Here is a 72089-nt window from a genome sequence, read left to right as displayed (position 1 = left end):
AATGAGGTGCCCCCCCATCCTTCATGCCTTCTTTCAACTAGGACACAAAAAGCAGCTTGCCCACTCCCACCCGCGTGCTCACGCCAACCATATTATAGAGTAGGCAGTGTAAGATCCCAGTCAGGAAGCTTGCTAACAAACATAATTGATCCTTAATTGTTTACAAATGGTGTTTGGGCTGCTGATTTTGGCACACACATATCTCGCATGTACTGGGAATTAACTTAGGGGTTGGCGAAAAGGTGGGAGCCTAGCCACCTGACATATTTTATATCCCCACGCCCTGGCCAAAAACATGCCTGGAAGGAAGCACAGAAAATCTAGCCTCAAAGATTCATTTAATGCAAGAATTAACAATTTCAGAGGACTTGTGTTGGTTTGGTTGGTATGTACATGCCTATTGCTGAACCAAAGAATACTATTGGGCTGGATCGTGATGGCTTCTTCGGTAATAAAAACACTGCTGACTCATTGGCCAGGATGTTTTTTGTAATGGAATTGCTGGCATCCTGACATATGTTAGGAATCCTGACAAGGGTGGCACGATGGCACAGTGGTTAGCAATGCTGCCTCATAGCGTCAGGTACCCGGATTCATTTCCATCCTTGAGTGACTGACTGTGTGGAGTTTGCTCATTAAGCCTGTATCTGCATAGGTTTCCTCCGGGTGCTCCAGGTTCCTCCCACACTCCAAAGACATGCAGGTTAGGTAGATTGGCCATTCTAAATTGCCCCTTAGTGTCCAAAGATGTGTAGGTTAGGGGAATTAGTGGGGTAAATACGTGGCATTCCAGGGATAGGGTCTGGGAAAGTGGCTCTACTGGAGAATCGGTGAAGACGTGATGGGCCGAATGGTCTTCTTCTGTACTGCAGGGATTTTATGATACCCCAGTTTAGGCGGAAGTTTTGTCTCTAACATCAGACAGTTTTCCATGTTCAGCTATTTCACAAACAGGCTATCACAGGCTGACAAAGAAGTGACTTTTTTTTAACAAAAGCTTTAGTCTATACAATCTGTTGTCCCAGGAATTCCCAAAAATAGTAGAGAATGCATTGAATGATAGATGTACTGCCTAATTTGTGTGCAACTAGAATGCACCTGGCGCTAATTGGGTGGGTCTGCAGTACATCTCACATGACTTCCGGCAGAACAGCTCCCAGAGAACGTTTCACAGTATTCCACTGGAGTTAGGGGAGCCATCACAACTCCAGCAGAAAATCTCACGCTCACTTTCTAAACTCGGACAGAAGGAAAAATCATTAGAGGGAGGAAAATCAGGCAGCCTGAGAATTGTGGCACAGCAGGAGTGAAGGGCAAAATAATTTTTTTTAAATGTGATATTTCCTTATGGAGATTTAAATAGAATGTTTATATCTTGTAATGTGTTTGTTATTTGACTGCATTTTCAGAATTAGTTGCTGCAATGGTTGAGCCAATAAAGAGATGCAAAACAGATTGCCAATACGGTTAACGTGCGTGTGCTTGAGGATCTTTTTCAAACCGATTGCATTGTTTTCCTGGTAAGTAAACCTCTTCAAATTATAGATTGCTATCTGCAAAAGTGAATACGCAGGATATTGGAGCTTTATTATAATTGAGGCTCGTTTTAATACTGTCAACTGGAATTCTGGTTGAAGCACATAATAACTTGGCAAAGCTAAATGGTCAATTTATAGCAGTTCATAACTAGGTTATGAACTGCAAAACGGTATGGAGTGGCATTGCCTTCACTTCTTGACACAATAAATAAAAGTCCTGAAGTCATTTATTGCAGACTAGCCATTTAATAAGCAGTCAGAGAGATTGGCGGTGATTTCTGGCCACGTTGTTCCAGGCGCAGATTGTGCAAATCCGCGAAAATTGCGTGCGGGCCCTTTTTAAAAAATTCATTCATGGGATCCAGGTGTCGCAGGCAAGACCAGTATTTATTTTCCACCCGTAATTGCCCTCAAACTGAGTGGTTCGCTAGGCCATTTCAGAGGATATTTTAAGAGTCAACCACATTGCTGTGGATCTGGAGTCACATTTAGGCCAGACCAGGTCAGGACAGCAGATTTCCTTTCCTAAAGGACATTTGTGAACCAGATGGGTTTTTACAACAATTGACAATGGTCATCTTTAGACTTTTAATTCCAGATTTTTATTCAATTTACATTTCACCATCCATCATGGTGGGATTCGAATCCGGGTCCTCAGAGCATTTCCCTGGGTCTCTGGATCACTAGTCCAGTGACAACACCATTATGCCACTGATGCGCGACAATTAAGCACGTGGAACCAAGGCTTCGATATTGAAGGCTTTTATTGTGTAACAATGGAACTACTAACACGAATACACCAGTTCAGACTGAAGGGGTCCTGCCGGAGCAGAGGGTCTTATACCTCGCCACCGGAGGCGGGACCCCACTGGAATGTGCCATGATAACACTTATAACAGGTAAACACCCTAACCCAACAACATTGTACAACCCCCACAGTAACAACACCCTAGCCCAACAGTAACATAATAACAACCCCCAGTGGTGAACCAACGATGGTTCACCACATTCACCCCTCCTTTAAAAACAAAAGGTGGCGGGGTGCAAGAAAAAACAGGTCATATAAACAGAATTCACAAGTCCAGACGGTCTGGAGGACCGCACCGACGCTGTGATCTCCTCAACACCGGTTGCGAAACTGGAGCAGGTGCTTGCGGTGGCGTTCTCTCCAAAACAACGTCCGGCTGTCCCCTCAAGGACTCCCGGGCCGGTTGGCCCTGGTGAGGCGATGGTGCAGGGGATCCTGGAACCTTTGGTGGTGGTGGTGGTGGTGGTGATGGTGGCGCCGATCTCCGAGTCTCAGGCAAGCTGTACATGGGAGTAAAAGTGTTATGCACTGGTCCCGGTGCTGACTGCGCCACGTCTGGGGAAGCAATGAGGAGTAGTGGATTCGTGACTGGGGGAATAGGAGCGACAGGAGTTGCTACGTCCCCTGCGGGCGCCAGGTCTCTAATGGAGACAGTGTCCTCTCGCCCGTCAGGATATGCCACATAGGCATACTGAGGGTTGGCGTGGAGGAGTTGGACCGGTTCGACCAAGGGGTCGGACCTGCGAGCCCTCACATGTCGCCGCAGAAGGACGGGTCCTGGGTACGTCAACCAGGCTGGCAATGAGATCCCCGAGGACGACTTCCGAGGGAATGAGAACATCCTCTCGTGGGGAGTAGCATTGGTTGCCGTACACAGGAGGGAGCGGATAGAATGGAGCGCATTTGGAAGGACCTCCTGCCAACGGGAGACTGGAAGGCCCCTGGATTTCAGTGCCAGTAGGACAGCCTTCCAGACTGTAGCATTCTCCCTTTCCACCTGTCCGTTACCCCTAGGGTTGTAGCTCGTGGTTCTACTAGAGGCAATCCCGAATGAGAGCAGGAATTGCCTCAAGTCGTTGCTCATGAACGACGAGCCCCTGTCGCTATGAATGTAGCAGGGGTACCCGAACAGGGTAAAAAGCTCACTGAATGCCTTGATGACGGTGGCAGTCGACGTGTCCGCACAGGGGACAACAAACGGGAACCGGGAGTACTCGTCTATTATGTTGAGGAAATAGACATTCCGGTCCGTTGAGGGAAGGGGGCCCTTAAAATCCACACTCAGCCTCTCAAAAGGGCGAGTGGCCTTGACCAATTGTGCCCGGTCTGGTCGATAAAAGTGTGGTTTGCATTCTGCGCAAATCCGACAGCTTCTCGTCACTGACCTGACATCCTCCACCGAGTAGGGCAGGTTGCGGGCTTTGACGAAATGGTAGAGTCTGGTGACTCCAGGATGACACAGATCATTGTGGAGAGCCTTCAAGCGGTCCTCCTGCATGATGGCGCATGTTCCGCGCGAGAGGGCATCCGAGGGCTCATTGAGCTTCCCTGGACGATACATAATATCGTAATTATAGGTGGAGAGCTCAATTCTCCACCGCAAGATCTTATCGTTCTTGATCTTGCCCCTCTGCGTGTTGCTGAACATAAACGCCACGGATCGTTGATCCGTGATCAGGGTGAACCGCTTCCCTGCCAGGTAATGGCGCCAGTGTCTGACTGCCTCCACAATGGCCTGAGCCTCCTTCTCCACCGCTGAGTGCCGAATTTCGGGGCCTTGAAGGGTGCGGGAAAAGAACGCGACGGGCCTGCCTGCCTGGTTTACTGTGGCGGCTAGGGCGAAATCAGATGCATCACTCTCCACCTGGAAAGGGATGGATTCATCCACCGCGTGCATCGTGGCTTTCGAGATGTCGCTTTTCAAAGCCTTGAAGGCCAATTGGGCCTCCGGCGTAAGTGGGAAGGTCGTGGACTTAATGAGCGGACGAGCTTTGTCCGCGTAGTTGGGGACCCACTGTGCATTAGTACGAAAAAAACCCGAGGCATCTCCTCAGTGCTTTCGTGCTAGCGGGCAAGGGAAGTTCAGTAAGTGGGCGCATACGGTCTGGATCAGGGCCAATTACCCCGTTTTCCGAGGATGGCTAACCTGCGCGTACGGAATACGCACTTCTCCCTGTTATAGGTCAGATTCAGGCGAGATGCAGTGCGCAGAAAGTGTTGGAGATTCATGTCGTGGTCCTGCTGGTCATGGCCGCAGATGGTGACGTTATCCAGGTACGGGAAGGTAGCCCGCAACCCGTTCTGGTCCACCATTCGGTCCATAGCACGCTGGAAGACCGAGACCCCATTGGTGACACCAAATGGAACCCTGAGGAATTGGTATAGACGACCATCCGCCTCAAAAGCCGTATATTGTCGGTCCTCTGGGCGGATGGGGAGTTGATGGTAGGCGGACTTAAGGTCTATGGTAGAGAACACTCGGTACTGCGCAATCTGATTGACCATATCAGAAATGCGCGGGAGAGGATACGCATCCAGCTGCGTATAACGATTAATGGTCTGACTATAGTCGATGACCATCCGAGGTTTGTTCCCGCTTTTGACTACCACGACCTGCGCTCTCCACGGACTAGCACTGGCCTGTATGATCCCTTCCTTGAGGAGCCGCTGAACCTCAGATCTAATAAAGATCCGGTCCTCAGCGCTGTAACGCCTACTTTTAGTAGCGATGGGCTTGCAGCCAGGTACCAGATTCTTAAAGAGGGACGGTGTAGTGATTTTCAGGGTGGATAGATTGCATGCGGGGCGCTTTGGGCAATTTGGAGGCTGCGGCTGATTCCCTACTGCCAGTGAAGGGAGTGGCCCACCGTACTGTAGGATCACACTCTTCATGTGGACCATAAAATTTAGTCCGAGGAGAATTGGCGCACAAAGGTGAGGTAACACAAGGAGCCTGTATTGCTCGTAAATTGTGCCCTGTACCTCAAGAGTTACCATACATCGTCCTTGGATCGGTACAGACCGGGACCGTGATGCCATGGAAATTGTCTGCTTGGCAGGGAGAACCCGGAGTCCACACCTTTTAGCAGTTTCAGGGTGTATGAAACTTTCGGTGCTCCCACTGTCAAACAGACAATTCACAGTTCGACCATTTACCTTTATATCCATCATGGAATTCTCAAGCCTGTAGTGCTTGGTCTGGTCCAGGGAGATCGACGCCACCGTTGGCCCCTGGGCGTCACTGCATGCCGCCGATGTTGATGCTGAGGACCCCTGCTGGTCGCTCCTAGTCGTCGTGGACCATGATGGCCGCCCCCATGAATCGCACGTGGGCGAGGGCGCCAAACGCAGCGACTCCTGGTGGTCTTCCTCCGTCAGCCACGATGGCACCGTCCTGGGTTCGCACGTGGTCGGACCTCGTGGGTACTGCAACGCCGAAGGAGATTGCCTCCGTTCTGGAGGGTTACAAGCTGCACTGCCGTTTTTAGACTTTGACCTGCAGACTTTGCCGTAGTGGCCTTTTTTACCGCACTGGCTGCAGATTGCCGTTCTTGCCGGACACTGTTGCCGTGGATGCTTGGCCCCACCACAAAAATAGCATCGCTGGCCACCTGGAGCTGCCGCCGTCGTCGGATCGATCTGGGAGCGCGGGTTAGCGGGGCGAGGAGGGAGCTGAGCTTGCTCCTGCCACGTTGACTGCACGTGGTCCTCGGGGTACAGCGCCAAGCTCTTCGACGCCGCTTCCAGCATCCCAGCCATCTCCATTGCTTGGGTCAAGTCGAGGTTCCCCTTTTCCAGCAATTTAAGCCTGATGTACGAGGACCCTACCCCTGCTACGAACGCGTCTCGGGCAAGGTCGTACATATATTGTTCGGCTGATACGTCTTTACAATCGCAACCCCTGGCAAGCTGCAGGAGCTCATTGGCGTAGTCCTCCATGGTTTCGCCCGACTGCCGACGTCGTGTAGCGAGGAGGTAACGAGCGTGTATCTCGTTGGGTGGCTTCGTGTATCGTTTTTTTAGGAGCTCGACGGCCCTCGGGTAAGTGGGAGCTGCACGAATGGCGAGATAAATCGTGTCGCTTACCCTTGCGTGGAGGACCTGGAGTTTATCACTGTCTGTAGTGATAGCTACAGAGGCTGCCAGGTAGTCCTCGAAACACTTCCACCAGTGGTCGAATGTGTTAGCGGCACCGACCGCACGTGGGTCCAGTGCCAGACGATCCGGTTTTAAGATCTGTTCCATACTCTTTTTTTGTACAGCTGTGAGTTTTCTGTTACACAATAAAATTGATGCGCGACAATTAAGCACGTGGAACCAAGGCTTCGATATTGAAGGCTTTTATTGTGTAACAATGGAACTACTAACACGAATACACCAGTTCAGACTGAAGGGGTCCTGCCGGAGCAGAGGGTCTTATACCTCGCCACCGGAGGCGGGACCCCACTGGAATGTGCCATGATAACACTTATTACAGGTAAACACCCTAACCCAACAACATTGTACAACCCCCACAGTAACAACACCCTAGCCCAACAGTAACATAATAACAACCCCCAGTGGTGAACCAACGATGGTTCACCACAGCCACCGCCTCCCCTGCTCTGCCCAAGACCGCAAAAAGACTACAAAGGGTTGTTAATGAAGCCCAGTCCATCATGCAAACCAGTCTCCCATCCATTGACTCTGTCAATACTTCCCGCTGCCTCAGAAAAGCAGCCAGCATAATTAAGGACCCCATGCACTCCGGACATTCTCTCTTTCACTTTCTTCCAGCGGGAAAAAGATATAAAAGTCTGAGGTCACGTATCAACCAACTCAAGAGCAGTTTCTTCCCTGCTGCTTTCAGACTTTTGAATGGACCTACCTTGCATTAAGTTGATCTTTCTCTACACCCTAGCTATGACTGTAACACTACATTCTGCACTCTCTTGTTTCCTTCTCTATGTACGGTGTGCTTTGTCTGTATAGCATGCAAGAAACAATACTTTTCACTGCATACTGATACATGTGACAATGATAAATCAAATAAAATAAAAATAAAGACAGGTGTTGCACCTGGCGCCATATGGTTTGTGATCTCCCCAGTCCCTTTCTGCTGGCGCAATCTGGGTCTCGCCCAGATAAGATGCAGGGCTGATTAGCATGATTTCAATCTCATTTGTGAGTTTGGCACACGATCATCTCCACCCCCCCTCCCCCCCCACCCCCAGAATGTTCCCACCCACCCAGCAGGGAGTCAAATGGACCCAAATCACTACTGGTCCCTTGAAGTGTGGTCCAGTTGCAATGGATTGCAATGGCGAGTGAGGAGGTGAGTACCACTTATCGCTAACATCCAGGGTGCAAAGGGGCAAGCCAGCTCCTGCCGCCATGCAGAGCGGGTGCCTTCAAGGCTGCAGGGGCCTGGGGCTGTTGGTGGGTTTGGAGGTTTTGCAGGTTGGGGCCAACTGCTGGGTTGGGGCTCATGTAGTGAGTATTTTACTGGCTGTTGAGAGGCCCTTGAGGGACTGCCTTTGATGCCAATTGCAAAGTCCACTAATGGCGCATTTGTTACTCTGCTCTCTGTCTGCTGGAAACGCTCTGTGATTTATTTTTGACATTCCATCCCAAGCCCCACTAACAGTTACAAACACCAGGTCTGGCAGCTGTTGTCTCAATCAAGGGAACTTGTCAGATATTAACACAGCTCTTCACACTGCATAAACTCTGAAGTGCCTCCTGCAATGAGCACCGTAATGTCTAATCGCATGGAAGTTAGGAGGATTTTTTGTTCTGTTTGAATTGCATGTCATTCCTGGAGGGTGGTTTGTCGCAGACACCAATAGCTTGTGCTGCCAAATAAAACTGTTGAACTTTAACCTGGTGTTGTGAGACTTCTTACTGTGCTTACCCCAGTCCAAAGCTGGCATCGCCACATCATTGTAGCAGACATCCAGTGGCTACACCCAGAAATCATACTGCAAGCATTCCCCAATGAGGGCCTTCTCACAGACACACTGATTGTCTCCATGAGCACCATAGACCTCAGCACAATCTGCCACATGCTGCTGCCAAAGGCCAGGGGTGCCAGGGTTCCGTATCTGTTGTGGTTGGGATCTCCTGGGTGGAAGGCCCTGGGATAGCCTCCAGCATTTCCCCCCCTTCAAGGTGCTTGTGGATCCCTGGGAAACTCAATCGGATAAAGGGGCAGCTGGACTGAACTCCAGAAACCTCCGTGTCACCTGGCGCTGCTAGTCCTGGAGATAGAACATTGTCTGCACCACGGTGTGCAAGCTCTCAACAATGGACCTCTACATCTGGATCAAGCTCTAGAGCTCCTCTCCAATTGCCCTCTGTATCTGGACATGCCCCCGAAGCCCACAGCCATGGCCCTCTGTATCTGGGCCATGCTCCTGAGGCTCACAGCCATGGCCCTCTGTATCTGGAACATGCTCCTGGGACCCGCAGTCATGGCCCTCTGTATCTGGACATGCCCCCGAAGCCTACAGCCATGGCCCTCTGTATCTGGGCCATGCTCCTGAGGCTCACAGCCATGGCCCTCTGTATCTGGAACATGCTCCTGGGACCCGCAGTCATGGCCCTCTGTATCTGGACATGCCCCCGAAGCCTACAGCCATGGCCCTCTGTATCTGGGCCATGCTCCTGAGGCCCACAGCCATGGCCCTCTGTATCTGGAACATGCTCCTGGGACCCGCAGTCATGGCCCTCTGTATCTGGACATGCCCCCGAAGCCCACAGCCATGGCCCTCTGTATCTGGGCCATGCTCCTGAGGCCCACAGCCATGGCCCTCCATATCTGGAGCATGCTCCTGCAGCCCGCGGCCATAGCCCTCTGTATCTGGAGCATGCTCCTGGGAGCCGCAGCCATGGCCCTCTGTATCTGGTCCATGCTCCTGGGACCCACAGCCATGATCCTCTGTATCTGGGCCATGCTCCTGGGACCCGCAGCCATGGTCCTCTGTATCTGGGCCATGCTCCTGGGACCCGCAGCCATGGCCCTCTGTATCTGGTCCATGCTCCTGGGACCCACAGCCATGATCCTCTGTATCTGGGCCATGCTCCTGGGACCCGCAGCCATGGTCCTCTGTATCTGGGCCATGCTCCTGGGACCTGCAGCTATGCCTTGGACCCTGACACCCATGTCTACAAATTCCTGCCCCAGGCTTTCCCCTGCGCTCGCCACCCTTGAAGTGTCAGTCTGGGTGCTACACAATGCCAGCACCATCTCCTGCACCTGAAAGCTGTTCGATTCCTCCAAGTGTCGTTGCAGTTGCCGGAATGTCGCTGACAACCCCTCCTGCAGTTCCTGGCTCTGCTTCTGCATCTCCAGCAGCTTTGGGAGAACCTTTTCCAGTGGCCCAGCATCTGGCTGGGGGCCAGCTGTTTCCTGGGATCCAGCAGATCTCCACCTGCCTGATCCCTGGGGCATTCCCGCATGGATATGTGCATCAGCAGCTGTGTGGTGGTTACCAGATAGTGATCCTGAAGCCTGTCTGCTAATTCCACCGGCCGAGGTGTGTATCTCTGAGCTGTTGCTTGGTGATGCCTGTGACGCTCGGATGGTGCTTTCCTCGGAGCTTTACTCTGAGGTGCTGGCAGGGGTTGCAGGGGGACGGTGACTCCTGATGGCCCAGCCTCACCAGGAGTTGATCCTGCAAGAATTCAGTGAAAGGGAGGAACAAGTGTCCAGGCAGCTTGGAACTCACATATGGATAAAGGTTAGATCATAGAATCCCTACAGTGCAGAAGGAGGCCATTCGGCCCATCGAGTCATCACCGACCATAATCCCACCCAGGCCCTATCTCTACAATCCCATACATTTACTCTCGCTAGTCCCCCTGACACTAAGGGGCGATTTAGCATGGCCAATCCACCTAACCTGCACATCTTTTGGACTGTGGGAAGAAACCGGAGCACCCGGAGGAAACCCACGCAGACACGGGGAGAATGTGAAAACTCCACACAGACAGTGACCCAAGCCAGGAATTGAACCCGGGTCCCTGGCGCTGTGAGGCAGCAGTGCTAACCACTGTGCCACTGTGCCGCCGTGGATCCTCACTTCCGTGGCACAGACTAACCTCGTTGTCACTCACAGCTCTCTCATGTGGCTCCCCTGAGATCTCCATCACTCTCTCTCCTCATAGGGGGTGAGGGGACGCAACTCAGGAATTCCCCTGCCGGTCTTCTCCCACTCCCTTTTATTATGGGCTATCTTCTCCTGCAGAGACAAAAGCCTGATGGCAGGCGGGCTCAGGGGTGGGGGTGGGATCGGGGTAGGGGGAAGGGGTGGCACATGTTGGCACTGTGCCTGGACAGGAAGGTGTTGTGATGGGGAGGGATTTGAGGAAGATGCTGGGGAGGGTCGGGTGCTAGAGGGCCACAGGCTGTCAGGGAGTGGATTTAGTGTGACAGCCGGGACTGATGCCAGGAGGATGGACACTCACCCTCGCAGCTCGAATGAGGTCATTCATTTTCTTGTGGCATTGGATGAAGGTCCTCAGTGTCAGGCCACGGGCACTGACTGCCATAGCCACCACATCCCAGGCTGCATTTACTTCCCTGCTTCTGGTTTGTCTACCCACTCAGGGTGGCCTGTCTCTCCTTCACTGAGTCCAGAAGCCTTCTGAGATCTGCCTCCAGGAAGCATGGAGCTGCTGTCCACGCTGCCATCCTCCTGGTGTGACTGGCTGTGAGTGCAGAGGGAGTGTTTAAATGCAGCTCCCCCTTGTTAACAATATATAACTGAGAACCAGTTCAGGCGAGTCACACACCTGGGGACTCCATGCCGGCGTATTTCACGTGGAGTTCTTTCAGTGTGCTAAGTGTGGGCACAGTAAGAAGTCTAACAGCACCAGGTTAAACTCCAACAGGTTTATTTGGAATCACAAGCTTTCGGAGCACTGCTCCTTCATCAGGTGAGTGGAGTAGTCCAACGCCGGCACCCCAGTCCAACGCCAACATCTCCACATCATAAGTTTGGAACGATTGTGATCTGATTCACACAGACGTACCAGCGCAGATCACACCAGTTTTCACGCCTGAAATGTCACTTCATTTTTTGGGAAAATTCCCCCCCGTTATAATCAGAGGGTCAAATGTTTTAAGCTGCAGAGCAATGGCACTAATTCATGATGCTCGTTTGGAGAGCCAATGCAGACATGATGGGCCGAATGACCTGTTTCTGCTCCGCAACAATTCTGTGATGCTACGGTTGGAATCCTGGATCCATTCAGTTGCCAACTGTTCATTTTTTCCCTTTCAAATCATGAATTTCCTTCTGATCCCAGCGCACTAAAATTAAAAGCAAGGAACTGAAATATTTATTCAGAAATGTACACCTCCTTTCTTTCTGTAAGGTATAGTGATAGTGGAGTCAGACACTTTAGGAACATTTAAGCGGTTATTGGATAGGCACATGGAGCACACCAGGATGATAGGGAGTGGGATAGCTTGATCTTGGTTTCAGATAAAGCTCGGCACAACATCGTGGGCCGAAGGGCCTGTTCTGTGCTGTACTGTTCTATGTTTCTATGTATAGCCTTTGCTGCTTATAATCTGGAAGCGTAAAATGCGAAGACCGAAGAAAATGTGGGAACATGTCCCATGAACCATTAGTGACATCACTGACATCAATTGACGCAAACTTTAATCTTTCGCTCTTCCCAAGAATGAAAAGGAGGTAACTAAAGTAGATTGATTTTCTTTATTTACGAGCATCCTAATTAGTAATTTACTGCACCAAAAAAGAAAATTTCAGAACTGGACTGTGTACATCAGAGGATACCACTCGCCCTAAGGAATTCTGCTGGAAGAATGCACTGATAAATCGGGCTGTTTAACATCAGAGGATGCTTCATTGCTTAAGGAGGTTTCAAAGTTTTGTGGAGCAGAAAGAGTCACGTAACATTTATATATATATGACTTTGAATCCTACTTTAAATCCTCACAAAGCAAGGATCTAAAATAGTGCAAAATAACCTTTGAAACAGAGATTGACAAGAGAAGCATATACATGTACAATTTATTCAGAGTGCTCTTGTTTCCCCTGTTTCCCACTCCCCGTCTGGAAGCACTGATTCATGTTCAGATACAGTTCCATCAATGCCAGCAACCCCTAGTGAATATTCTCTGTATGTGAGCCTGGATGATGAGTGTCATCAAGGAAGCGCCAATATTTATTTATTTTCAATGACATTTGTTTAAAGTTGAAGTAAACATACGGGTTTTTAAAAACAAATGCAGTTATTATTCCGATTTCTGCTTAACCAAAGATGTGCAATCTCCACACCACATTCAATACATGTTTTTGATTTGTAGCAGGAATTCATTGATCACATTGTGTACATGTTACACAGTCAATGAGGCTGCTTGGGTCGAACAGCAGGAAAATTCATATATCCTCCATATAAGCCTCTACTCTCTTTGTGCTCCTTTTAAGATAATCCTTTAAGCTTTAGTCTTCATGTTTTAACACCTCCACTAGTTGCGTTCCTTTTCCTGGAAATCACTGCAGTTTTAATTGGAAATATCTTTCTGCTTGCCAACCCTGCTTAAAGGAAAGAGTTATGTTTATGATGAGATTATTTTTACTGGAGAGAGGGGGAGGGGGTTGCTCTTTCCTGATATACACAAATGTGCCAGAGAAAATAACACTTTTCAGTTCTTTCTCACACAGTGGACAACTGAATCATAACACAAATGATAATCACTATTTGTGTCAGCCCTGAATCCCAGAGGGGAATCGCCGACAACATTTCTGTAAAGTTTTATATTTTTAAGCCAGCACTTTTTATTCCTTATCTCAGTAAGATGATTAACCTCACAATGCTGTGCTTAAAATGCTGATGTTTGAGGGCGCAGTCCCCACGACTCTTTGATCCAGCTTTAAATGAGCTATGTCCATTAATTTGGCATGTCCACTACAAGTCTCACAGATGCACCATAGAAAGCATTCTTTCTGGTTGTATCTCAGCTTGGTATAACTCCTGCTCTGACCAAGACTGCAAGAAACTATAAAGGCTTCTGAACGTAGCCCAGTCCATCATGCAAACCAGCCTCCCATCCATTGATTCCGTCTACATTTCCCGCTGCCTCAGAAAAGCAGCCAGCATAATTAAGGATCCCATGCACCCCGGACATTATCTCTTCCACCTTCTTCTGCCGGGAAGAAGATACAAAAGTCTGAGGTCACATACCAACCGACACAAGAATAGTTTCTTCCCTGCTGCCATCAGACTTTTAAATGGACCTACTAAGTTGATCTTTCTCTACACCCTAGCTATGACTGTAATACTATATTCTGCACCCTCCCCTTTCCTTTTCCTTTATGTACGGTATGTTTTGCCTGTATAGCGTGCAAGAAACAATACTTTTCACTGTATCCCAATACATGTGACAATAATAAATCAAATAAAATAAAATTAGGTGTACCTGTGACCTAATCATGTGTTGGGAGCTAATACCGAACACTCTCCACTCTTTGCTGTGGCAGTACAATGTCATGTTTATCTCATTTGCAGATGGGCAGTCGGAGAAGGCACAGTACGGAGGATTTCCTCAGGGGGAGAGGTGGAGAATCAGAGGGGCAGTCACAGTAGGTCTCCCTTGCAAATCTCCGAGTAGCCAGTTGCATGGCAGTAAGCCAATTTGGCAGTGCCAGCACCTGACCTCACTTTATTGTGAGGGATAAAAAAAAGTGCCTAAAAACATGTTCAAACTAAAACATACACACTTATAAACAAGTATAAAATACTAATTTCAATAAGTTGTGTCAGAAAAATATGTTTGCATGGAATTAGGTTCAATATGTATTTTTTGCCTGAGGTCATAAACAGCCTTAAGGTAGACATTTACTTTTATTTTGAATATGTAAAACTCAAGGAATTTAATAAATTGTTTCAGGTTATCTGGAGACAAGAAAAGCAAAGATGTTTTTCAATATTTCTTTGGAGAGAGTGGCAGGTGCATGTCAAGGGGCATGCCCCTCAGGAGGGCCCAAGGGTAGGCCAAAATAGTGCCAGTTAATCATCCAACAAAATGCATATGACAGATGGGAATAGAAGCTTAGTGTTATTTTCTCATGATTGCTCTGCTAATTTTGCCTTTTAAATTTGCTAACAACATGTCACACCATAGCTCATCTCCCTAAGGTTCATAACATTTCTGACATCCAACATTCAAGAAATATTTAGTGGCTAAAAATGTATTATTTTGTTTCAATTGTTGGAAATTGTATTCAAATGACTGTAGTAGAAATGTAAATTAAGAGATTAAATTCTCCTGAATAGCAGCAGAAAATCTGTAAAAGGCAGTCAGTTGTCCTGACTGAATTATTTTACTATTTGGAAGTATGTTTAATTATTAGATCAGCCTCTCTCCCTTCACAGGGTCTCTTCTGCTGGTTTTTTCCTTCATGTTCAGCAATGCTGTAACAACCATTTATATTTATGCCCTGATTCCTTCCTCCCCATTCTCATTTTTTATATTTTGACGGCACGGTGGCACAGTAGCACTGCTACCTCACAGCACCAGGGACCCAGGTTCGATTCCCGGCTTGGGTCACTGTCTGTGTGGTGTCTGCACATTCTCTCCATGTCTGTGTGTGTGTTTCACCCGGGTGCTCTGATTTCCTCCCACAGTCGGAAAGACGTGCTGGTTAGGTGCATTGGCCATGGTAAATTCTCCCTCAGTGTACCCATTCAGGTGCCGGAGTGTGGCGACTAGGGGATTTTCACAGTAACTACATTGCAGAAAGCCTACTTGTGATACTAATAAAAAACTTAAACTTCTGAACCTGACCCACCCTGACAATTAAAATAAAAATGATTTTTCCTAAAATGATTTATCAATAATGTTTAAATTATTTTGTGAATAAACATGTAAAAAGTTTGCATTGACTTAGAAACTGGGCCTTAAAGTAGAAAAGCCATTCTGAAGTAACAATTCTCCGGTCAATGAAAAATCTAGACTTTGAAGATTTACCTGTTCATGACCAACCAACCGACCAGTGGTCCCTGGAGCCCAAGGATGGAATTCGCCCAACAAACCCACGGCGGGTTTGGTGGCGGATGGGTGCGGAGAATGTGGCAAGAGCCAAAAAGTCGCAAATGTGCCGGCAAAAAATTATGTTGCAATTCTCTACTGGTGGGTTGGTCACCCCACTGGCAGGTGGTATGAACACTATTTGTTAATTCTTTGCATCTCATGAATGCTCATTGCAACAGCTGCCCATCAATGTCCCAAATCTCGTGGATATCTGAGAGTGTTCCGGGCATGGGGTGTGGGTGGAATCCTATTTTTTATGTTTTGTATTAGGGCTCCCTTTCAAACAACACCCTGATCTTTTAGAACCTAAGTTGCTGGTGTCAGCATTTCATTGTGGGATCCACCCCTTGGAATTATTTTTTCAATGTGCCTTTGACAAGATACCGCATGGTAGGTTGTTGCATAAAGTTAAATCTCACGGGATCCAGGGTGAGGTATCTAAATGGATACAAAATTGGCTTCTTGAGAGAAACACAGTAAGAAGTTTAACAACACCAGGTTAAAGTCCAACAGGTTTATTTGGTAGCAAAAGCCACACAAGCTTTCGAGGCTCTGAGCCCCTTCTTCAGGTGAGTGAAGACCTGAAGAACCTGAGCCCCTTCTTCAGGTGAGTGAAGACCTGAAGAAGGGGCTCAGAGCCTCGAAAGCTTGTGTGGCTTTTGCTACCAAATAAACCTGTTGGACTTTAACCTGGTGTTGTTAAACTTCTTACTGTGTTTACCCCAGTCCAACGCCGGCATCTCCACATCATTCTTGAGAGAAGCCAGAGGGTGGTTGCAGAGAGTTGTTTTTCAAACTGGAGGCCTGTGACCAGCAGTGTGCCTCAGGGATCAGTGCTGGGCCCACTGTTATTTGTCATTTATATTAATGATTTGGATGAGAATATAGGAGGCATGGTTAGTAAGTTTGCAGATGACACCAAGATTGGTGGCATAGTGGACAGTGAAGAAAGTTATCTCCAATTGCAGCGGGATCTTGATCAATTGGGCCAGTGGGCTGACGAATGGCAGATGGAGTTTAATTTAGACAAATGCGAGGTGATGCATTTTGGTAGATTGAACCAGGGCAAGGCTTACTCAGTTAATGGTAGGGCGTTGGGGAGAGTTGCAGAACAAAGAGACCTAGGGGTACATGTTATGGCTCCTTGAAAGTGGAGTCACAGGTGGACAGAGTGGTGAAGAAGGCATTCGGCATGCTTGGTATCATCGGTCAGAACATTGAATACAGGAGTTGGGACGTCTTGTTGAAGTTGTACAAGACCACACTTGGTTGTAAGGCCTCACTTGGAATACTGTGTGCAATTCTGGTCATCCTATTATAGAAAGGATATTATTAAACTAGAAAGAGTGCAGAAAAGATTTACTAGGATGCTACCGGGACTTGATGGATTGAGTTATAAGGAGAGGCTGAATAGACTGGGACTTTTTTCTCTGGAGTGTAGGAGGCTGAGGGGTGACCTTATAGAGGTCTATAAAATAATGAGGGGCATAGACAAGGTAGATAGTCAATATCTTTTCCCAAAGGTAGGGGAGTCTAACACTAGAGGGCATAGGTTTAAGGTGAGAGGAGAGAGATACAAAAGTGTCCAGAGGGGCAATTTTTTCACGCAGAGGGTGGTGAGTGTCTGGAACAAGCCGCCAGAGGTAGTAGTAGAGGCGGGTACAATTTTATCTTTTAAAAAGCATTTAGATAGTTACATGGGTACAATGGGTATAGAAGGATATGGGCCAAATGCGGGCAATTGGGATTAGCTTAGGGTTTTAAAAAAAAAGGGCGGCATTGACAGGTTGGGCCAAAGGGCCTGTTTCCATGCTGTAAACCTCTATGACTCTATGACTCTAACAGTATGGCGGAGGGAGCCACGGTTGGGGCTGGGGACTTCCATGCCATTTTCCCTGTCTGCTACCACACTCCGCAAAAAATGAGAAAACTGCTAAAGGTTGTGAATGCAGTCCAATCCATCACGCAAGCTAGCCTCCCATCCATTGACACTGTCTACACTTCCTGCTGCCTTGGCAAAGCAGCCAGCATAATTAAGAACCCCTCGCATCCCAGACATTCTCTCTTCCACCTTTTCCATCGGAAAAAAGAAACCAAAGTCTGAGGTCACGTACCAACCAACTCAAGAACAGCTTCTTCCCTGCTGCTGTCAGACTTTTGAATGGACTTACCTTGCATTAAGTTGATCCTTCTCTACACCCTAGATATGACTGTAACACTATATTCAGCACTCTCTCATTTCCTTCTCTATGAACGGTGTGCACTGTCTGCATAGCACAAGAAACAATACTTTTCACTGTATGTTAATACATGTGACAATAATAAATCAAATCAAATCAAATCGAAATCTCACCCACTGAAATGAGTTCTGGAGTTGTCCCTGAACATAGTCTTGTGACTGCACATGACTGCACCTGTAGAGGGCGCAAGAATGTAAATTACATGCAAATGAAGCTGCATCGGATCCCCTTTAACAGCACCATGTGTTGATGAAAAGCAGACTGCCCCCTTAAAACCTGCGCACGATTAAATCCTGGGTGACTGTCTGGGTGCTTTCTGTCTGAAAGTGACAGTTCGCATTCCCAGGAATAAAAAAAGCACTGAAGGAACCCATTATAACCTAATGTGCCTGCGCTGAGCTCACCAATATACACTGCAACTTCAAGATTTCAGCATTTGACTCTGAGGCTGGAATTTTACCGGCACGTCTGCCCCGATTCCGAGGATGGGCGAGGCTTGGAGAACGGCATTCTCCGTTGGCTTCGAGTGGGATCGTATGATCTTTGGGCAGGCGTGCCGGTATAATCCCGCTCTGAATGTGCAGATACCCGAGGTCACAGCCTGATGTACTGTATTATACCCTTGAATGCTGATAACCTAACTGTTATTCCTGTTGTAAAGTCTGGGTCTATGTGTCCAATTTTCTTTTGAAAGTTACTATGGAGTCTGCTTCCCCCACCCTTTCAGGAAATGAATTCCAATAGATCACAATTCACTGTGCGTTAAAAAGTCTCCTCCTCTCCCCACCGCCCCACCCACCAACTCTCGTGATTCCCATGCCATTTGCCTTATCTGTTGGTTGCCTTTTGGTTACCTACTCCTCTGCCAGTGGAATTGATTTGTTCCAGAAACAGAACAAAAGGGAGGTCTCTGGTCAGGATCTTCCGGCCGCATTCGCCCCAAAACCGAAAAGCCCCGCACAAGGTCAATTCTGCCTTGAGAAGACCGGGTGAAAAGGAACCACTGTCGCTTGAGGCAGGGGACATTGGCAAACACTTCTGAGTATATCATCGCAGCCTTTAAAAAAAATAATAACTGGAACAAAGCAATGCATTGCAAAGCTGGAGAAGAAGGTAAAACTGTGCTTGTGGTAAGTGGATGTGCAGCAGCAAGAGGAGTGTGCTGATTTGATTGACAGCTGGAATTAAATAGTCATATGGTCAGGAAAAGGGAGGGTTCCTGCTCTGTGAGTAACTCAAGAGAGGGAACTACTTCAAGGGAGCAAGGATTGGTGACCACCAGTCAATCTAAGTAACTATAAGGGTTTATTGCAACTACTCTCATTGGCAATGCTCCGTCCCTCGCCTGCTACAATCCCTGTGGCGGGTGGGATGGGAAATTTCCCCCCTTTATCTTTGTATTTATCACATTAAAATGGATTTGCTACTTCGAAACCTGTTGCTGAAAGCTGCTAGTGTCTCCTGCACCTCATGAAGGAGACAGTGTTCAACACTATGCAGCCTCCCTTGGGTGATATAGCTCCTTTAGAGGCAGAGTAGGAAAATCAACGACAAGCTCCTTTGAAGAAGTTCCTTCTCTTGAGTTACTCACAGAGCAGGAATTCCCTTTTCCTGACCATATGACTACTTAATTCTAGCTGTCAATCACATCAGCACACTCCCCTTTCTGTTGCACACCCACTTACCACAAGCACAGTTTTATCTTCTTCTCCAGCTTTGCAATGCATTGCTTTTTTCCAGTTACTTTGTTTGAAAAGGCTACGACGATTTACTGAAAACTGTTTGCCAATTACTCCTGCCTCAGGCGACGGTGAATCGTGCAGAAGGAGGTCATTCGGCCCATCAAATCTACACCAACCACAATCCCACCCAGGCCCAATCCCTATAACCCCATGCATTTACCCTAGTTAGTCCCCATGGCACTAAGGGGCAATTTAGCATGGCCAATCCACCTAACCCGCACATCTTTGGACTGTGGGAGGAAACCGGAGCACCCGGAGGAAACCCACGTAGACACGGGGAGAATGTGCAAGCTCCACACAGACAGTGACCCAAGCCAGGAATCGAGCCCAGGTCCCTAATGCTGTGAGGCAGCAGGGCTAACCACAGTGCCACTGAGCCACCTGGTGGTTCCTTTTCATCCAGTCCTCCCAAGGTTGACTGATGAACTGCCCAGATCATGCTGGGAATGCACGCTGCCATCCTGGCTAGAGATCAGGAGAAGGTGCATTCAAATGGATGAAAAGAACAAGAGATCTGCAAATTTAAATTTATAATTGGTGTAGGATCTGCCCCTTTATGAGGGGTGAACATGGGTGGGGGGATGTCATGTGACCTGATCCCCTAATGCAGAACCTACATGGGGATTTTGGTGTGGGCCTCTGCAACCAGAACTGACCCTTGAGCTGGAAGTGTTAACATTGTGAAGGTGCTCTGTTAATGGTTATTCATATGTAAATAAACCCTTATATTTCCTCAGACTGACTGGTGGTCGCCAATCCTTGCAATTACTCTTGTTGGCAAAATAAACCTTTCAAACATTCATCAACAACTCATATGGTAAAATTCCTGCAGCCACAGAGATTGAAATGAATATAAATCAATTAGGTTTGCTCAATGGGTATCATAGAAACATAGAAAATAGGAGCAGGAGGCGGCCATTCAGCCCTTCAAGCCTGCTCCGCCATTCATTATGATCATGGCTGATCATTTCAACTGCACCTTCCTCTTTATTGCTGTTACTTTTCAGGATAGCGACAATGGGATATCTCCTTCTTGTTGACATGGATGCAAGATGCACCTGCAATAGATATGTGTGGACCTGCATATCTGCAATAGATACATGAGAACCAAAAAGTTTGGTGTTGAAATGAAGGACTTGGAGGATGGCAGTATTGGTTTACTGAGAGCACTTGGAAAGGAAAATAATAATCATGTCCTCCAGTTACCTACATGATGCCATTTTAAAAGTAATTCATTGGCTACAAAGCATTATAGGAGATCTTGAGAACCACAGAAGACCAGAAGATCCCACCAGTGGCCAGTGATGAGCCATTTCCGCCACTGAAAAACGCGCTACAAAGGGGGAGGGTTGTGGAGATGGAAAATCCCACCTATCACCCACGTATTATATCACCATAAGACCATAAGACATTTGCTATTCATGGGAGCTTGCTGTGTGAAAATTGGCTCCCATGTTTCCTACATTACAAGTGACTGAAGAATTTTATTGATTACAAAGTGCTTTGGGGACATCTTGTAAAAAGTGCCATCTCTCTTAATATAGAGCTTGAAAACAGTAAGAGTGGACAAATAGAGGTCTATAAAATAATGAGGGGCACAGATCAGCTAGGTAGTCAATATCTTTTCCCAAAGGTAGGGGAGTCTAAAACGAGAAGGCATAGGTTTAAGGTGAGAGGGGAGAGATACAATAGTGCCCAGAGGGGCAATTGTTTCACACAGAGGGTGGTGAGTGTCTGGAACAAGCTGCCAGAGGGAGTAGTAGAGGCGGGTACAATTTTGTCTTTTAAAAAGCATTTAGATAGTTACATGGGTACGATGGGTATAGAGGGATATGGGTCAAATGCGGGCAATTGGGATTAGTTTAGGAGTTTAAAAAAAAAGGGCGGCATGGACAAGTTGGGCCAAAGGGCCTGTTTCCATGCTGTAAACCTCTATGACTCTAAACAAATAACCAAACCTTTAATGGTGTGAAAGCAATTTAATTAACTGGGAAAAAAGTGGACTTTTGTGTTTTGTCGATAGGGTCAGGCAGAAGCAAAGAGGTTTTCGTAAACCTACAGAAATCATTGATTAAGCTGCAGTGAAAATATTGCAACCAGGTTCCAGGAGTGAGTAAATATTTTGACAAAGAAAATTAAAAGGGTGCAGGTAAAGGAATGGGAGTTTTGGGTTACTTCTTTCAGAGAGCTGGCACGAGGTGGTGGGCTGAATGGCTTCTTTCTATGGTGCAAAATTCCATAATGTTATCATAGTAATGATTGCCTTCTAATTTATAACCAATGATGAGGCACCTTTGATGTGATGCAGACTTGCAGCGAACTAATATCTGGCTGAGGGTTTCCGATACCCAAGTTTAGATTATTAAAGATAAATCTGAACTAATCACAAATCCTCCATCTCGGTCACAAAGGACAACTTATTTGCTGATAATCAGTGAGATTGTGCTCATCAAATTCAATTGTGAAAGTCCCTGCACGTTTCAGGACTCTTGACATCTGTTTCTGTTTCCTGCATTCTTGATTCAGCAATTCCGCAAATCCCTCTGAGACGAAAACTGATGTGATGTGTGTCAAGTTTAGGCCACTTTTTAAGCAGAGTTAAGTCCACTGGAATGGGCGTTCAATTATTTAAGCTGAAACGCACAGTGAACTTTCACCACAAACAGTCTGAGCATGTTTCTCTGGGAGGGGATTTTGGGTCCCACCCGCCACGCGAGTGGAAAATTCCGTCCAAAGTCAATGGAACTTCTGCTGGTCTGTAAAATTTCCCATCCCACCTCCCAGTGATTCCTGCAGTGGACAGTACTGGGAATTCCTGCTCCGGTCTGTTGCAATTTCTGTGCCTCATTCAAACCTGAACCTCCAGAGCTTAAAGGCAGTTACTTTCGGGTCAATTTTGAGCTTGGTTATTAATGTGAATTGGGCTATTAATACAGTTGTCCTCTATATCTCGATTTTCATTTCCATTCCATTGAGTTCAAGCTGTGTTAAGGGCCCTAATAGTAAAATATAAAGGGCTAAAATTTCATAGTCCCAAAAGGTTTCCTTTCTGCTGGTACTCCAAGCTGTTGAAACAGGAGATCTGGGACCATATATCACTGAAAGGCACAAAGAAAATTGTCCTGAAGGATCAGTTCTGACTGTTGCTGTCATAGGCCTCCATTAAAATAAATTCTAGGAAGTACTTTCCACATGTTCCCACTAGAAACAGTGCACAGAGAGGGCGATTTTAATCCTGACCTTGACAGTTTTGATGAAGCGTCATAAATCTATTTCCATTTCCACAGATGCTGTAAGACCTGCTGAGTGTATCCAACATTTTCTGTTCTTATCATAGAGTTCAACAATTTCAGACAATAATTTCTGCTCCCATTTTATAATCATAGAATCCCTACAATGCAGAAGGTGGCCATTTGGCCCACTGAGCCTGCACTGACAACAATCCCATCCAGGCCCTACCCCCGTAGCCCCATGTATTTACCCTGCTTGTCCCCCTTACACTGAGGGGCAATTTAGAATGGCCATTTTACCAATCAACCTGACCTGCATGTCTTTCGGACTGTCAGAGGAAACCGGAGAACCCGGAGGAAACCCAAGCAGACATAGGGAGAATGTGCAAACTCCACACAGATAGTGACCCAAGCCGGGAATTGAACCCAGGTCCCTGGCGCTGTGAGGCAGTAGTGCTAATCACCATGCCACCCTATTTTGATTAATTTCTCTTTGAAAATTTTGGTTTTACCTTTGTATTTCCCTTTTTTGCTTTTGGGTGGCAACTATGCATCATTCTGCCACTCATATCACCTCCAGACATATCTTTTGTTTCTTCATTTATCCCATCACCACTCCCTTTGGCCTTGCACCATGAAAAGTTTGGTTATTTTATTTCTCCTGTCTTCCACCCTTGCACAGATTTTCCCTTTTGTTCTTTTCCAAACCTTCCCCATTTTAATTCGCTCAGAATTGATTATATTTCCAACTTCTCCAATTTCTGATGAAACATTTTTGACCTAGAAGGGTAACTCTGGCAGGCGAGGTGGTAGGGTTTCAGCCTCTGTTTCTCTCTCCACAGATGCTGCCTGACTTACTGAGTATTTGTAGCATGTTTTATTTCACAAAACTATCTCGCTTGATCTATGAGATCTTTGAAATCGAGTTTTATTAAGACACAGGCTTGGTGTTAACTATTTGCTACTGATCTTAAGAGATGGAGAGGCTAACTGGCAAGGGCAAGCCGACGCTGGTAGATGCCAGGCAGAGTGCAGAGTTGAGGGAGGGGGAGGGTCATTGCAGAGGTGATGGGAGATGTGGATATAAGAACATAAGAACTGGGAGCAGGAGTTTGCCATCTGGCCCCTCGAGCACGCTCCGCCCGTGGACTCAGCTCGACTTACCCGCCCGCTCACCATAACCCTTAGTTCCTTTACTGTTCAAAAATGTATCTATCCTTGCCTTAAAAACATTCAATGAGGTAGCCTTAACTGCTTCACTGGGTAGGGAATTCCACAGATTCACAGTTCCTCCTCAACTCAGTCGTAAATCTGCTTTCCCTTATTTTGAGGCTATGCCCCCTCGTTCTAATTTCACCTGGCAGTGGAAACAATTTCCCTGCTTCTATCTTATCTATTCCCTTCATAATCTTATATGTTTCTATAAGATCTCCCCTCATTCTTTTGAATATGTTGGGGGTGGGCAGCGGATGGGTGGGTGTGGCCTGATTGCTGGCCCACAGGTAGTATTGTGAGAAACCCACCTGATTTGTCGCCTCTCTTCAGCCGTGAGGTTTTCCATCCCTGGAAAACATAATCTGCAGCCTTAAGTCTAATTAGCAGTGAAAATTTTCATCATTTGGCATGTTCAGGTAACAAACCCTGCTCTGGCGTGCATGTTACCCACCAACACACTTCCAGTAAAATTGAAACTAAGGTCATTGGAGTGGTGTGAGAGTTGGTTTTCCAAAGAACAAAGAACAAGGAAAATTACAGCATGGAAACAGGCCCTTCGGCTGCTCGACTAAACTAAACCCCCTACCCTTCCGGGGACCATATCCCTCCATTCCTATCCCATTCATGTATTTGCCCAGACGCCTCTTAAAAGTCAATATCATATCTGCTTCCACTACCTCCCCCAGCAGCGAGTTCCAGGTACCCACCACCCTCTGTGTAAAGAACTTGCACAGATGATCTAAGTTTTGAAATTTTCACCTCCCCGCCCCATTTCCACCTGTCCTGGAGTTTTAAAGCAAGATCCCCCCCCTCACCCAACTCTCTCCATCCCACTACCATACCATCAATCAGCATCTCCTTGGATAGCTTTCTGTGCACTTTTGAAGTCAAGTTTCAATTCGTAAATCTGATCATTCTGATTCATTTCTTTCCGGAGTTAGAATTTTGGCTTAGGTACACTTTGTTTCTTCATTTGATTTTTGATTCTGCTTTGAGTAAAAAGCTAGTAACCATTACCACCCTTAAAATAAATATTTAAACACTGAGACTTGGTTCCCCACTCTAAATATTTCCATAGTTTCCACATGTTAGCTGCATACCGACCTGATCATCGATGACAAGGTATCGGTCTGTAAAGTGTTTTGTGGTGTTGACTTAAGTTTCTGGGTAATGACAAGGCAAATATGGCAGACACCTTGAAAAATGATCAGGGTCATGAACAGTTTCAAAGAGTTCAGAAATGGGACAACGTGCGGGGGTGGAGAAAGGGTTGATACAGACGCTTAAGCACAGGCGCCTACTGATACTCAGTCAGGTCTGGTAACTCAACAACAGAAAACTTTCCAAAGTGAAAAACAGTCCCACTGGGATGTGGTAAAGTAGAGAGCGTGCATTTTGTATCACAGACAAATGACACCTTGAGCCGGCTATATTATCTGTGGGCCTTGTACGACATGCATTATGAATATTGACATGTATCAGTGCATTCATTACATATAATTATAATCTTTTAATAATTATTTTTATTTGAATTGTCACCGGATGGTTCGATGAAGAGGAACAGTTTTTTATTGCAATCCGGAAAAGGCATGTGATGCCCATGCTTCTATGACATATCGCTAAGATTCAGTGTAATTCGAGAAAATGGGATGCCAGTTAATCAAATTGCTGATTATTTCCAGGATATGAACATGGCTCGCACAGCCAACACTTATTGCCCATCCCTAGTTGTCTTTGAGAAAGTGGTGAAGGGCCTTCTTCTTGGACCACTACAGTCTATGTGATCAACTGCTCCCACAATGATGTTAGTTCAGGAGTTCCAGGATTCTGAACCCTCAGCCACGAAAGAATAGCAATATAAAGAGCCACTTCTCACACAGTTTCTAAATGTTTCTTTTGCTCTGTAATGGAACAACTGTAGCAAAATTTTTAGGCCATTCCTGCCAGTGGAATTCTCTGCATGAATATTGACATGTATCAGTGCATTCATTACATATAATTATAATCTTTTAATAATTATTTTTATTTGAATTGTCACCGGATGGTTCGATGAAGAGGAACAGTTTTTTATTGCAATCCGGAAAAGGCATGTGATGCCCATGCTTCTATGACATATCGCTGCAGTGAACGGAGATTTGGCTGAGCACCAAATTCTCCGTCCTTGCTTACAGCAGCGGCGGGGCGTGAACAGCCGGAAAATTCCGGCCCTGATCTTTCTGCCTCCACTAAGACTTGCTGGCCAGAAAGTCCCAAATATTGGGCTAGATTTTATATTGATGCACTGACTCACCCAATGGTTAAAGTGTCAGGGATGAGCCTACCTCTTTTGGCTTGGGAAGCCATGACTGGATTTTATGGCCATCGCACTGTTAATTGCCTGAAGTAATGGCTTGCACCCCAATGTGGGCAGATGTCTCACCCCCCACAAGCTTCTGGCTAATCAGGTGGCCGGCAGCTATTCAGTCCCGGTAATGGTGGCCACTGCTGGGACTGCAGGCAGTCCCCTGATGAGGGATCATGCAGGAGGCCATGAGATTGGAAGATAATGGGTCAACATCACGGAGACCCATCAGGCAGGTACTGGCGAGAGGACTGGGGCCTGGTGATCAGGAGGCCAAGGTGGGGTTCTGGAGGGGGTGGCCTTTCCGCTGGTGGCACCCTCCTTTGGGCATAGTGTGGCCAAACAGGATGGGTCCCCACCCTGGAGCCTGCAGCCATTCCATGTGAGTTGGGCACAGCATTCACCATTTCCCCCTATAGCTGCCCAACCACAGGTATGGTGGCTCTTATGTGGTCATTTATTGCCCACTTAAGGGCCACAACTGGTCCAGGAACACCCAGGACACCCAATACCTACCCCACTGCTGTTAAAATACCAGGGGAGTCAAAGAGGCAAAGGGCTTGGTGCCCCTGCACCCTATTTGATCTTACACTGCCTGCTTCCAGTGTGGGTGGAGGAATGCAGTGGGTGCATAAAATTCTGACCATTGTTTCTGCTCTGTGTTAAATAAAGCAATCTCAACCAGGAAGTAGCTGGAGCACAAGACTTGTCCTGCATTCTGCTGAGCTAAAAAGAAATGATTGCCAGTCATTCAGCCCTTAAGGAAAATGTAAATGTGGAGACCTTTATGGAAGCAGGATTATCCTTGATATTGATACACCCCATAGTAAAATGCCCCAACATCGATTACACACACAAATGAAGAATATCACTTGGTCATAATACTAGAAGAACCTTTAGGCTATGCATTTTGTAAACAGCAGTCAGGATGATGGATAGGATGTGGGATTTGAATTTAGAGTTGAACTTGGATGCTAAATATTCATATGGTTTGGTTTAACCTAAGCGAGTGTTTGGAAAGTAGGTCAAAGTGAAAGGCAAAGGAGTGGAGTTTGGGAAAAGGTGTTTTTTTATTAGTTCAAGGAGCGTGGGATTTGCTGGCAAGGCCAGCATTATTTGCCCATTCTTAATTACTCTTGAGAGTAGTTAACAGTCAACCACGTCCCTGGCCGGAGCCACATGTAGGCCAGACCAGATAAGAATGGCAGATTTCCTTCCCTAAAAGACATTAGTGAACGAAATGGGTTTTCATGACAATCAGTGATAGTTTCATGGTCATCATTACTGAGACTCACTTTCAATTTCAGATATTGAATTTTGAATTCCAGGTCTTTCAAAGTTAGAAAAAATGGCTTCAAACCTCCTGAAATTATTATTTTTTATTCATGCGTAGGGCCTGGGCGTTGCTGGCTGGCCAGCATCTATTGCCCATCCCTAGTTGCCTGAGGGCAGTTGAGTGTCAACCACATTGCTGTGGCTCTGGAGTCACATGTAGGTGACCAGGTAAAGACAGCAGATTTCCTTCCCTAAAACACATTAGTGAACCAGACGGGTTTTTCCGACAATCAACAATGGTTTCATGGTCAATAGATTCTTAATTCTAGATACTTTTTTAATTGAATTCAAATTCCACCATCTGCTGTGGCGGGATTCAAACCTAGGTTCCCAGAACAATAGCTGAGTTTCTGGATTAATAGTCCAGCGATAATACCACTCGGCCATCGCCTCCCTGAATTGGAGGAAGCTACGGCTCATTCATTATTTGATGTGGGACACATTAAGGATAATTATAACATCAATGCCCACATGTTCTGCCAGCTAATAGGAATAATTTCTCATCCTTCCCTATCTCAACTTATGTCAGGCATAGGAGGTCAGCTCACCTGCCCCAGAGAAATAGGATCGTAATTGAAGAGCCATACTCGACTCGAATCGTTAACTCTGTTTCTCTCTCCACAGATGCTACCAGACCTGCTGAGTGTTTCCAGCACTTTCTGCTTTTGTTTCAGATTTCCAGCATCGACAGCATTTTGCTTTTAATTTAGTGGCAAATGTCATGCTCATTAGATCACACAGCATTTTAATTTCTCAGACAGAAGTCTCAGACACCAGCAATGAAAGCTGACGGAAGGTAGAATCCTGGCCGCAGCATGTCCCAGGTAAATTTATCTTTATTTCTTTACAGGATTCTTGTAGTCTACAAAAGGGTTTCAGGCCAAGCATTCTCGGGAGTTTCTCCATCACCTCACCCCAATAACACTTCTGACTAACCTAAAAAGCTAGTCAAAAAAAATCAGCATGGTGTAAAATCCAGCATTTAAGGTTTACTTGTGCAATAAGGTTAGACAAGGTATCCTATAAGTAAAACAGACTGATAAAATTACCATTTTAGTGGTTGGAACTTTCTGACTGTTCTCAATGGTGGGACTATGTGGTCCTGCCGATGGCACATCCCTGTCACGGGTTTCATGGCAGTGAAGGGCGCATTCAATGGCAAACCTCATTGACAACGGTGGGACCCGAAGATTCCGCTGCCGGCTAATGGTGGTTTGCGGAAAATCCCGCGCAATGTCGATAAGATAGAAGAATTAGTCATTAAGAATCACAATGATCTAGACATCAACAGATGAGCAAACATCAAAGGGCTGAAAGTCAATAAAGATTGCTTCAAGATGCAAGTGCCAGGATTCTTCCATCCCTCATACCAGCCCATTGATCCAGGTTGGCATTCTGGGCTTGAGTGGGAGCCCCTCCTTTGCCTACCAATGATATTTTGCCGTACCACTTGGGGTGTGTTTGATGGACTGTCAAAGGAGATCTCAATCCATAGCCTAAGTGTGCCAAATTGGAATGTCACAATCCCTCCATCTGGAAAAGCACATACCAAAACCCCACTGGCAATCTGACAATTATCTGCTCAGCTACCGTGAGGACAAGGGCATTGGTGCTGGGACTCACTGCTCTCACTACACTCCATCTCCTCCTACACCTCTGTTTAGGGAAGATCGAGGCTTTTCCCCTCATGAGACTGTAAAGAAATTGCCACAAGCCAAAACCTGGATCTGTCTAATTTGCAACAGTTCTACTTCTCTGTTTCCATCTGTCCAAATAAGAGTTTGATGAAAAGTGGCAATCCTAAACTGGAACTAGCTCTTCATAGATGGACAGGAATCTGGAAGCTGTTCGTCATTTCACGATCAAAGCCACAACTGAGAAGGACTGCTTCAAAACTGTGGCACTGTGTGTTTGATTCCCACTGAGATGGCCAATCTCCACAGTTCCTATCACATGGCAGTAGTCCTGTATCCAGCGGGAATAATCCTCATGAAGGGAACGCTCAGATTTAAGTTATTCCATCCTTTTCTGTGTAACAGATTCCTTCTTAGTTTCTCATTTGTGAAACCCAGCATATGTGTTTCTCTGTTATCACATTACTGATAAGACTATGATTACTTTCTCTGTTTTATATTAAATCTGGGAAGAACAGCTGATGCTGGAAAAAACTAGACTGCTGTCTCCCCCAACAATATTCAGAAGTGATTAGTTTACTGCGCTGACATGAGTCCTAGGTCATCACCTCTCTCGGAGTTCAGAAAGAACATTTAATTTTCAAACATGAATCCCATCAGTCTCCTCTCTTCTCCTTTCCAACAACACCCCCCCCACCCCCTCCCCCCCTCCTCCCTCCCAACCCCCCCTCCCCCCTCCTCCCTCCCACCCCCCCCTCCTCCCTCCCACCCCCCCCCCCCACCCCACCCACCTCATTGTGTCTGCCTCCCTCTATCCCCACCTGGTAATGCATTACAGTATATGCACTTTCACTCTGTGCTATCAATTGAAGTACAATTGAAGTGGTGGTGGAAACAGATATGTTAGGGGCATTTAAGAGGCTTTTAGATAAGTACATGAATATGCAAGGAATAAGGGGATATGGACCAAGGGCAGGCAGAAGGGTTTAGTTTAATTTAGCACCATGTTCGGCACAACATCGTGGGCTGAAGGGCCTGTTCCTGTTCTATGTTCAATGCTCTATGTGCATCGTAACGTCTCCAGTGTGGAAATCTGTTTTTTGGAAATGCCAGTTGTCCGGGAATATGTTGAGCAGATCCAAACATTCCCTCAAAGTCATCAGCATCATTTTATTCAAGTACTTTGGGAGCATAATCATGGAAGCGACAGTATTTGGATAAGTAAAATGACTGCTTTATGTTGTTTTATCACTGTTTTAAGTTTCAGATAAATATTTATATCGAACACCAGTGTCATTTTATTAACTTCTCAGTGTTGCAATTCCAGCTGATGTTATTACTACACAAGTCAGATCCCAGCCTGAAACTGGGCTTGATAGTTCCTAACTTTTATTTTCTTTTTGAAACTGTGGAGGAAACTTACTGAACAAATTCACTAGGGACTGGTAATTAACTTTTAACACAAAGAGTAAAACATTTATTGAAGAGAGAACTGAACTATATTACACCAGAAAAGAAAGGTTGGAATGATTTCAATACAAACAGAAGAAAACAATTCAAATATTCATTATTCCTTCACCCAAGCATGGCCGGGATTTTCTGACCATTCACACCCCGCTGCTGCTGCAGGTGAGGATGGAGAATTTGGTGTTTAGCCAAATCTCCGTTCACTGCAGTGGGACTAAAAAATCCTGCCGGTGTGAACGGCCCGAAGATTCTTTAAAGACACATACAAATCTGGAAAGATAAGAACAATTTTCCATGTCATAGAAATCATAGAAACCTACAGTGCCTTTTTGAAAAGGCTGCGATGATTTACTGAAAACTGTTTGCCAATGTTTCCTGCCTCAGGTAACGGTGAATCATAAAATCCTACAGTGCAAAAGGAGGTCATTCAGCCCATCAAGTCTGCATCGACACCAATCCCAATCAAGTCCTATCCCCGATTCGCTATCCTGTTAATCCCTCTAACCTATCACATCCCGGGACACTGAGGGTTAATTTAGCATGTCCAGTCAGCCTAACCCACACATCTAACACCCCATGCATTTACCCTAGCTAATCCCCCTGACACTATGTGGTAATTTAGCATGGCTTGCACATCTTTGGACTGTGGGAGGAAACCAGAGCACCCGGAGGAAACCCACACAGACACAGGAAGAATGTGCAAACTCTACAAAGACAGTGACCCAAGCCGAGAATTGAACCCGGGTCCCTGGCGCTGTGAGGCAGCAGCGCTAACCACTGTGCCACCATGCCGCCCCACAATGCCTACCTTATTGCGGTGATGGTCCTTTTAAGGATCAATCTGCAGAGTAAAAGTCACATGTCCTGGGGAACCAATCGGGGAGCAGGGTGGGGGATCACCATGGTAAGTGTGTGCTTCTGCACTGGGAGTCACCTCGGGAGCTGATTGCAGCCATGTGGCAGCAAGTCTCTGTATAGTTTTAACTTTTAAATAATGAGTTGTGTTTTCCCTAAACTGGTGAACGAGCATCTTTACATTTGGCGACAAAGGTAAAAAAAAATGACCCTCAGACTGAGAGCATCCAGTTTACACTGAAGTTGAGGAAAGAAAAGAGTGCTTAACAAGAAGCTTCTTTTTGAACAGATAGATCCATTTGACTCCTCCATGGAGAACTGGAGATAATATGTAGAGCACTTGGGTATTACTTGCACATGTATGAAATGGGGGAGGAAACAAAGTGCAAGGCAATTTTTCTGAGTGTGTGTGGAACCCAGACTTATAATCTGATTCGCAGTCTCACAGCCCCAAGCCTGACTCCAAATCATTCACTGACCTCGAGGAACTGGGGAAGTCACATTTCCAGCCTAAACCATCAGTTGTACTCCAGAGATTCAAGTTTAATTCAAGGGGGAGAGCCCCAAGTGAAATAATTTCAATTTATATCACTAAATTGAAACATGGCCACCTTGAATGATATGTTACGGGACTGATTGGTCTGCAGGGTGAATAATGAGACGATTCAATGGAGATTATCTGCAGAGGTTGATATAAATTTTAAATGAGAAATGGAGATAGTGCTGGCAATGGGAAGTGCTGAAAGAGATGCACAAGAGTTATAGACCATGCACAATGCTGCTGTTCACCAATTATGGCAGGAACCTGCAGTAAGCAGTGGCGTCAAAACCAAAGAAGTAGTTATGAGGCAGGAAATAAGCTCAGCCACAAATAAGATGAGGAGATTTACAAGAGGCAATCAAGCGACAAAGTTTAAAGTAGAATGTTACCAATGTAGAGGTAACCACTCCCCTGAATCCTGCAGGTATAAGGAGGCTGATTTTTTTTTGCTATATGAGAGGCCACTTAAGGCATAAGATGCAGAGCCAAGTCAAGTCTACTGAATAGCTGATTAAATAATGTGTCATCAGTATACAATGTGGAGGAGTCTGGCACTAATGATTTAAATATTCACTCACTGTTTAATGTAAAAGTGGGCAAGATAGCCCCTATTATTGTAATGCTCTGGGTAAATGGGAAGCCTCTTCAGATGGAAGTTGATACAGGGGCATCAATTACTGCGATAGGTGAGCATACATATCGGTCCTTGAGAGAAGGAGTTCAACCATTGTGTTTGAAGAATACTGCGGCCAAGTTAACAACTTGTGTGGCACAGTGATTAGCACTACTGCCTCACAGCGCCAGGGGCCCAGGTTCAATTCCCGGCTTGGGTCACTGTCTGTGCAGAGTCTGCATGTTCTCCCCGTGTCTATGTGAGTTTTCTCCCACAGAGTGAAAGGCGTGCTGGTTAGGTGTATTGGTCATGCTAAATTATTCCTCAGTGTACCCAAACAGGCGCTGGAGTGTGGCAACTAGGGGATTTTCACAGTAACTTCATTGCAGTGTTAATGCGAGCCTAATGTGACACTAATAAATAAACTTTGAACTTTAAAACTTATACTGCAGAAACAATAAAAATAATGGGCATTGCAATGGTATCTGTAAGCTATGAGCAACAGTCTGCCCATAGCTTACAGATGGTCCCACTGATCATAGTGACAGATGAAGGAGCAAGCCTTCTCAGCCATGATTGACTTAAGGGAATCAAGCTAAATTGGACCGAGATTTTCCTGGTGTGGGAAGGAGGACTGCTCAAACTTATGAACAAATACGAGAGTGTCTTCAAGGATGAATTAGGCAAAATAAAAGGTATGCAAGCAAATATCTATGTGGGCCCAGAGGCGATCCCTCGATTCTTTATGGAGAGACCAGTACCATATGCTTTATCATAGAAAGTAGACACTGAATTAAAATGATTGGAAGAAATAGGCATTATCTAGCCATTTCAGTTCTCAGAATAAGCAGCACCCATAGTTCCCGTATAGAAACTAGACAAGACCCTCCTCATTTGTGGTGATTACAAGTTAACAGTTAATGGGGCTGCCAAATTGGATAAATATCCAATCCTGAAGATTGAAGCTGGCTGGAAGTCATTCTTATACAAAGCTGAATATGTGTCACACACATCAACAACTCGAGTTAGACAATACTTTCTGAGGTTATGTCACCATAAACACACACAAAGGGTTGTTCCAATAAATGCGCCCGCCTTTTGACGTGTCTTCCGCATGTGTAATTTTCCAGAGGACAATGGCGAGTCCATTGCAGGGGCTGCCATGTATTGTGGTATATCTTGACGATACTGAGCATCTAGCTAACTTCGAGGAGGTGCTAAAGAGATTTCAAGAGGCTGAGATTCACCTCAAGAACAAACAAATATACTTTTCAAGCCACTGAGGTAACATGCCTGGGGTACTGTGTCAATGCACAAGTATTACGCCATGGAAGACAAGGTCAAGATCATAAAGGAGTCACTGGCCCCCAAACCACATCTGAACTCAAGTCATTTTTGGGAATGGTAAATTACTATGAGTGTTTTTTTTAACCAAACCTGTCCATGTTATTGGCCCCTTGTATATTCTGATAAAGAAATAACAGCATTGAATTTGGAAGGCACCACAGAAAGGAGCTTTCAACAGAGTAAAACAATTGCTGCATTCTTCAAACTTGTTGTTATACTTTTACCCGTCTAAGGAACTGGTGTTGACATTGCGATACTCCTCTGTTGGTGTGTTATTTCCCATGATATGGACGATGGATCTGAAAAGCCAACAGGCTATGTCTCTGGAACCCACTCAGAGGCCGAAAAGGCCACTCACAAATTGAGAAAGAAGGATTATCAACAGTTTTTGATGTCAAAAAATTCCACCAATGCTCATATGGGAGGCACTTTACCATCATTTCTGACCACAAACCGCTCTTGGGTCTTTGTGAATCTTCCACACTCTGTACACTGCAGAATGCACTGACGTGAATCTCATTAAAAATCTGCGGGTGGAGCCATTCCCGCTGGAAAGGCCGACAGCATAGCGCTGAGTGGGCCACTGCACATTCGACAATCTGTCAGAGCGGAGATCAGTGCATGCTCAGTGGTCCCTATCTGCCGGCCTCCCAATCGCTGGCCAGCCCCGCAACCCCGCATCGCTGTCCCTCTGATCCCCCCAACCCCAGATCACTGGCCTCCCGGACATGTCCGGGCCAGCCCTGACCCCCCGAACACGCCTTAATCCCCCCCTCAGCCCGGGCAGTCCCGATCCCTCGATCCCCCCCCACCCGATTGGCAGCCCCGACTCCCCTCCCAGTCCCGATGCCCCCTCCCCTGTGTCCCCCAGCAGGCTGTCTCCCACCCACTTTCCCCCCACCCTGATGGCCTGCCCTGATCGCAGACCTCCCTCCCTCTATCACTGCTGAGTGCAGAGTGGCAGTGGGACTGATCACCCCCCAGAGGCCCCACCCTTGTAGGCCTCACCTTCATTAGGACCCCCTTGGTTGGCACTGCCGTTGCCTGATGGACAATGCCAAGGTTCCCCCTGGGCATTGCTACTTTGCCCCTTGGGCAATTCCGGGGGCCAGACTGACACTGCCAAGCTGGCAATGCCCAGGGGGCATCCCCTTCCTTACCCCCAACCCTCTGGGGAGCATCCATGGTCCCTCCCCTTCACTCCAGCAGGGTCGGGCCGCCGGCCCCCTGCTCGCGGGGAGCTGTTGTAAACCCCACTAGAGTGAAAAACTCCGGGTGGGGGGAGAGACTGGTGGGCCCTGAGACTTCAGTCCTGGGTCCACTAATTAGATTCAAATAAACATTTAAGTAAATTATCCAGCTCAGCGCTGATTTCTGGCGTGGAGCTGATGGCACCAGAAATCTGGTGGCTGGAGACGCATGGAGTGGCATCCAGTGGGAAGCCCGCTACACGGCCTCCGCCTGAGTCTCCCGGCCCACTGCACTACTCCCAAAGAATGCAGATGCACTTGATTTGATTTGATTTGATTTATTATTGTCACATGTATTTGTATACAGTGAACAGTATTGTTTCTTGCGCGCCATACAGACAAAAAACACCGTACAAAGGGAAGGAAAGGAGAGAGTGCAGAATGTAGTGTTACAGTCATAGCTAGGGTGTAGAGAAAGATCAACTTAATGCAAGGTAGATCCATTCAAAAGTCTGATGGCAGCAGGGAAGAAGCTGTTCTTGAGTCGGTCGGTACTCATCCTCAGACTTTTGTATCTTTTTCCCGATGGAAGAACATGGAAGAGAAAATGTCCAGGGTGCATGGGGTCCTTAATTATGCTGAATACATTGCCGAGGCAGCGGGAAGTGTAGAGGGTGTCAATGGATGGGAGGCTGGTTTGCGTGACGGACTGGGCTTCTTCGTTCATGACCCTTTGTTATTTCTTGCGGTCTTGGGCAGAGCAGGAGCCATACCAAGTTGTGATACAATCAGAAAGAATGCTTTCTATAGTGCATCTGTAAAAGTTGGTGAGAGTCATAGCTGACATGCCAAATTTCCTTAATCTTCTGAGAAAGGCATTGGTGGGCTTTCTTAACTATAGTGTCGGCATGGGGGGGACCAGGACAGGTTGTTGGTGATCTGGACACCTAAAAACCTGAAACTCTCCACCCTTGCTACTTCATCCCCACTGAGGTAGACAAGGACATGTTCTCCTCTATGCTTCCTGAAATCGATGACAATCTCTTTCATTTTGTTGACATTGAGGGAGAGATTATTGTTGTCGCACCAGTTCACCAGATTCTCTATCTCATTCCTGAACTCATCAGTTCACCAGATTCTCTATCTCATTCCTGTCTCATCATTGTTTGAGATCCGACCCACTACGGTGGTGTCGTCAGCAAACTTGAAAATCGAATTGGAAGGGAATTTGGCCACACAGTCATAGGTGTATAAGGAGTATAGTAGGGGGCTGAGAACACAGCCTTGTGGGGCATCGGTGTTGAGGATGATCACAGAGCTGGTGTTGTTCCCTATCCTTACTGACACTAAGGGCCCAATTTTACCATTGCGTTGCGCCCGTTTTCAGATGCGAAAACTTGGTAGAGTCGGGTGTGAGGCGAATAGCGTGATCCGCGCCCACGTTTGCGCAGATTCCCACTTTACCAAGGCCCAAAAATGGCCACGATCATCACCACGCCCGTAACAGGCGCGACTTAAAGAGCTGGACCCCCCAAACCTACTGGCATTTCACCCTTTACCATCACGTTCGCCCGTCCAGATTCAGCGTGAAACAGACATGCTTGGCAAAGGTATGTTTCGGGCACTCCAGCTTCTGAAGAGGTAAATTCAGAGCTTCTAAGGGCTCTCTGACTCAGATCGGTTGTGGCAGGGAAGGGAGGCAGACCGGATCATTCTCTGGTGAGGGGGGAAGGAGGAGGAAGGCCCTATCATTCTCTGGTAGGTTGGGGGGGGGGGGAGGCGGGAGGCCAGATCATTCTCTGGTGGAAGAGGAGGGAGGCCAGATCGTTCTCTTGTGGGGGGGGGGGGGGGGGGGGGCGGGAGGCGAGGCCAGATCGTTCTCTGGTGGGAGGGGGGAGGAGGAGGGAGGCCAGATTGTTCTCTTTTGGGGTGGTGGGGGGCAGCAGCAGGGGGGTCCACTGCCACTCTGCGGGCAATCGGTTGGGGGAAGGAGGGCCCACTGCCATTCTGCGGGCAATTGGTGGGAGGGAAAGGGGAAGGGGGTTGTGATCGGTCTGAGTAGTGGGGGGATGGGTGGATAAGGGGGACAGTTATGTTGTGGGGGTGGGGCGATGTCTGTGGGGGCCATCGCTCTCAGGCCACTTTATCCGCTTTTTGCGGCCCGGGAGCGATGTGACAGGGGAGCGTTTTTCAATTTTTTTTTTACTGAGCATGCGCTGTTGAAGGATCCAATCAAAGCAGCAGCATTTCGGGCACGATAAGCCCTGCCCACAGCGCGATTCAGATTTGCGACTTTTTTTTCAGGCTAAGTGTATATGGGGGCGCCTGAGAACAGGTTTCCAAGTCAGATCTGAATTACGCCCAGAATCAGCACTTAGAATCAAAATGGTAAAATCAGGCCCTTAGTCTCCTACCTTAATAAGAAAGTCTTAAAGCTGCTCCAGTGCCACAGGAAATTGTCATGACGTGGAATTTTTGGACACATTGCCCGTCTTGGTGAAGCCAATCTGGTACTGGACCAGTCCGGATGCACTTCTGTCCAAAGTGGGACACAAGATACTTACAGGTTGGGCCAACAAGAGAGTTTCTGAAGAAATGAAACTATTTGTTACCTGAAAGGATGAGTTGAGTTGCCAGGATGCCATCATACTCAGAAGGGGCTCAAGTGTAGTCATCCCTGTACCAGGCAGAGAGTCACTTCTAATGGAATTACGCAGGGCTCATCCGGGCCTCTTAAAGATGAAGACGCTGGCCAGAAGTTACATGAGGTGGCCTGGTGTTGATGCTGACATCAAGAGCCTAGTCAAGCATTGTGCCAATTGCAACAAAGGTTGCCTGCTGCAGCTTCACCGCATCCTTGTGAATGGCCTGGCCAATCATGGGTATGAATCCATATTGATTATTTTGGTCCATTCATGGGCACAATGTTTCGGCTCATTGTTGATGCACACTCCAAGTGGATGGATGTTTCTGAGGTGAAGCCTCCTACATCGCATGCTACCATTAAAAGATTACTCCAATGTTTTTCCAGCCATGGAACACCTGAAGTAAAAGTGTCTGACAATGGAACCGTATTCACAAGTGCTCTGTTTCAAATTTTCACCAAATCCAATGGTATAAAGCACATTAGAACTGTGCCTTACCACCTAGCATCCAATGGACTAGTTAAGCAAGCTGTCCAAACTTTTAAGTCTTGCCTGAAGAAGCAGTCAGGGGGGACCCTGGAGACCAGAATCTCATGATTCCTTCTGGGCTATAGGACCACTCCATCTGCAACAACAGGAGTCCTGTCAGCAGAATTGTTAATGAACTGTCGTCTCAGAATGAGAATGAACCTCATGTTTCCAAATTTGCCGGGATGGATAGAGGCCGGCTAATGCAGTCAGAAGGCAAGTCATGATTCAGGACAGTCAACAAGGTTGTTTATGGTGGATGATACCATGTATGAGTGGAATTTGGCAGTGGATCGAGTTGGGTCCCTGGAATCCTTGTTGTTAAAACTGGACTCCTGTCTCATCAAATGGGTGTAGAAGGAAGGATCTTCCAAAAACACATTTGAGGAAAAGAGATGCCCCAGCAACCAGTTTTGCCATCAGGAAGCACATTGCCATCAGGAAATGTTGCCTGTTTTAGCACAGAAATGCCTGGTCATTCTGTGGCAGGCACAACCGACATCTCCATGGATACAGATAGAACTGAACTGCCTGTTCCTGAAGAAGCATCTGTCATTGTGGTTTTGGCTGACAGGCGTAGGAATTACGCTGCTCCACAAGGATTTGGAGACCCCCTGAAAGACTTGATTTATAATTGACGAAATTCGTGTACTAAATGTTTCATTATCTGGGACTGTGCAAATTCATTATTGACATTTGTATAAAGGGAAAGCTTTCTAGCTCAGAATAATTGGGAGCAGCTTTATAGCTTTAGAAGCCTCCAGAACTTAAATGGGCAGAAACTCAATCTGGGCCCAAGGAAATGTCAAACCTACACCAATACATTTCTATTTTGAGTCCAAAACATTTAAGTTTCAATTCATGCATCAGTCTTGCATATCAGGCACAGCATATTTAAGAACTTACAATCAGAGGAGCTTTTCAATTTTTATTGAAACATTTTGATTTTGATTTGATTTGATTTATTATTGTCACACGTATTAGCATACAGTGAAAAGTATTGTTTCTTGCGCGCTATAAGTCAGAGCATACTGTTCATAGAGAAGGAAACAAGAGAGTGCAGAATGTAGTGTTATAGTCATAGCTAGGGTGTAGAGAAAGATCAACTTAATGCAAGGTAAGTCCATTCAAAAGTCTGATGGCAGCAGGGAAGAAGCTATTTTAGAGTCAGTTGGTATGCGACCTCAGACTTTTGTATCTTTTTCCTGACGGAAGAAGGTAGAAGAGAGAATGTCCAGGGTGCGTGGGATCCTTAATTATGCTGGTTGCTTTGCTGAGGCAGTGGGAAGTGTAGACAGAGTCAATGAATGGGAGGTTGGTTTGCGTGATGGATTGGGCACCATTCACGACCTTTTGTAGTGCCTTGCGGTCTTGGGCAGAGCAGGAGCCGTACCAAGCTGTGATACAGCCAGAAAGAATGTTTTTTATGGTGGATCTGTAAAAGCTGCTGAGAGTCGTAGCTGACATACCAAATTTCCTTAGTCTTCTGAAAAAGTAGAGGCGTTGGTGGGGCTTTCTTAACTATAGTGTCGGCATGGGGGGGCCAGGACAGGTTGTTGGTGATTTGGACGCCTAAAAACTTGAAGCTCTCGACCCTTTCTATTTTGTCCCCGTTGATGGAGACAGGAGCATGTTCTCCTCTACGCTTCCTGAAGTAACTTATACTTATGCCATAAAAATGCACTCGAAGATCAGAAAATGTGGAAAAAAGGAAAACGATTTGAAAGAAATCATTCAAAAGGTTGCATCTGAAGGAATGTAAAAATGTTTGCTTTCTGCTGCACCTGAAAATCTTCCTGTAATGTGAAGAGACTCTGTGAACAAACGGAGATGGGTACTCACTTTTCCTAGTCAGGAATGGATACTCACTCAGACTGAGGATTTGATGAATGGATGGAAAAGATCTAGGGAGACTTGGGTATATTGTAGTCACGTGGATAATTAACTTATGCCTCAAATTCAGACCTTTTACACCACATAATTTGTTTGCATCCATGTGACGCCCAGAATAAGTGACAAAAGAACCTGAGGAGAGATGAAAGAATGGCGGCACGGTGGTACAGTGGTTAGCACTGCTGCCTCACAGCGCCAGTGACCGGGGTTCATTTCCTGGATTGGATCTCTGCCTGTGCAGAGTCTGCACATTCTCTCCGTGTCTGCATGGGTTTCCTCTGGCTGCTCTGGTATCCTCCCACAGTCCAAAGACGTGTGAGTTAGGTTGGTTGGCTATGATAAATTGCCCCTTAGTGTCAGGGGAACTAGCAAGGTAAATACTTGGGGTACGAGGATAGGGCCTGGGTGGGATTGTTGTTGGTGCAGACTTGATGGGTCGAATGGCCTCTTTCTGCACTGTAGGGATTCTGTGATGATGATTCTAATCATTTTAAGGCAATGAGTTGCGACCTGGAATTTTCTGCCTGAAAGAATGGTGGAAGCTGATAAGAACACAAGAACATCAGAAATAGGAGAAGGAGTAGGCAGTCTAGGTCCTTGAGCCTGCTCTGCTTTTTCACAAAAATCATGGCTGATGTTCTGGCTTAATTCCCATCCCCATATCTCTTGATTCCCTTGGTGTACACAAATCTGTCAATCTTCGACTTGACTATATTCAACAACTGAGCATCCGCAGCCTTTTGAGGTAGAGAATGACAAAGTGAAGAAATTTCTCCTCTTCTCAGTCCTAAAGATTCAACCCCTTACCCTCAGATGATGACCCACATTTCTAGAATCTACAACTGAAGGAAACGGCCTCTCAGCAAATACCCTTAAAGTTCTCTATATACATTAGGAAAGGAAAAAGAAAAGGACTATGGCAAAAGAGGGACTAATTACAAAGCCACACAGGCACGATGGACTGACTGATACCCTTTGTGCTGAAGTAATCTGTGGTTCTTAGTGGTACTAATTTGGTGGTACTAATTTGCTAAGTTGAATAGGAAGCACTTCTTATATTTCACAATATTTTTATTTCCTCCAATTTGTAAAGACCTACATTGAAATTTAGGATAAAACATGTTCCCTTTCTTAAAAACAATTTTACTATTTTGCAATGATAGCTTGCATGTTAAAACATATTTGGGTGAAATCCCTGTGGTGTAGTTATACAAATCCATTCCATGTTTCCTGCCATGTACCCTTTATTAAGTGATTGGTACAGCATGGTGTAAGCTGGGACCACATGACTAAAGAAGAACACGTAATGAATGATATATGCAAAACAGGTTCTCTTCCTGAAAATGACTGTTCTCCAGCAATAAATTACTTGGGATTACTTCATGTCCCCGCTATTCTTAGCTATCGTTGAATCCCTGGGAATGGCCATAAGAAGGAATAGAAATGCCCATGTGTAGGCTGGGCAGGTGAACCGTCCACTGTATCTCAAAACCAATCTGCACCTGCCATTTCCCAGTATTTTCCAAATCGAGTCAGATCCGAGTACAAGCTCAGGCTTCCAAAACAGAGAGCCTGGATATCCATTTGCACTTGTAGGAGTGCTGCTAACTGCGACCTGCACCCAGATTCATATACCTGGGCAGAACTCCACCGCCCAAACATGCAGTCAAACAATTACCCATGCTCTTTCAGACCACTCCATCTGACGAAGGAGCATTGCTCCGAAAGCTTATGGTATTTGCTACCAAATAAACCTGTTGGACTTTAACCTGGTGTTGTGAGACTTCTTACTTTCTAACAAAGGCAGGGGAAAGGTCACTCACATTCAACTCAGGAAGAGCCAACACAATGAAGATGAACATATTCCTCCTCACTTGGGCCCCTGGGAGATGCTATTCACAGTGCTTAAAGGAATGAAGGAACATTTTCAAATTATACTTTGCTGAGTTAGGAAGATAATTTAAACCTTCATTCAAAAATGACTTTCAATCAGTCAAATAACAACTGCAATTGTTTAAATGACAAGAAGTGAAGAATTTAAACATTTAATATTTATAAAATGGCACTTAAAATATAAGTTATATGTATAATGTATATACTCAAATAAAATTAAATGTGGATGTTTAAACAGTTAATGCATCCATAATTATTAACTTAAAGGACAACTGAATTGCATTCACAAATATTAATGCATTCATTGGCAAGTATAATGAGTATACTGAACACTTGCATTTAAGAGGTTAAACCTTTGAGGTGCGAAAAAAGAATCTAACCAAAACCTGCCAGCCAGTTTGGACCAAAGTCCCGAATCAGTGAACTGTTCTTCTTGGATGCACTAGGTAATCAATTTGACAGATTGGTGTTGATGTAAACACTCTGAGCCTATGGCACAGCACTGGAACAGATCTTCTTCTACATTCCTCCGAAAGCATTCTCTGGGGCTTGAACGAACTCCTAACACTGCCTATCAAACACAATCGTTAATTACTGAAGGATAAAAGGTACAAATTCATTAAAACAATGCACTGACCTGTGAGGCTGACATCCTTCTCCGGAGAACATTGCAATAACTGACAGACAATTTGCTTTCAGACACTTTAAAATAATATATGAACTCACATCTTGACAAACATTTACCCCCTAAAGGACCAGTGGAAGCACTTTATAAGCCCTGTCGTCACAACATGATTCACGTAAGCCACTAAAATGTGGCTTTTGCAGGGTGAAAAGGAGGGGGAAATTGAAGGAGGTTAAAAAAAAGGCATGCAGCCCAAATTGGACCATAATGAAATGGAATAATAAAAGAATAACAAAGTTGACTTTTTAATGATTATACGTCGGCTAAGTGATTCATGAAATGGGTACTGGCTGTTAAACCTAACGACGTTCATTGATACTTCAAAGTTCTTGGGTCCAAATTGACACATGGGCCCAACTGATTCTGCACTGTCATTTCGACAGGAGATTGGTGGAAGCCCAAGGAAGCAAGGAAAATTCAGTTACAGAACTTCCAATCACCCAATACAAATCAAACAACAGGTTAGGGAGGGAGGGGAAAGAGGCTGAAACTCTCTAATCCAATCAGAACCAGTATAGGCTGCTCAGCAACTAAGGTGTAAATTGCTAATGATCCCTTTAACAGTACTCACGGGAGATTCTTCCTACTGTTGGATGCATGTTCAGCTGTATGTGTTTAAGAAAGGGCATTAGCTGAAATGTGAGTTTAAAAATGGCAGGGTTGGCATTCTAAAAACATCGAAAATAGGAGCAGGAGTAGGCGATTTGGCCCAATGAGCCTGCTCCGACATTCAACGTGATCATGGCTGATCCTTTATCTCAACAACATATTTCTGCACTTCCCCATACCCCTTGACACCTTTCGTGTCTAGAAATTTATCTATCTCCTTCTCAAATACATGCAGTGACTTTGCCTCCAATGCCTTCTGAAGTAGAGAATTCCACAGGTTCACCACTCTCTGAGTGAAACAACTTCTCCTCATCTGAGTCCTAAATGGCTGATCCCACATCCTGAGACTGTGACCCCTTGTTCTAGACACCACAGCCAGAGGAAACAACATCCTTGCATCCAGTCTGTCCAGCCCTGTCTGAATTTTATACGTTTCAGTGAGATCCCCTCTTATTTTTCTAAACTTCAGTGAATACAGGCTCATTCAACCCAATCTCTCCTGGTGTGACAATCCCTGCAATTAGTCTAGTGAACCCTAGCTGCACTCCCTCAATGGCAAGTATATCTTCTCTCAGGTACGGGTAAGGAGACTAAAATTACACAAAGTACTCCAGGTGTGGTCTCGACAAGGCCCTGTACAGCTGCAGCAAATTAGTGTTACATGCTGACTAACATCACAAACTGCCTATACTCTGCATGCTTTGATGCACACTTCTAACATCCATACTAACAGCCTCGCCAAGAAGGGAAAAACAGTAAAACGGGGTAATAAGAATACTGGTCTGAACTGGTCTTGAATACTTTAAAATGGAATACCAGTAAAACTGGTGCAAACAGCTTTTTCCTTCTGGGTAGCAATTAGCGTGTCATGCCACAAGACACCAATTTGGTTCCAGAGGCCAGAATTTTACCACCCAGTCCCACAAGGAAATTGGAGTGGGCGAGGGGCAGACAATGGGAAAGTCCGTTAACCTCCGGCGGGATTTTATGGCTTCAGGACGAGTGAGGTTGTAAAATCCCTCAAGCTCTGAAATTGCAGGTGCTACATGGTAAATTTTGAGGCCAATGACTTTTGATCTTCTCAATGTTAACTGAAGTAAATCTTAACTCATTCAATATTGTATGAGCTGTCTGACCACACTAAGAGGTTAGTGAGCAGGTCAAGAGAAATGATGGAGAGAAATAGGATGGTAGCATCAGTGTAACTCTGGAGGCTGACCCTATATGTGCAGTTGATGTTGTCAAGGGGCAGTTAGGAGATAGGTCACAGATCAACCCATGATCTCAATGAATAGCAGCAGCATGTGTTCAAAGGATCCAATGTTCTACTCCTGTTCCTCTGTTTCCACACTCCTCGGGGGAAGCATATAGATGAGAAAAAGAAGGCAGCCAAGGTTAGTTCTTTAGGGAGCTTCAGTAATAACAATGTGGGGACAGGAAGAAAGGCAATTTTAATTGTGCCATTATTTCTACTTACGTTTTAGCGCAGATGTTTTTTGAATTATGAAGCTTGTTTTCCATTCCATTTACCTCAGCAGCCTTATTTTCAGTTGCCAATTCAGATGCAGGAAGAAATTTTTAAAAGGAAAGAAACAAAGTACAAGTCTGCAAAGATTAGTGGTAGGTCAGAAGATTGGATAGTTGGGGTTAGAATTACTCACTTGACCAGTGCTGGGTCAGTTCCCTTGATGGTCACTTCCAACCAGCACCGTGCCGATTCCTGAATGACTTCCCACACTGTAAGCATCGCACATTCACATTGGACATCAACAGTGCAAAGGATAGGGAATTTGGCAGATTGGCCAAAATACAGCGAGACCTTGGACTGCATCATTGTAACTATACCTATTCATACCTAACCAGAGGAGAGTCATATAATCGCTTTTGTGGTGCCATTCACTATGCGGTTTGCACAGCCACCCTCAAGCTTATCGATCCATCTACATTCTATGCCTTAGTCCAGGGAGTCAGCACTCCTAAAGAAATATGAATCATCTGGTGACCTCGATATAGCAAACCACTGTATCGAATCGCTCAATGCTGCACCTCACACCAGATAGGAGATAACAACAGCAGGACTCAATTTTATTAATGTCTTTTAGGGAAGGAAATCTGCTATCCTTACCTGGCCTGGCCCACATGTGATTCCAGAGTCACAGCAATGTGGTTGATTCTCAACTGCCCTTTGAAATGGCCCAGCAAGTCATTCAGTTTCAAGGGCAACTAGGGATGGGCAATAAATGTTGGCCAGCCAGCGATGCCCATGTCCCACGAATGAATAAAAAGAAATTCTGGCTAGAAGTGCTGGATCCTCATTCACTGTCTTGGAGCAGCCCAAAAATCACCGACATTCAATCACCCATCATTTTCCCAGTCACCTGCTCCATGTAATGAAGACATCACTGGAAAGGAGAACAAAACGCAGCACCAATGACAAACTAAAAAAACAATGCCAGCAGCATGGAGAACACAACACTTCTGATCCCGTTAAGATCACAGAACTGGAGAAAGCATTCAAGGGCCTGAAATGTGGCAAAGCAGCAGGCAAGAAGTCCTGAAACATCTTGGTCCCCGTGCTCAAGCATACTCAAGATTCACCAGCTCAAATGCACTCCCGAAACTGTGGCGTATGGCAAAAATTACTGTCATACCAAAACCCAGAAAAGATCTCACATAGGCAGCCAGCTGTTGACCAATTTCACTGCTTTCTGTGTGCTTTTGCTCTTTGAGCATCTTATCCTGCAATGCGTATCTCTGGGAATACAGACCAACCTTAATCTTGATAAAGCTGGTTTCCTTACGGGACACAAGACATGTGATTAAGCTTTGGCACTCACCAAGTACATCAAAAATGGCTGTCAAGGAAACCTGAATATAGGCACAGTGCTACTGGACCTCACAGCTGCCGATGATAGGGTGTGGCACGCTGGCCTGCTCTTAGACCTGTCCAGAGTGCTTCCAACCTGGGTCAGGACAGCTGTGGAAACAATCCTTCACAGCAGATGATTCAGATCCAAATTCAGAGTGCATGGAGAAGACAAGCCAATGGACTAGCACAAGGCTCAATGCTAGCCCCAACACTGTTCAACATATATACAAATGACCTGTCAGCAACCACATCCCACAAGTTCATCTACACTGATGACATCTGTTGTATCACCCAAACTCCATCCTTCTGCATTTTTGTGCAGATAATTAACAAAGATATTACCAAGTTGACAGACTACTGCAGCACATGCCGTCTCATGTTAAATCTCTCTAAAATCATATCCCGTATGTTCTACCACCACAATGCCTGTGCCAAATAAGAAGTAATATCTCCATGGATGACCGAAGACTAATCATCATCCTAACTCAACATACTTGGGAGTGACTCTGGATAGGATTCTGTCCCTCCAGAAACAATTGAAGAAAACAACAGCAAGGTTCAAAACCAGAAACAACCTACTAACAAAACTTGTTGGATTTAGGTGGGGTACTACTGCCATAATGCTTCAGAGCTCAGCATTTGCCCTATCATACTTCACACACACACAAACACACACACACACCTTGTTGAAGCTTAATTGAATGTAAAAGTGCCCATCATAATTGGAACTCTTCACTTACCACCCCTCCCCTGGCTTCCAGTCCTTGCAAAAATCACTCCCCTGTACACATCTGCCTGACAAAACTCACAAGCTGGTTGAATCCATCTGTACTGCACCCCACCTACCACTCCATGGTGACCTGTTCAAACAACTTATCTCCCACCTCAGCACCTCACATGGTGCACCCTTCCTGTGCAAGATCCACCAGCCGACATACTTTGGGTCGCAGAATGGGAATCATGGAAAGTCACTAACAAATCCCCTGTGACAAACCCCATCTGTTGAATGGCAGGATTTGAACTACCATGGTGACAGTAATCATTGTTAAATAGGTTCAGGATGGCCAGGACCCTGTGCAGCCAAGAGGGAAGCAGCAAAGAGAAAAGCAATTTTACTTAAGACATTCAACATCCTATAACGCAGGAGACAAATTTATAACTTAAGCATACTTACACTTACCAAGTTATGATGCCTCCTCCAACCCTTCCACAGGTGTCTTCCAACATGAAGGTAGCACAGCTTACTGACTGTGGAGGTAACCACACAATAATACGTGTACAATACAGGATCTTTTCAAGTTACTGGTGGAGACATTTGCCACAGTTCTCAGCTGGCTGCACACAGGTGCATCCAACAAGTGACAGAAGACATTTTTCCCAGAGAAATGCTTTCACTGATTTCTAGTTGAAAGGAAGCAAACAAGAGGAGACAGTATTTTTCTTTTGAGGCAGTGTTTTCACAAGTTCAGAAGGTAGTCGATGGAATGCAGTTGGTTCTCCAGGCCATATGGACCATGTCATGTACCATTGGATCAAGATAATGGTTATTAAATGAATGTTCAGGAGGTCTATGACCGCCACTAGCAAACCAACCAGAATGCTGATCGTATACCTTTGTCGACATCCTTCTATCTGCGGGAGATGATGGGAATAATGACCCTGGGGCTTGGTGAGGTCAGGTGAGATCAGATTTTGCAGTACTTTTGATGGCTGAATCAAACAATCCCAAAAAGGTAAAGTCTGCCACAAGTGCCAGATATGAAGTTGTCGTTTACCGATGGTGCTGGATGCTCCCTCCTGATGTCTTGTGTTCGCAAGGCTGCACATGATAGCTCCATATTGCACCAGTCCATAATCACACTACAATTCAATGGAGGAAGCAAACTGGGCAACTCCTCTTGAGGGACTATAGTCCACTTAGCCAATGTTTAAGCCAGGGATTGAAACCAAATTTGGTTTTGATAGCAGAATTAACCTTTCTGTGCTGTCATGTGTAATAGCCTTGATTTAGTGAGGTGCAGGGTAGAAAATGAATGTTGCAGAATTCAGGAAAATGATAAATACAGAAGACGGGTCATTTTTGCAGTAACAAAGTCTTGGACACAGAGGGCGGGGTTTTAACCTCTCACCATCACCTCCCCTCCCCCCCATGGCATGTTTGACAGCAGAGGAGGCACGCACCATTGGCTGGTGGAGGGATCTTCTGGTCCCGTCACTGTCAACAAATTTTCCCACTGTTCACAACCTCCACCACCGGAGTGCCTGGGGTGGGGTTCACCATCAGTGGGACCAGAATATCCTCCTGAATCTGCCTACAGGTTTCCAGCAGTTAAAATGAATGGATGAAAAATCACGGATAAAGCAGGTGGAATTTTCCAACAATCCACATGCAGCATGCAAGTTCATTCCAACGGCATGAAGTATTGGAAAATTTTGCTTTAATACATCTGCTGCCAACTGAAATGGTCATCTCCCTTTAAAGAAAGCTACTTGAGCAGGCTGGGTCCCAGGACTTCCACGCACCCATAGCCGCAACATTCAGCATGGGCCTCTCATCGGATACTTCATTCACTTATATAAGGCCAATTTAATGATCTTCACCTAGCCAGTAAAATCGCAACCTTGCAAAATTGGCCCACAGATGTGTCAAATTCAGACAAAACGACTGGGTTTTATCATGCCTGGAAGGTCCTCGTGACATAATCGTTGCACATCAGAGCACAAAAAATGAGTATAAGTGTAGGCCATTCGGCCTCTCAAGCCTGCTCCGCCACCCAGTAGCTGATCTGATTGCGGCCTCAATTCCGCCTTCCAACCTGTCCCTCACAATCCTAGACTCCCTTGTCAAAAATCTGTCCCATGCAACCTTGAATATATTCAATGAACCAGCCTCAGCCACTCTCTGAAGTAAAGAATTTCAGAGTAACAACCCTCCGAAAACAAATTGTCCAAATTTCTGTCTTTAATTTGAGATCCCTTATTCTGAAACTGTTCCCTCTAGTTCTAGATTCCTCTGAAAATATTTCTCGTTGAGGCTATTAGCTCACGCTAAAAAAAACTAGCAGGATTTACTCCCATTTTCCCACAAATTGGGAACTTAGAATTTTTTTGGGAGAATCCCACCCAATATCCCCTAATTTGCTAATGACACAAAGCTGGGTGGGAAGGTGGGCTATGAGGAGGATGCAGAGATGCTTCAGCATGATTTGGACAGGCTGACTGAGCGAGCAAATTCATGGCAGATGCAGTATAATGTGGACAAGTATGAGATTATCCACTTTGGTAGCAAAAGCAGAAAGGCAGATTATTATGTGAATGGCTATAAATTAAGAGAGGGGAATGTGCAACGAGACCTTGGTACCCTTGTATACCAGTCGCTGAAGGTAAGCATGCAGGTGCAAAAGACGGTAAAGAAAGCACATGGTATGTTGGCCTTCATTGCGAGAGGATTCGAGTACAAGAGCAGGGATGTCTTGCTCCAATTATACAGAGCCTTGGTGAGACCACACCTGGAGAATTGTGTGTAGTTGTGGTCTCAAAGAACAAACAAAGAACAAAGAAAATTACAGCACAGGAACAGGCCCTTCGGCCCTCCAAGCCTGCACCGACCATGCTGCCCGACTTAACTAAAACCCCCTATCCTTCCGGGGACCGTATCCCTCTATTCCCATCCTATTCATGTACTTGTCAAGATGCCCCATAAAAGTCACTATCGTATCCGCTTCCACTACCTCCCCCGGCAACTAGTTCCAGGCACCCACTACTCTCTGTGTAAAATATCTGCCTCGTACATCTCCTTTAAAACTTGTCCCTCGCACCTTAAACCTATGCCCCCTAGTAATTGACTCTTCCACCCTGGAAAAAAGCTTCTGACTATCCACTCTGTCCATGTCTCTCATAATCTTGTAGACTTCTATCAGGTCTTCCCTCAACCTCCGTTGCTCCAGTGAGAACAAACCAAGTTTCTCCAACCTCTCCTCATAGCTAATGCCCTCCATACCAGGCAACACCCTGGTAAATCTTTTCTGTACCCTCTCCAAAGCTTCCACATCCTTCTGATAGTATGGCGACCAGAATTGAACACTTTATTCCAAGTGCGGCCTAACTAAGATTCTATAAAGCTGCAAAGTGACTTGCCAATTTTTAAACTCAATACCCTTATCTAAGGAAGGATGCTCTTGCTGTAGAGGGAGTGCAGAGAAGGTTTACCACACTGATTCCTAGTATAGCAGCACTGATATATGAGGAGAGATTGAGTTGGTTAGGATTCTGTTTGCTGGAGTTCAGAAGAACAATGGTGGTAATTTTCCAAATCTCTTTGAACTCTGGGTTGGTTCCTACAGATTGGAGGGTAGCTAATGTAAGCCCACTATTCAAAAAGGGAGGTAGAATGAAAACAGAGAACTATAGACCTGTAAGCTGAAGGTAAGCAGTAGGAAAGTTGCTACAGTCCATTATCAAGGATTGCGTAGCATGGCATTTGGAAAGCAGCAATATAATCAGATAAAACCAGCATGAATTTATGAAAGGGAAATCATGCTTGAAGAATCTATTGGAATTTTGTGAGGATGTAACTAGTAGAGTTGCCCAGGGAGAACCAGTGGATATGGTTCATTTAGACTTTCAGAAAGCTTTTAACCAGGTCTCACATAGCAGATTACTATGTAAAGATAAAGTGCATTAGATTGCGGGTAGTGCCTTGAGATGGATAGAAAGCTGGTTAGCCGACAGGAAGCGAAGAGTTGGAATAAATGGGTCTTTTTCCAATTGGCAGACAGTGACCAGTGCGGTACAGCAGGGATCTATGCTAGGACCCCAACTGTTCACATTATATATTAATAATTTGGACATGGGAACTAAATTTATTATCTCCAAATTTGCAGATGATACAAAGTTGGGTGGGAGGGTGAGCTGTGAGGAGGATGCAGAGATGCATGATTTGGACAGGCTGAGTGAGTGGGCACATGCATGGCAAATACAGTATAATGTGGATGAATGTGAGGCTATCCACTTCGGTAGCAATACTAGGAAGGCAGATTATTATTTGAATGGGTGTAAATTGAGAGAGATGGACACAGCGTGATCTTGGTGTCCTCGTGCCTCAGTTGCTAAAAGTAAGTGCATAGGTCCAACAGGCAGTAAAGAAGGTAAATGGTATGTTGGCCTTCATAGCGAGAGGATTTGAGTATAGGGATAAGGATGTTTTGCTGCAATTGTAGAGGGCGTTGGTGAGGCCATACCTGGAGCATTGTGTGCAGTTTTGGTGTCCTTATCTGAGGAAAGATGTCCTTGCTATAGAGGGAGTGAAACGAAGGTTTACCAGGCTAAATCCCAGGATGGCAGGTCTGTCATATGAGGAGAGACAAAGTTGGTTCGGATTATATCCACTGGAGTTCAGAAGAATGAGAAGGGATCTCATAGAAACATAGAAAATTCTAACAGGATTAGACAGGCTCGATTCAGAAAGAATGTTCCTGATGGTGGGGGAGTCCAGAACTAGGGGGTCATAGTTTGCGGATAAGGGGTAAACCTCTTAGGACTGAGGTGAGAAGAAATGTCTTCATTCTGAGAGTGGTGGATGTGTGGAATTCACGACCACAGAAAGTAGTTGAGGCCAAAACATTGTGTGATTTCAAGGAGGAATTAGATATTGTTCTAAAGGCTAAAGGGGCCAAGTGATATGGGAGAAGGCAGAATCATGGTATTGAATTTGATGATTATCATGAATGACAGAGCGGGCTCGAAGGGCCGAATGGTCCACTCTGCCTCCTATTTTCTATGTTTATATTACTGTCATTGCTCATTTGTCATCTGTCATGTTGTGTCTAAACAAACTCTGGCGGCAAAGTTAACTAAAAACATGTAAGACAAAAGACAAGAAAAGTAAGAATTAATATTTCTTCCTTCAAGGTTCAGTAAATTTTTAAATGCAGAAATCTTTCCAAAACTTTGTCTTCAGTAGTTTGAAAGTTATGAGCTGTGGGACTCAGCTGCCCTGATTTGAGGATTACAGTGAAATTGAATGAGGTAAGCCAATTTAGGACATCTGACTACTGAGTCAGATTAGAGCTGGAACCCTAGAGGATATGACTTTAATGAGTGGAAATGTGGGTATTTATATATCATCAGTTTTAGTCTAAATGATAATTCTTTTGGGGATTGATGCAACACAAACTGCTCAAGTATTAACATCAGACCAACTTTGAGTTTGTTACCATTTTTAGCTTACAAGTACTACGATACTCCTTATACACCTATAACTATGTGGCCAAATTCCCCTCCAATTCGATTTTCAAGTTTGCTGACGACACCACCGTAGTGGGTCGGATCTCAAACAATGACGAGACAGAGTACAGGAATGAGATAGAGAATCTGGTGAACTGGTGCAGCAACAATAATCTCTCCCTCGATGTCAACAAAATGAAGGAGATTGTCATCGATTTCAGGAAGTGTAAAGGAGAACATGCCCCTGTCTACATCAACGGGGACGAAGTAGAAAGGGTCGAGAGCTTCAAGTTTTTAGGTGTCCAGATCACCAACAACCTGTCCAGGTCCCCCCATGCTGACACTATAGTTAAGAAAGCCTACCAATGCCTCTACTTTCTCAGAAGACAAAGGAAATTTGGCATGTCAGCTACGACTCTCACCAACCTTTACAGATGCACCATAGAAAACATTCTTTCTGGTTGTATCACTTCTTGGTATAGCTCCTGCTCTGCCCAAGACCTCAAGAAACCACAAAAGGTTGTGACTGTAGCCCAATCCATCAGGCAAACCAGCCTCCCTCTCTGTCTGCACTTGACTCTGTCTACACTCTGTCTATTGACTCTGTCCACACTTCCCGCTGCCTCGTCAAAGCAGCCGGCATAATTAGGGACCCCACGCACCCTGGTCATTCTCTCTTCCACCTTCTTCCGTCGGAAAAAGATACAAAAGTCTGTGGTCACGTACCAACCACTCAAGAACAGCTTCTTTCCTGCTGCTGTCGGACTTTTGAATGGACTTACTTTGTATTAAGTTGATCTTTCTCTACACCCTAGCTATGACTGTAACACTACATTCTGCACTCTCTCATTTCCTTCTCTATGAACGGTATACTTTGTTTGTATAGCGCACAAGAAACAATACTTTTCACTGTATGTTAATACATGTGACAATAATAAATCAAATCAAATCAAACCTTCAGAAAATAACTCCATTGCTTTTCATACTGGCAGAGTTGTAAGTTTCCCTTGCACAATATGCACATGAGTCTACAAGTGATACAATAAATCTCTCAGCGTAGTTTTATAGACTGTTACAATTGATATTAGGAATGAATGGTTAAAGCTGCAGAACAGACATTCAAAATTTGGGGACTTTTCCACTGGAACCAGCAAGGTTAAATTTTGCAGAATATTTCAACACAGAAGCAGCCCATTCTGTCCAACAGGTCGCTATCAGTATAAAAGCACTGGAAATCTGAAATAAAAACAGAAAATGCTGGACAGATCTGGCAGCATCTGGGAGAGAAACAAAGTTAATGTTCCAGGTCTGTTTCTTTCTCCACATCTGGCCACATCTTGAAGGACATATCTTTGTGTGGCAGGTGATGAGAGAACTAACAAGATGGAAAAACCTGCTTAACCTCACCCATATAGCTGTCGCAGATGCATCTGTCCATGATAGTACTGGCCGGAGAGATCACCATATGGTCCTTGTGGAGACTAAGTCCCATTTTCACACTGAGGATACCCTCCGCCCTGCTAAATGGGATAGATTCAAAACAGACCTAGCAGCTCAAAACTGGACATTCAAGTGGCCGGGGAGCTATCAGCAGCAGCAGAATTGTATTCAACCACAAACTGTAACCTTGGCCTGGATTTACCATGCTTCCTGGTGGGTATGTCTCTGGCTAGGGAGGAGGGAGGGGGGTGCTGGAAGGCATATAACATAAGGCAGGTACCATCCCACCACCTTCCCACTGACCCCTGAGCTCACCCATATAATAAGCAGGGTGTGTTGGTTCTGAAATCAGCAGCCCACCCACCATATTCAAGTAGATATTCAAGAGTCAATTAGACTTGATATCAAATGATGTGATCCCAATATTATACCACCCACACCATAAAACATTCGATATGAGCAGCTGGACAGGAGCAGGCTGCCTGATTTTTACCTATTTTCTTCAAAGAGTGGGAAGGAAAGTGGGATTCGATCTTTGGGGGCTTCCCTTTGCAGATCGGGGCAATCCCCTTTCAATAGAACCCCCGCTTCTTCCTGACACCTACCAGCCTTAAATCCAAACCAGCCACATCCACATCGGTCCCCTCCCCAACTCAGTCCCACACATCCCTTCCCTGGCTATCCAAAACCAACCCTGCCCTAGACCCTGGAATTGAGAGTTCTCTGGATCCCTGCACCCTCTCCACAGCCTCGGGAGTGGCCATTAACCAGTGGTGTTGCCAGGACTGGTTGAGCTGCTGATCAGCTGGGTTAACGAGCAGCTCTAGATGGCAAGGACTTCCTTCCCAGTGAGGGGCAAAAGTCCCACACTGACCTGGATGAGCCCCCCGCCACATCCCTCGTAGCATCTTATAGCTGCAGGGTGGGCCATTGTGGAGTAGGTTTTCTCCATGCTGATTTTACCTCCGGTGCGGCAAGCTGTCTGCCCACCCCACCCCTGTGTTATTCACTTCTCATTGCTTGGCATATCCCTTACTCAAACATTACCATCACACTGGGGGATCAAACACGATTCAATGAGGTGTATAGGAAAGCATGTCAGATTTGCATACTTAAAAATAAGATACAACCTGGTGAAGCTACAGCACAGGACTATATGCATGCTAAGCAGCAGAAGCAGCATGCAAGACAAAGCCAAGCAATCCTCAACCAATGGATACGATCAAAGTTCTGCAGTCCAGCCACATCCAGTCGTGAATGTTGGTGGACTATTAAACAACCAACAGAAGGAGGTGACTCCACAAATATCCTCATAGAATCATAGCATCCCTACAGTGCAGAAAGAGGCCATTGGGCCCATCGAGCCTGCACCGACAAAAGTTCCACCCAAACCCTATCCCCGTAACCCCATGTGTTTACCCTGCTAGTTCCCTGACACTAATGGGCAATTTAGCATGGCCAATTCACCTAGCTTGCACATCTTTGGACAGTGCGAGGAAACCAGAGCACCCAGAGGAAACCCACGCAGAGACGGGGAGAATGTGCAAACTCCAAACAGACAGTTAGCTAAAGCCAGAATCGAACCCGGGTTCCTGGAGCTGTGAGGCAGCAGTGCTAACCACTGTGCCACCATGCCATCCTCACTGGTGGGAGATCTCTTCACATCACTGCAAAAGACAAGGTTGAAGCATTTACTACCATCTTCAGCCAGAAGTGCTGAGTGGATGATCCACGTTTGCCTCTTCCTGAGGTCCTCAACATCATAGATCACACTCTTCAGTCAATTCAATTCATGATATTAAGAAATGACTGAAGGCACTGGCTACGGCAAAAGCTTTGGGCCCTGACAACACATTAGTTTGTGTGTTGAACAATGCAACAGAAATATTTTTTAAAACTTAATGGACACGAAGGACCTTGGACATTCAGCACATACTGCAAATATAGGAAATTTGGCATGTCAGCTCAACTCTGACCAACTTTTACAGATGCACCATAGAAAGCATTCTTTCTGGTTGGTATGGCTCTTGCTCTGCCCAAGACTGCAATAAACTACAAAAGGTCATGAATGTAGCCCAATCCATCACTCAAACTAGCCTCCCATCTATTGGCTCTGTCTACACTTCCCGCTGCCTTGGCAAAGCAGCCAGCATAACTAAGCACCCCGGACATTCTCTTTTTCTCTTCACACCTTCTTCCGTCGGGACAAAGATACAAAAGTCGGAGGTCACGTACCAATTGACTCAAGAACAGCTTCTTCCATGCTGCCATCAGACTTTTGAACGGACCTATCTCGCATTAAGTTGACCATTCTCTACACCCTGGCTATGACTGTAACACTACATTCTGCGCTCTCTCCTTTCTTTCTCTGTGAACAGTATGCTTTGTCTATATAGCGTGCAAGAAACAATGCTTTTCACTGTATAACTAATACATGTGAGAACCATAAATCAAATCAAAATCAAATCAAATCAAAAAATCTCAGACTCACAGGCCAAGAACTGGTAGGTTTAAACTTTTCTGTGTTTAATGAAACCTTGATACTCTCACTGAGAGTATCTATCAATTCCAATTTTACTTGGCCACAATTTAACTGCAAGGCCCACTCCAATGATTTTCCATGTCCCCTGCCCTCACCATCACCCTAACATGCACTCTGAGTGCTGGTCACAAACAATTCTTTCATCACATTTACAGACTGCAAGCATTTACATAAAAAATATTCAGAATAAAAACAAAAAATAAATACTGCACGTGATGGAAACCAGGAACAGAACCAGAACCAGTCTGCGTATCTAGAAAATATTCCAGTGTCTGGTTTACAAATCTCAGACAGCCGTAACAAGGCTGGAAGTACAAAAGATCATTAAGCTCCGGAGACTCTACTATAACTGTAAGATCACTCAGGCCTTGGTAGTACAGGCTAATGCCTTGTTATCACAAGTAATGAGTCAGTGTACATGCTTTTAGTGGTGATTCATACCCATGCAATGTCTTTTTTTTAAAATTAGCCTCGGAAATCTAGGTAACCCAAGAAAAAATATATATTTCTGCCTCCTTCATGAACCCTGATATCCAATCAGAAATAATGAGTCAACTTCCTAACAATAACAATTCCGCATATGAACATATCTCTTCTTGTACATTTCATTACAATTGAGGCTTGCTACAATGGAACGGTATTAGCTTGTTGATTAGTTTTCACTGTGTGAGACAACTTAATTGAATAGTTTGCCTCATAATTGCATTGCAAATTAATAACATGATCTTCCATTATGCATTTTGCTGATAGCCTGCTCAATGTATTATGTGCTTACTGCAGCTTAACTAAGATATACTGATCGAGGAGAAAGTTAAGCAATATGTGACACTATTAGGATCTCTGCAAAATAACAAGTGATTGATAGGTTGAGAGGTGCAATAAACGTCCATCATTCTGTGCAAATTCATGCAATGTTTTCAAATTGATGATAGTTGTATTTTTTAAAATTAATACTTTGTGAGTTTTTACGATGTGGACCTCAAGAACCATTTACGCATCAGGGCACCTTAACATTGATTAGCATGTAGCTTACAATTGCATAGTAACAGCAATTTACTTCCTATAAATATTATATAGAATACTATAGTGCAGAAGGAGGCCATTTGGCCCACCAAGTCTGCGCCAACCACAATCCCACCCAAGTCCTATCTCCATATCTCCATGCATTTACCCAAGCTAATACCCTGACACTAAGGGACAATTTAGTCAATCCACCTAACCCGCACAGTTTTGGACTGTGGGAGCAAACTGGAGCACCCAAAGGAAAGCCACGCAGACACGGGGAGAATGTGCAAACTCCACACATACAGTGACCCAAGCCGGGAATCGAACCCAATGTCTTCTGCCTTAGGCAACAGTGAATCATTGAATCCTACAGTGCAGAAGGAGGTTATTCGGCCCATCGAGTATGCACCAACCACAATTCCACCCAGGCCCTATCCCTATAACCCCATGCATTTACCCTAGTTAGTCCCCCTGGCACTAAGGGGCAATTTAGCATGGTCAATCAACTTAACCCGCACATCTTTGGTTTGTAGGAGGAAACCGGAGCACCCAGAGGAAAGCCACGCAGACACGGGGAGAATGTGCAAACTCCACACAGACAGTGACCCAAGCCGGGAATCGAACCCGGGTCCCTGGCACTGTGAGGCAGCAGTGCTAACCACTGTGCCACAGTGTCACCCAAAATTAAACATTTGTCATCCTGACCCTTAGCTCTAACTAGGAATTCTTCTGAAGAAAGAAGGAATTTACATTTATACAATGTTTTCATGGCTTTACAGATAATGGATGAAGTGTGGTTTGGGTGTGGTGATGATGACAAGCTGTTAGCATTGGCCATAATTACCTTGTGGTGACCCACTGTAATTACATGTTGTATGCCTGGACACACCCCTGCTGCACCTGGCCCGAGACTCCTCCCTTTCCACCTGAGATTCCTCCCTTTCTACCTGAACGAGGTATAAAGGTGATGGTTCCTCCTCCTTGCCTCAGTCTGGGCCAGGTTAGCCACAAGGGTGTGTTCCAGTTCTTTGCGATTAAAACCCTGTTATTTTCACTCACTCGCTGGAGTCCTCGTAATTGATGGTGCATCATACCTCTGTGAAAGCAAAGGCAGCTTCAGGATATCAGGCATGCTTTGGTCAGCATGGAGATGCTAAAGTTGCAACGTGTCACACGAGTCTCTGACAGAATGTGCCTCCCATAGAGCTGTCAGAAATCCATTGAAAGTTTCACTTTTTTAGGGGGAGGTAGTGGCAGTGTAGTGATATCGTCACTGGACTAGAGATCCAGGGTAATACCCTGGGGGCCCAGGTTCGAATTCCATCATGCTAGACAGTGAAATTTGAATTCAATTTTTAAAATCTGGAATTAAGCGTCTGATGATGACCATGAAACCATTGTCGATTGATGGCAGCACGGTGGCACAGTGGTTAGCACTGCTGCCTCACAGTTCCAGGGACCTGGGTTTGATTCCCGGCTTGGGTCACTGACTGTGTGGAGTTTGCACGTTCTCCCCGTGTCTGCGTGGGTTTCCCCCAGGTGCTTCTGTTTCCTCCCACAGGCCAAAGGTGAGCAGGATAAGTTGATTGACCATGTTAAGTTGCCCTTTAGTGTCCCGGGATGTGTAGGTTAGAGGGATGAGTGGGGTAAATATGTGGGGTGACAGGGATAGGGCCTGGAGGGGATTGTTGTAGGTGTAGACTCGATGGGCCGAATGGCCTCCTTCTGCACTGTGGGGTTTCTATGTTAATAGCTCATCTGGTCTGGCCTACACGGGACTCCAAATCCACAGCAATGTGATTGACTCTGGAATGGCCTAGTAAGCCACTCAGCTCAATGGTAATTAGGGATAGACAATAAATTCTGTCCCAGTGAGTGACACCCACATCCAATCAATGAAAACAATCTTTTGTTAACAGTGTTGTTAATAAAATTTGATGTATAAAACATAATTTTATAATGACACGGAGTTAGGGGTAAGGTGTTGGCGTGGATTGGGGATTGGCTATCTAACAGGAAGCAGAGAGTTGGGATAAATGGGTGCTTTTCTGGTTGGCAGTTGGTGACCAGTGGCGTGCCACAGGGATCGGTGCTGGGGCCTCAATTGTTTACCATTTACATAGATGATCTGGAGGAGGGGACTGAATCTAGGGTATTCAAGTTTGCTGATGACACGAAGGTGAGTGGGAAAGCGAATTGCGTGGAGGACGCGGAAAGTCCGCAGAGAGATTTGGATAGGCTGAGCGAGTGGGCGAGGATCTGGCAGATGGAATATAACGTTGGCAAATGTGAGGTTATCCACTTTGGAAGAAATAATAGTAAATTGGAATATTATTTAAATGGAGAAAAATTACATCGTGCGACTGTGCAGAGGGACCTGGGGGTCCTTGTGCACGAATCGCAAAAACTCAGTCTGCAGGTGCAGCAGGTGATCAAGAAGGCAAATGGAATGTTGGTCTTTATCGCGAGGGGGATAGAATATAAAAGCAGGGAGGTCTTGCTGCAACTGTACAAGGCACTGGTGAGGCCGCAACTGGAGTACTGTGTGCAGTTTTGGTCCCCTTATTTGCGAAAGGATATATTGGCCTTGGAGGGAGTACAGAGAAGGTTCACCAGGTTGATACCGGAGATGAGGGGTGTAGCTTATGAGGAGAGATTAAACAGATTGGGTCTGTACTCGTTGGAGTTTAGAAGGATGAGGGGTGATCTTATAGAGACATATAAGATAATGAAGGGGCTGGATAGGGTAGAGGTGGAGAGATTCTTTCCACTTAGAAGGGAAACCAGAACTGGAGGGCACAGCCTCAAAATAAGGGGGGGCCGGTTCAGAACAGAGTTGAGGGGGAACTTCTTCTCTCAGAGGGTAGTGAATCTCTGGAATTCTCTGCCCATTGAAGTGGTGGAGGCTTCCTCGTTGAATATGTTTAAATCATGGGTAGATAGTTTTCTGATCGATAAGGGAATTAGGGGATATGGGGAGCAGGCGGGTAAGTGGAATTGATTCGCTTCAGATCAGCCATGATCTTGTTGAATGGCGGGGCAGGCTCGAAGGGCCAGATGGCCTACTCCTGCTCCTATTTCTTATGTTCTTATGTTCTTATGACACAAAGCTGGGTGGGAGGGAGGATGCAAGAGATGCATCAGTGTGATTTGGGTAAGTTGAGTGAGTGGCAAATGCTTGGCAGATGCTATATAATGTGGATAAATGTGAGGTTATCCACTTTGGTAGCAAAAACAGAAAGACAGATTATTATCTGAATGGTTATAAATTAAGGAAGGGGAATGTGCAGCAAGACCTTGATGTCCTTGTGCAGCAGTCACTGAAAATAAACACGCAGATACAGCAGGCAGTAAGGAAGGCAAATGGCATGTTGGCCTTTTTAGCGAGAGGATTTGAGTATAGGAATAGGGATGTTTTACTGCAATTGTATAGGGAGTTAGTGAGGCCACACCTGGAGTATTGTGTGAATTTTTGGTGTCCTTGTCTGAGATAGAATGTTCTTTTTACAGAGGGAGTGCAGCAATGGTTTACCAGACTGATTTCTGGGATGTCAGGATTGACATTTAAGGAGAGATTGAGTCAGTTAGGATTACATTCACTGGAGTTCAGAAGAATGAGGGGGGAATCTCATAGAAACCTATAAATTCTAGCAGATCTAGACAGGGTAGATGCAGGAAGGATGTTCCCGATGGTGTGGATGTCCAGAATCAGGGGTCATAATCAAAGGATATGGGGTAAACATTTTACGACTGAAATGAGAAGAAATTTCTTCACCCAGAGAGTGGTGAGCCTGTAAAATTCACTACCACAGAAAGCAGTTGAGGCCAAAACATTGTATGTTATCAAGAAGGAGTGAGATATAGCTCATGGGGAGAAGGGGATCAAAGAATCTGGTGGGATGGTGGAATCAGCCATGATCCTAATGAATGGCCAAGCAGGCTCGAAGGGCTCTTATTTTCTATATTCCTATATTTCGACGTATAATTGTCGAGTGCAATTACATGATTAATTGGTAGATGGTTTAAGCTCTGTGTTTTCTTTCAATTTAAAATTTTCCAGATACTTAAGTTATTAGCTTCACTCCATGTGTACATATCCTGAATTTCAATTAGCTGTGTGTTAAAAAAAAAGTTTGGTGCATTTATTTTCTATTTGTGAGTCCGAAGCTCCTTTAATGTGACTGCCTGTGGACATCACTCCATGCTGGGAATGCCCTGTAAAGAACATTGCAATTAGTTGCATTATCGCTGCTGAGCTGTGATAGAGGTTGATTTCTCAACTGGGAGATCACTAGCTACCTCCGTAAGACTTACTTTGAGGTCAGCAGTGGGTGCCCTTGCTTTGCCACTGGCCCCAAACTCTGAGCCAACAAAAATTGTTTGAAATGTAGCCAGTGTTTTAACATGGGGAACCACAATCAATATTGCCTACAGCACAGGGCCATAAACAGCAATGAAATAAATAACTGGGTATTCAATTTTAATAAAGAGAGTTGAAAGATAAATGCTGTCCTCTGGCAGGGGAAGGGAAGGTGGAGATCGATGGTAAGGAACAAGGGATTGAACTGGCTCCTGTTTTACAACCCATTCCATTTTCCTTGCAATGGTCAGCCAAAATTGCACCTTTTCTGTCTGCAATTTCAGAAGAGGTAAAATTGAGATCAATAACTCCCATTGCTGACAATTAAAAGGGAAATAAATCATCGCATAAGAAATAATGACTGGGAATTTCCTGGAACCATTTAGCAGAACTATGGTATAAGAGCAATCTTACTGCATTTTTAACAGGAAATCTGCACTAGATATACACTGAATTTCCTTGACCGTTTGTAAAATTTGTCTGTTCATTTATATAGCACCTTTGTCAGGCAGAAGCCAGCTAGCAAGTTGGGCTGGCATAGATTTACACCCAGGTCTCTAGTGCAGTACTACCCAAAGTCATCTGAATTTGGTTCAATTCCAACATCCAGAGCTTGAAAATGATTGCTTTTTGTTAAAGTTTATTGATTAGTGCCACAAGTAGGCTTACATTAACACTGCAATGAAGTTACTGTGAAAACCCCCTGTTAGTCTGAATACATTAGAAATGTTTCTGGTCTCTGTCTTCCCAAGTTATATTCAGAAGGAGTAGGGAGCCCCCTTGCTCTTTATTACCCCTATTTGCGGCTTTCCGCTTCACTTGCGCCAGTTTTTACCTTCCAGCACACAGAGATGGGGCTGGATTTTCAAACAGCTGTGGGACCGGGAATCCGTGCGGATGAGTTTTAAAATTCACGGCCTTGGAGGCCATCTCAGGATCCGCGACAGTTTTGAATTTGCAAAGGGCCAGGTGAGGGAAGGGAAAAGAAGACTCGCTCAGTGCCAATTAATGGTCCCTTAAGCTCCATGAGGCGCGTGTTAAGGGGCCTATTGGGTTCAGAATTGAATTCTTAAACTTTACTTTGATAAACATGAATAGTCTGCTGTTTGTTAATGCATGGTTGTCAGGTTTGTCATGGAACCAATTAGAGTTTATTTGTGTTTGGCTTTTTCTTGTTTTTTCTGGGACATACCTGCACTGTTACAAATGCTGGACCTTAATTTTCCTTCATGACCCACCCCAGCCCTTTGATGCAGCTGGTCTTGTAAAGAGCTGCCTCTGCAGTCAGGAAGACAGCAGCAAGCCGCAACATCATTGGCGCCTGCCTTTGCCACTGGCACCAGCTGGCAACTCCTGTCCCCAGGAGACACTCAAGGTCTCTAATTGGGCACAGAGCTTGCCTCCTAGTCAATTAGGCCATATGAAATGAAAAGTAGCATCACAGGGCCCTACCGTTGTTGATGCACAGGGTCAGGAACTGGAACTTATCTGGGTGTCAAGTTCCTGACCCTGCTTTGAAAATGTGGCCCATGATCTGTCCAGAATGTCTGGTGTAAGTTCCATTAACAAGACCAGCATGAGAAGCACTGCAACTTTCTGTGTAATTTCTATTTAAATGGGATGTCTGGAATTCAGGGCCAGGAGGCCCATTTACAGTGTTACCAAATGGTACAGTGTAGTGGAGAAGCACTTTGCTTGTTGGAGCAGTACGACATACATATTTCCTGCCCTCAGCTGTTGCAAAGCCAGAAAAGCTCAAGACCCAAGGCCTGAAGCCTGTTGAGGGAGAGGGGAAATGTAAAGACTGGCTTCCCTGAATTCATCTTCAGGTTGCCTAGGAACCTCTAAAAACCATCGACCACATTTCTTCAGGTAGCTTTCTGTTTGGACACTCAGCAGGCCAAACAGGTCGGAGGTCTGGTGGAATATCAGATGCTTCCCATTTAATTGCACATGATCTAGCATAGGTCCAAACATATTTCGTGCAGCAAGTGCAGAAAATTTCTTTGATAATGTATTGGAGACAGAGACCTGATGTAATGGATCTCCAACCAAAGGAAAAATCTACCCTCTTTATTTTAGGCATCATCTTAGGCTGACAATGCAGATTTATATTATTTCACACTCTCTGGAGGTGCAAACTTCCAAATTTATGTATTTGGAGCAGGAATAGGCCATTCGGCCCTTTAAGTCTGTCCTGCCATTCAATAAGATCATGACTGAGAATCATAGAATTCCTACAGTGCAGAAGGAGGCCATTCAGCCCATCGAGTCTGCACCAGCCACAATCCCAGCCCCTATCCCGGTAGCCCCACACATTTACCCAGCTAGTCCCCCTGACACTAAGTGGCAAATGAGCATGGCCAATCCACCTGACCCGCACATCTTCGGACTGTGGGAGGAAGCCAGAGCACCCGAAGGAAACCCACACAGACACGGGGAGAATGTGTAAACTCCACACAGACAGTGACCCAAGCTGGGAATCGAACCTGGGTCCCTGGCGCTGTGAGGCAGCAGTGCTAACCACTGTGCTACCGTGTTGCCCTTAGCTGACCTGATTGTGGCCTCAAATCCATATTGCCCCTATCCATAATAGCTTTTAACTCTCTTATCTACCTTTGCCTTAAAAATATTTGTTGACCCTGCCTCCACTGCTTTCTGGGGAACAGAATTCCAAAGATTTATGACCCTCTGAAAGAAAATGTTTCTTCTCATCTCCTTTTTAAATGGGAGACCGTTTACTTTTAAACTGTGTCACCTGGTCCTAGCCTCTCTCACAACATTTTCAGCACCCATCCTGTCAAGTCCCCTGAGAATTTTGTATGTTTCAATAATATCACCTCCCAATTTTCTAAATGCCAATGGATATGGGCCCAGCCAGCCTAATCTTTCTTCATTAGGTAAGCCCCACATCCCCCCTCCCCCCCAGCCCCTACCAACCCCCCATCCCCGCTATCCCAGTTGAGCAAAACCTCACATAAAAGATAGGAGCAGGAGGAGGCCATTTGGCCCTTCGAACCTGCTCCGCCATTCATTACGATCATGGCTGATCATCCAATTTAATAGCCTAATCCTGCTTTTCCCCCATAACCTTAGATCCTATTCGCTCCAAGTGCTGTATCCAGCCACCTCTTGAATACATTCAATGTTTTGGCATCAACTACTTTCTGTAGCAATGTATTCCACTGGTTCATCACTCTTTGGGTGAAGAAATGTCTCCTCACCTCCGTCCTAAATGTCTTCCCTGAATCCTCAGACTGTGACCCCTGGTTCTGGACTCCCCCACCATTGGGAACATCCTCCCTGCATCTACCCTGTCTAGTCCTGTTAGAATTTTATAAGTCTCTATGAGACCCCCCCTCATTTGTGTGAACTCTAGCGAAAACAATCCTAACCTAGTCAATCTTCGTCATACATCAGTCCCGCCATCCCCGGAATCAGCCTGGTAAACTTTCAGTGCACTCCCTCAAGAGCAAGAATATCCTTCCTCAGAAAAGGAGACCAAAACTGCACACTATATTTGATTTGATTTGATTTGATTTGATTTATTATTGTCACATGTATTAACATACAGTGAAAAGTATTGTTTCTTGTGTGCTATACAGCCAAAACATACCATTCATAGAGAAGGAAACGAGAGAGTGCAGAATGTAGTGTTACAGTCATAACTAGGGTGTAGAGAAAGATCAACTTAATGCAAGGTAAGTCCATTCAAAAGTCTGACAGCAGCAGGGAAGAAGCTGTTCTTGAGTCGGTTGGTACATGACCTCAGACTTTTGTATCTTTTTCCCGAAGGAAGAAGGTGGAAGAGAGAATGTCCGGGGTGCATGGGGTCCTTAAGTATGCTGGCTGTTTTGCCGAGGCAGTGGGAAGTGTAGACAGAGTCAATGGATGGGAGGCTGGTTTGCATGATGGATTGGGCTACATTCACGACCTTTTGTAGTGCCTTGCAGTCTTGGGCAGAGCAGGAGTCATACCAAGCTGTGATACAACCAGAGAAAAAGAATGCTTTCTATGGTGCATCTGTAAAAGTTGGTGAGAGTCGTAGTTGATATGCCAAATTTCCTTAGTCTTCTGAGAAAGTAGAGACATTGGTGAGCTTTCTTAACTATAGTGTCGGCATGCTGGGGCCAGGACAGGTTGTTGGTGATCTGGACACCTAAAAACGTGAAGCTCTCGACCCTTTCTACTCCGTCCCCATTGATGTAGGCCGTTTTTTTTGTTTTTATTCCAATTCAATCAAATCAAGTCCAATTCAGAGTCTCAACAAGTTGAGACATTCCCGGTCCAAGCTGACAAGACAGGGCTCTCACCTCCTGTCTTGGGCTTGATCTACATGATCCAAGCTGATTGGAGTAGGCATAGCTCCTCCTCCGAGGCTTGATCTCATTTGCATCTTAGCCAAAAGGCCGAGATGCTGCTTTTAAAAATTGCTTCAAATGAAGCTAGAATGTAACCTAATTCAACCAAGCACAGCATGTCAATACTACACTTGATCTTAGCCTTACGCTTCCTGAAGTCAATGACAATCTCCTTTGTTTTGTTGACATTGAGGGAGAGATTATTGTTGCCGCACCAGCTCACCAGATTCTCTATCTCATTCCTGTGCTCTGTCTCGTCATTGTTTGAGATCCGACACACAATATTCTAGGTGTGGCCTCTCCAAGGCCACTACTCACATCAAGCAATAACTTTTGTTATCGTTGCTCCTTGTTTTTTATTTACTGCTTAATAGATTTGTTTACAGTTTAAAGCCTAAAACTAAAGAATTAATATGTTATTCTGCTGCTTTCGAAGACAAAGAGGCTTGCAAGAACTACCAGCTGAAGTGAATTAAGAAAGGAATATTATTTTATGTTTGTTGCCCTCTGCATACTATAATATTATTCTAAGATAGCAAGTGAAGTGAAACATAACAAGCGCTTAAGGTTCCCCAATGATCTTCACTAAATTTCTACTGCCAGACTATAGTGATTTCAATAGCCTCAATATCCTGATCTTGCACGTGCCTGAAGGGAGGCTCAGCAGGATATTACCCCCATGTCCGTACAATTTTCAAACTATGTAGCCTATCAGCTATTCCTTCATCCTCTCTCACTGAGCGGGGAAAGAGTTAAAAGGGGCCTGAAGGGCAATTTTTTAACACAGGGGGAAATATGGTGTGTGGCATGGTGGCACTGTGGTTAGCACTGCTGCCTCACAGCATCTGGGATCCAGGTTCGATTCCTGGCTTGGGTGACTGTCTGCGAGGAGTTTGCACGTTCTGCATGGGTTTCCTCCGGGCGCTCTGGTTTCCTCCCACAGTCCAAAGATGTGCTGGTTAGGTGCATTTGCCATGTTAAATTCTCCTTCAGTGTACCCGAACAAGCGCCGGAGTGTGGCGACTAGAGGATTTTCACAATAACTTCGTTGCAGTGTGAATGTAGGCCTACTTGTGACACTAATAAATAAACTTACAAAAATAAACTTTGGAATCTGCTTCCAGAGGAAATCCATCAGAAGGCCTTGGCAGACAGGATAAAGGAAATCCCCAAGGCATTCTACAAGTATGTTAAGAGCAAGAGGATAAGCTGTGAAGGAGTAGGACCTATCAAATGTGACAGTGGGAAAGTCTGTATAGATGCGGTAGAAATGGCAGAGGTACTCAATGAATACTTTGCTTTAGTATTCACAGTGGAAAAGGATCTTGGTAGTTGCAGTGCAGACTTGCAGTGGACTGAGAAGATTGAGCATGTGGACATTAGGAAAGAAGATGTGTTGGAGCTTTTGAAAAGCATCAAGTTAGATAAATCGCCGGGACCGGATAGGATGTACCCCAGGTTACTGTGGGAGGTGAGGGAAGAGATTGCTGAGCCTCTGGTGATGATCTTTGCGTCATCAATGGAGACGGGAGAGGTTCCAGAGGATTGGAGGATTGTGGATGTGGTTCCATTATTCAAGAAAGGGAGAAGAGATAGCCCGGGAAATTATAGACCAGTGAGTCTAACCTCAGTGGTTGGTAAGAAGATCCTGAGAGACAGGATTTATGAACATCTGGAGAGGAATAGTATGATCAGAAATAGCCAGCACGGCTTTGTCCAAGGCAGATCATGCCTTACGAGCCTAATTGAATTTTTTCAAGATGTAACTAGACACATAGACGAGGGAAGAGCGGTAGATGTAGTTTATATGGATTTAAGCAAGGCGTTTGATAAGGTGCCCCATGCAAGGCTCATTGAGAAAGTGAAGGGGCATGGGATCCAAGGGACATTGCTTTGTGGATTCAGAACTGGCTTGCCCACAGAAGGCAAAAAAGAGTGGTTGTAGATGGGTCTTTTTCAGCATGGAGGTCGGTCACCAGTGGAGTGCCCCAGGGATCTGTTCTGGGACCCTTGCCATTTGTAATTTTTATAAATGACCTGGATGAGGAAGTGGAAGGATGGGTTGGCAAGTTTGCTGATGACACAAAGGTTGGTGGGGTGGATAGTGTAGAGGGATGTCAGCAGTTGCAACGAGACATAGATAAGATGCAAGACTGGGCGGAGAAGTGGCAGATGGACTTCAACCCAAATAAGTGTGTGGTGGTTCATTTTGGCAGGTCGAATAGGATGAAAGAATATAATATTAAGAGTAAGACGCTTGGCAGTGTGGAAGATCAGAAGGATCTTGGGGTCTCCCGGGCGACGCTGCTTTGAGCGTCCTATGAAGGACTTCATAGGACGCTCAAAGCAGCGTCGCAGGTGGAGGCGGTGGTTGAGAAGGCGTATGGAATACTGGCCTTCATCAATAGAAGAATTGAATTTAGAAATCGGGAGATAATGCTGCAGCTGTATAGGACCCTGGTCAGACCCCTCCTGGAGTACTGTGCCCAGTTCTGGTCGCCTCATTACAGAAAGGATGTGGAAGCCATAGAAAGGATGCAGAGGAGATTTACAAGGATGTTGCCTGGATTAGGTGGCATGCCTTATGAGGATAGGTTGAGAGAGCTGGGTCTTTTCTCCTTGAAGAGGCGAAGGATGAGAGGTGACCAGATAGAGGTGTATAAGATGTTGAGGGGTATTGATAGAGTGGATTCTCAGAGGCTTTCACCCAGGGCTGAAATGGTTGCCACAAGAGGTCACAGGTTTAGGGTGCTGGGGAGTAGGTACAGAGGAGATGTTCGGGGTAAGTTTTTCACTCAGAAGGTGGTGGGTGCGTGGAATCAGCTGCCGGTAGTGGTGGTGGAGGCGGATTCGATAGGGTCTTTTAAGAGACTTTTGGATAAGTTCATTGAAGTTAGTAAGATAGAGGGTTATAGGAAAGCCTAGTAGATAGGGACATGTTCGACGCACCTTGTGGGCTGAAGGGCCTGTTTGTGCTGTAGCTTTTCTATGTTCTATGTTCTATGAAATTGTAAAGGTGGGTACAATTACAACATTTAAAATATATTTGGCCAGGTACATGGATAGAAGATGTGGACCAAACACAGGCAAATGGAATTAGTTCAGTTTAGGAAACCTGTAGCCATGGACAGGTTTGGCTGAAGGGCCTGTTTCTGTGATGTATATATAACTGACTCGATGGGTGAATTTTTTCGTTCTGTCTGCCACTGGAATCGGAGTGGGCGAGAGGGGGACCATGGAAAAGTCCATTGGCCTTCGGTGGGACTTTCTGGTTTTGGGGCGAGCACGGCTGGAAAATCCCACACTTAGACTCACCACTTGCATTTGTTCCTCTTGTGTTATCACTCAGTGATGACACTTCAAACCCTCCTGGGTTTCTGTTATTTAGGTTGCTGCTTGGAATAGGTGGAATGCTTGAGATGTGCCTGGAGCTGTGTCGCCTCTTTCTCACTGCCGTACAAATACAAGTTTTTTCTTTGTGCGGACTTTTTTTTTTAATCGTCGCAGTTGGAGTTTTGCTTTGGGGCAGGAAGAAATGTTGCAGAACCTTTCTTCCTGAGACTAAGTAGGTAGAGTCAATCATATGGCAGATTGTAATTAGCTTGTGGAAGAAATGAACACAGAAGGATCTATGCTTTCTTTATTCTCAGGGGTTTGTGCTATTAAAGTCTGAATTCCCTTGTCTATCATCTGGGACCTTCTGCAGGAACCAGGTGAAGGCATGCTCGAATAATACTAAATAAAGTTTGTTAAACTGATGTTTGAAAGCACAGGGCCATACAGACTTGAAAGAGTAAAATGTCCATTAAAAGCCAGTCACCAATCAGTGTGACACGTTTCCCAATATTTGCACCGTTAAAATCTATGGTTACCGAAGGCATCTATACTTTGATTAGGTAGCCAGTTTTAAAGCCTGTAATTAGTATAACAAAGATCTTCAAATTGTTCAATTAGTTTCATTAAGGCATATATAACAGAATAATAAACTAAAACAAATGATTTCAACATGTCTTCCTAATTAGCTGGATATGATTGATAGAGCCCTGCACAAGTTATTTGATCTTCTACAAATGCAGTTCCTTGTTGAGAGGGTTTTTAATTGATGCCAAAAGTGGTATTAGCTGATGTTGAAAATAATTGCTCCAAAATTATTCATGCATTCAGAGGAACATAACAAATGGAAGTCCAACCTCGTATCTGGTAGTGTGGACGTGAGCTAATTAATAAAGAAGAAAAACGTCTTTCACAAAAATTTAACTCGGTGTTTGCTAGGGGATAGCAGAGTAATTATAAACTGTAATGGGCTTATTAGCCAATCACAATGAATGCCAATCAGAATGCAGCAGCATTTCACCAAGTCAAGAAACATGTCTTAACACTTGTGGTGCTGAATTTCAATTTTAACCGGACTAAAGTCTCAGGATAAGGTAAGAATTCAGCTTACCTGGTAACCTAACAGTTAGGCAGCTGTACAGAATCATTTTCCTCCCTTTTTTCTTCTGCAATTACATTATTGAAAGCTTCCTCCTTCACAATCATGTCTGAGGGTTCTATTTTTAAAACAAATTATGCAACATATGAAGGAGTTTTCTTCAACACATTCATTCTTCCGCAATCACAGGGAGGCAATCAGAACCCCAGCCTTCCGTGGCTTGCAAACTCTCCTGCCTGAGGGGAAAAAAAGAACCTTTTCATTCTTATGGAATCTTTTATGGCCACCAGATATTTCAAAGAGCTATACAGCCAAGTGAAGAACTTTTGAAATTTTGTCACGGCCGGAATGTAGGACACACAACAAGTAATTTGCAGTCAGCAAACTCCCTCAAACAGCAATTTGACAACGACCAGATCATTTTTGTGATGTCGATTGAGAGGTAAATATTAGAGAGACACTGGGAACGACTCCCCTGCTCTTCTTTGAAAGAGTAAAAGGCCAGAATGTTCCTCCAGTTTTCCCACGGTGGAGGTGGCGAGCTATTGGCTGCTGGCATGATTTTCTGCTCCCGTTGAAGTTAATGGTGCTTTGTGTGGCTCTCCAACCCTGCCACTGGGGAAGCCACACGATGGGAGTGGGAGGGTTGACTTGGCAGGACTGAAAGATCCTGCTGACAGGAAGGGCTGTGTAATGCCATGCATGGGATCTTTTACATCCACCCAAGCAGGCAGATGGGGCCCTCAGTTTAACAACTCATCTAAAGGGCAGCACCACTAACAATGCAGCTCTCTCTCAGTAATGCACTGGAACTTAATTCTTGAAGTGAAGCCCTCGAAGGGGCTTGAACACAGAACCTCTTGATTCAGAGTCAAGACTGCTACGAACGGAGTCACAGTTGAGCCAAACAAGGGAATGTTGTATGAGTATGTTGGCGACATGGTGGCACAGTGGTTAGCATTGCTGCCTCACAGCACCAGGGACCCGGGTTCGATTCCAGCCTGGGGTGACTGTGTGGAGTTTGTGCGTTCTCCCTGTGTCTGCATTGGTTTCCTCCGGGTGCTCTGGATTTCTTCCACAACCCAAAGATGTGCAGGTTAGGTTGATTGGACATGCTCAATTGCCCATTAGTGTCCAAAAATGTGTAGGTTAGGTGGATTGGTCATGGTAAATACACAGGGTTATGGGGATAGGGTGCACTGTAGGCCTGGGTAAGATGCTCTTTCAGAGAGTCAATGCAGACCCAATGGACTGAATGGCCTCCTTCTGCACAGTAGAGATTCTATGGAGTATAGTATAATGGTAATGTTACCATTCGAAGAAGCTTGATCTAAATCAAAACTCAAATCCCACATATCAGTTTGAGTATCCCTAACATCCCTGTCATGAAGCTGACAGATTTTTGTAAAAAAGATAAAGTGATTTACTCGTGTCCTTTAGGGGGAGCAAACCTCTGTT

This window comes from Mustelus asterias, chromosome 1 (assembly GCF_964213995.1).
Source record: "Mustelus asterias chromosome 1, sMusAst1.hap1.1, whole genome shotgun sequence".
Taxonomy (NCBI): Eukaryota; Metazoa; Chordata; class Chondrichthyes; order Carcharhiniformes; family Triakidae; genus Mustelus; species Mustelus asterias.
The sequence above is the reverse complement of the archived record's forward strand: the minus strand, read 5'-3'. Positions refer to the sequence as shown.